At 54.0% G+C, this 69,275-nt stretch overlaps 3 protein-coding genes across 8 annotated transcripts; all 3 read right to left on the reverse strand.

Annotated features, from left to right (window-relative positions):
• Positions 1–19,485: 19,485 nt before the first annotated feature.
• SMIM41 (small integral membrane protein 41) lies at positions 19,486–24,069 on the reverse strand. The gene is made up of 2 exons (XM_061122726.1): positions 23,574–24,069; positions 19,486–21,828 (listed from the first exon to the last, which is right to left on the reverse strand). The coding sequence occupies exon 1, from the start codon at positions 24,067–24,069 to the stop codon at positions 23,791–23,793; it is 279 nt and encodes a 92-aa protein (XP_060978709.1). The 3' UTR covers positions 19,486–21,828; positions 23,574–23,790.
• A 2,435-nt stretch (positions 24,070–26,504) lies between these two features.
• On the reverse strand, positions 26,505–32,237 carry ATG101 (autophagy related 101). Of its 3 annotated transcripts, none has more exons than XM_061127416.1 (4): positions 32,100–32,237; positions 31,668–31,804; positions 28,817–29,142; positions 26,505–27,209 (listed from the first exon to the last, which is right to left on the reverse strand). In XM_061127416.1, exons 3-4 carry the CDS (start codon positions 29,066–29,068, stop codon positions 26,805–26,807), a joined length of 657 nt encoding a protein of 218 aa, XP_060983399.1. In that variant the 5' UTR covers positions 29,069–29,142; positions 31,668–31,804; positions 32,100–32,237; the 3' UTR covers positions 26,505–26,804. The 3 variants fall into 3 exon arrangements, with proteins under 3 accessions (XP_060983399.1, XP_060983410.1, XP_060983420.1); XM_061127427.1 differs by lacking the exon at positions 32,100–32,237 and adding an exon at positions 31,914–32,088; XM_061127437.1 differs by lacking the exon at positions 32,100–32,237 and adding an exon at positions 32,035–32,082.
• An 8,258-nt stretch (positions 32,238–40,495) lies between these two features.
• Positions 40,496–56,682, reverse strand: NR4A1 (nuclear receptor subfamily 4 group A member 1). Of its 4 annotated transcripts, none has more exons than XM_061127459.1 (7): positions 55,733–56,682; positions 45,452–46,329; positions 44,497–44,626; positions 44,032–44,183; positions 43,489–43,691; positions 43,221–43,399; positions 40,496–41,301 (listed from the first exon to the last, which is right to left on the reverse strand). In XM_061127459.1, exons 2-7 carry the CDS (start codon positions 46,325–46,327, stop codon positions 41,045–41,047), a joined length of 1,797 nt encoding a protein of 598 aa, XP_060983442.1. In that variant the 5' UTR covers positions 46,328–46,329; positions 55,733–56,682; the 3' UTR covers positions 40,496–41,044. The 4 variants fall into 4 exon arrangements, with proteins under 4 accessions (XP_060983442.1, XP_060983451.1, XP_060983458.1 ...); XM_061127468.1 differs by lacking the exon at positions 55,733–56,682 and adding an exon at positions 53,544–53,641; XM_061127475.1 differs by lacking the exon at positions 55,733–56,682 and adding an exon at positions 50,235–50,340.
• Between the last annotated feature and the right edge of the window lie 12,593 nt (positions 56,683–69,275).

The raw sequence follows: 69,275 nt of genomic DNA on the forward strand, positions 1-69,275 counted from the left end.
TTCTTATCTTCTCCTATGCCTTGGCCCAAAGTCCTTCAGGCACCATGCTCAACCAGAGTTCATGCTGAGAAGAGCAAGCTGCGGGAACTAGCAACTCACTGCCTGTTTTAAGTGTCAGCTAGTGTTTCATTAGAAAAGTTGACTCATTGGAAAAGACCCTGATGCTGGGAGGGATTGGGGGCAGGAGGAGAAGGGGACGACAGAGGATGAGATGGCTGGATGGCATCACCGACTCGATGGACCTGAGTTTGAGTAAATTCTGGGAGTCGGTGATGGACAGGGAGGCCTGGTGTGCTGCAGTCCATGGGGTCGCAAAGAGTCAGACACGACTGAGCGACTGAACTGAACTGAACTGAGTGTTTCGTTCCTCAGTTGAAAGGGTTTCCCTCTTACAAAGCGTTTCTCGGTTTTTGTCTTCAGTCATCTCCCCCAGACGGATCGCACAGGTGGGAAGGGGTACGGTCCTGTGGCGCCATCTAGGGGCAGAAATATGAACTTCAGCGGTTTAAGCACACACATCCCGCCCCCTCCGCCCCCCACCCCCCTCACCCCCCACCCCCACCCCCTCACCCCCCACCCCCACCCCCGCCGCCTCGTAGGGATTCAGAGGGACTGCCTATCAGAATGTCAAGCGTCAAGCACGAACCACCTCCCACCACGCAGGTGTCACTCAGTACTGCAGTATGACTGCACACCCGCTTCATCTAGTTGCCAACCAGAGCACGTCTCCCTATAGAACCATGTCCCTAAAATGTTGTTGCTTCTTCTTTATGTGAACACAGGTGACTTTAAGAGTTTTGAAATCTGATGCTCCGCCAGACAGCTTCATACAGTCCCTGAACACTTGTTAAATTGTCCCTGCCTCTGGAGTTTGGTAGGCTTGAAACAGACCTTGTTGGGCAATGCATGAAAGGGTGTATCACTCACAATATTGGCAACATTCTTTTCCTTAGGATGGGCGTAGGTACATGGCTGTTCAATTTATTCTCTGTTAAACTTTGTATATAATTTTTATAGACATGAAATATTTTCTTTAAAATATATTACTTCTTGACAAACTTCACAATGTTTACGACCTACTCTGTCAGCACTCAGGTGTACCCACAAGGAACCACCAACAGCCTGGATACAGGCCCACAGGAAAATCTTGGTTTGAAGTCACATACCAGCCACCCAGAGAATAGAACTAAGCCCCAAGGTCAGGAAGCTGCAGGAGTTCTGTCCTGAGAACTCTGGCCTTTGAGTTACCAAAGTTTAATGTGAAAATCTGCAATGGATATTTTACACATTTGAAAAATAGTAAGAGGGCTTCCTGGTGGCTCAGTAGTAAAGAGTCCGCCTGCAATGCAGGAGACACAGGTTTGATTCCTGGGTGGGGAAAAATCCCCTGGAGGATGAAATGGCAACCCACTCTAGTATTCTTGTCTGGAAAATCTCATTGTCAGAGGAGCCTGAAAGGATACAGTCCATGGGGTCACAAAAGACCGCAACATGACTTTGAGACTAAACAACAAGAAAAGCACTTACTATGTGCTAAGCACTGTGTGAGGTGCTGGGAATCCAAAAGTGAGCTAGACATGGCTCCTTCCAGCAGAGAGGTGACTCTATGGGAAATAAGTCCTGACAATAAACAGCAACAGGACAAGAAGGAGAGAGGGAGATGTCGTAAGAGGGAAGAAAGGAGACAAAATGATCACTTCTATCTTGGAAAAGCTGGGAAGGTGGCCAGGAGGAAGAGGCATAGATCTGGGCCTTTAAGAGCGCTACAGGTTGACTGCTAGAAGGAAGAGACTCATTCCAGGAGGAGGGAACAGGGTCAGGAAAAGCACAGAGGTTTGGGGAACAGCAAGAAAGAGATGAACTTTTACAAAAGGATCCTGGGGGCTTCCCTGGTGGCTCAGTGGTAAAGAATCCTCCTGTCAATACAGGAGACGCAAGTTCGATCCCTGAGTCAGAAAGATCCCCTGGAGGAGGAAATGGCAACCCACTCCAGTATTCTTGCCTGGAAAACCCCATGGACAGAGGAGCCTGGCAGCCCATGAGGGTTGCAACAGAGTCGGTCATGACTAAGTGAATAAACAAAAAGGAATCCTGGATTCTCAGGCTGGACAAGTAGCTTGGTCCACCATGGTGGCAGGCCTGGAGTGGATTTAGATTTGACTCGGGAGGAGCCATGGCAGGTGTTTGAGCAGGAGAATGCCCCCTCAAAGTGGTCACTGTGTGCTAGGTGCTAGGAGTAGGGAGAGCACTGAAGTTGGAAGGCCTGTGCTGGGAGGGGTGAGTAGAGGGGAAAGGAGTGCCTCCTTGAGTTTGTCTCTGTTGTGAATCTGTCCAGTGGGTCATGGGGCCAACCCTCCCCCTGCCAAAGGAGGTGGGAGTTAATCAGTCCAGAGTGGTGTGTACAGAGCACCCACTGGGCCCTGAGGGGCCACAAAAGAGCCAGGACAAGAAGCCCAATCTCCCCCCATAGGAGCTTGTATCTCCACAGGCCGGCAGCGGCTCCATGGAAAGCTACCTCTACGAGGCGGAGGTTTTAGGAGCCCACTCCTCCCCCCCAGAAAAACACCCCCGACACATCTCCTGTCTAAGGACTGGTCTCACCCTAAGAGATGCATTGCTCAGATCCAAACTTTAGTCCTTGTGGTGGATTGAATGGTGGCCCCCAAAAGATATGCCCACATCCCAGAATCTGTGAATCTGACCGTATTTGGCTAAAGTGTCTTTGCACATACAATTAAGTTAAAGATCGTAAAGTTGAGGTCATCCTAGATTGTCTAGGTGGACCCTAAATCTAACAAGTGTCCTGATTCAATACAGAAGAGGAGGCATGGACATATAGAAAAGGAGAAGGTAATGTGAAGGCAGAAGCAGAGATCGAAGTGATGAAACCAGAAGCCATTATTATGACTATACTGATGCACAGAGAAGTTAAGTGATTCGCTCAGGATCACACAGCTTCTGAGTGATGGAGCTGAGATCCGTGCCCATGCCCTGAATCATTACAGGGGCCGCTAAGGGCTCCCTGCTTTGCCTCTCTCGCCACCCTTCTTTCTGAGGACGGCCTGGTAACCACCCCTTTTCTGCCCCAGCTGCTGGGAAACTGGAGTCAACACTGACTCTCAAGCAGGACTACCCTTCGGAGCTACCAGTTTTATTTTCTTCCCAATTAAGGGACCTTAGCTTTCTGTTTCATCACTAATGATAGCCTGCTTCTTTCTAGAGAGAACGTGGGCGGCAACAAGTATTAAAGACACAACAGCAAGACCAACACAGAGAACTAAAATGCTGGGCCCACAGGAAATAGAGATTGTACAAGGCTAACTGAGTGGCCACAGATGCTGTGATTAAGCCTTGAGGCAGCCAGGGCGGAAGGGGAAGTCTGATGTGTTACAATCTGCAGGAAGCAGGCTCTTTTCTCAGTGGGAACAGTTTTCCTTTATAATGAACTCTAGTGAAAGTTGCTCACGTGGTCCTTGGTATTGGGAACACTGAGTGATGTGATCCACTGACTATGTCCTGAAAAACTGTTTTTGCAGAAAAGGAAAGTCTTTTATGCAACTTTGTCAAGTTGTGTCAGTGTCAAGGGCACCGCACTGAGCCACACTCAGGGAGGGGGCATCCTCCAGGGGCGGGACCGACGTGTTCCAGGAACAGACTGGCCAGAACTCGGAGACCCAGGCCTAGATGGACAACACGGCCCTTCAAAGCCGTGCCCTAAACATCCTCCACCAGCTTCGGTTTGTGAAAAATCGTGTTCCCTGAGAGCAGGGTCTAGTCTCCTATCTATAACGCTGCTCCTGGCTCAATGCCCTCAACAGCCGAGTTGGTTGGAAAGGTGGGCAGAAGGGTGGTTGGGGCCAGGCCCCGCGCCCCCCATGCCCAGGGCAGCAGACACTTTTTGCTCCGCCCTCATGCCTGCTCTCCTCTTCTGTAGAAGCAGTGGAGCCCTGATCTGTCGTTGGGCACATGGGTGCCCCTGTGCTTCCCAGCACCCCAGGCGCCCGGCTGTTGCCACGTGCCTGCGTACAGCCAACAGGAGGTGAGTGCAGGTCATGAGTCCAGCCTCCACGTTGGGGGACACCCTCTCTCCACCACGTCCCCGTCCACTGGCTGTAACCCAGACGTGGAAGTCAGCATGGATGGCACTCGCCGGCAGCTGTGGAGTGACAGGAACAGCCTGAGACCCGATTCTGTGTAGCTGCTCCACCAGTCCTGGAATGTTCCTGCCAGATGATATAGGACAGAAAATCACGTTTCATCTGTTTAAGTGACTGTTATTTTGAGTCTCTGATGCATGGTGAATGGATAACCCGACTAATACCCCAGCGAACCCAGGAACTCGGGAGAAAAGCCGTTGCCTTTTGTCCCTGGGCACCGGGTTCAACCAAGCGGTCTCCCCTGAGGCTAGTTCCCACACAGAAGGATGGCTGTTCCCACCGCAGCATTTCACACATTACCTCACCCTCACAGCCACTCCGCAAGGGACCACACACTTGACAGATGGGGAAACTGAGGCTCAGAGACATGACCAAATCTGCACAAGGGCTCAGAGGCAGAAGAGGTGGAGCCAGTCTCAAATCCAGGTCTGCCTGCTCCCCCTACAAAAAATGAGAATTACTCACCACTGACCCCAGTGCAGACAAGCTGATGTCTTGGTGGGAAAGACCCCATCTGCAGGAAATGCCTTGATAAGTCTGCCAGGAGTCCGAGCTCAGATCCCCCAAGTCGGAGTGATGGGTTGTGACAGTCAGTCTGCAGGGCTCACAAAGTGCAGTTGAACTTTGTGATTCTATCGAGGCCTGGTTCCCCAACAGCCCACAGAGTGCGGGACATGGGGGGTCCCCACAGAAGAAGGGCACTTATGAGGGCAGTGACCCCAGGCTGCAGTCAGCTACCACAATGTTTCCAACATCTTCCACGTCAGTAGCATAAACATTTTCTGGTTTATTGTGTTTGGACAATCTGTGGGTCAGGGGGTTGGGACAGGGTGTGTGGCGGGGTGGAGGCTGGGGCTTGGATGGATGTCTGGAGCTGGAGTCATCATCACTCCAGCTTCTTTCCTCCTGTGTCTTGACCAGATGATTCAAAAGTTGAACTGGACTGGCCCCCTCAACTGGAGGATCTTCTCAAGCCTCTTCAGGTGGCTGCTTACAGATGACAACTGGGTCCCAAGAGGAAGCATCCAGAGAGGGATGTCAGAAAAGCAGTGTTCCCAGAGATCCAGCTGGTGCTGCCTGGCTTTTATGACCTAACCTTAAAGATCACAAGGGCTCAGATAGTAAAGAATCCGCCTGCAATGCAGGAGACCCAGGTTCGATCCCTGGGTCAGGAAGATCCCCTGGAGAAGGGAATGGCTACCCACTCCAGTATTCTTGCCTGGAGAAGTCCATGGACAGAGGAGCCATGCAGGCTATATGGGGCTGCAAAGAGTCAGACACAGCTGAGCAACTACAGGTTACGTGGTATTGTGACCACCATGCCTATTGGTGAAGTGGTCTCAAGCCCATCCAGTTCTAAGGAGGGAACAAATGTAAATCCCATTTCAACAGAAATAGTGTCAAAGAATTGGAGGCATTATTTTTAGCTGCCAAGTCCCATAACACCTGAGGGTTATCTCTTCAGTTGACTTACCTCTCTGACTCCAGAGTGTTTGAATGTCAAAAAACAACTCCCCTTCCCATAGCAGATGCCCAAGTTCCCCTGAAGAGCTTTAGTCTTTGATCTTTCTTTTTTTTTTTTAAGATTTTTTTTTTGACATGGGCCATTCTTAACATCTTTATTGAATTTGTTACAATATTGTTTCTGTTTTATGTTTTGGATTTTTTGGCCATGAGGCATGTAGAATCTTAGTTCCCAAATGGGGATCAAACCCACACCCCCTACATTAGAAGGCAAAATCCCAACCAGTGGGCAGCCAGAGAAGTTCCAGGTCTTTAATCTTGAATCAACTTTATTCTAAAACAGGCCCCCCTGGCCCCAGCTGCCCTCCAGACTGTGCTGTAGACCTGACCCTTCTTATACCTCAGTGTCAACAGGCAAGCCCACCAGATCTTTCCAGACAGCAGCAGTGGCTGAGAAGTTGAGGGAACACCTGGACCACTGGGTTTCACCAAATCTCCATCCTGGCTGGATGCCCAGAAAGTGGAAGGGAAGTAAAGAAGGGGGGCATCTGAGGTCCAGGGGTAAACTTGACAAGGTCACCATTTGTCTGTCCTCTCCCAAGCTTCTGCCTCCCCTACACCTGTATCCACTGCCCCACATCCCCCAGCTTCAGAGAAACAGGACTCCTGTCCAACCTTGTCCCTCTGAGAGTCCCCCCCACCTCCTCTCCTCCAATCTAGTATGTCCCTCTCTCTCTCAGAGCCAAAGATCTCTGTTAGGAACACATTCAGTATTCTGTTTTCCATTCAAACCAGCTTCTTCTGTATGCTTACTATACCAGCAGAGTAGGAAAGAAGCCAATCTAGGTTTTAAAAAGGAGGATTGAGATCCAGGGAATTAGGTGCTTATAAAATCATGGGTAGAGGCAGCAGCTGCCAAGTGGAGAGGTAGGAAGCTGGAGGCTTCCAATGGAATTGTTGAGTTCAAGGACACACACACACACCATCATGTCCCCATCCACAGATCAGGGATTGCTGCAGCAATGGTCTCACTACACTTTCAAATCCTGTACAAATGCATCTGTTTGGCCACACCTGATGCACTCTGTGGGCTTCCCAGGAGGCTCAGTGGTAAAGAATCTGCCTGCAATGCAGGAAACGCAGGAGACAGGGTTTGATCCCTGGGTCGGAAAGATCCCCCGGAGGAGGAAACAGTAACCCACTCCAGTATTCTTGCCTGGAAAATCCCATGGACAGAGGAGCCTAGCGGGCTACAGTTCATGGGGTCACTAAGAGTCAGACACGGCTAAGCGTGTGTGTGTGCGCACACATACATACAGAGTACACTCTAGCTGCAAGGGAGTCTGAGGAGGGTGATTTCTGGCTTTCTGGCCTCAGCAGTGCAAAGGGCACATTGAAGGAGGAAGGAAAAGATGTTGAGATCCAGGGCACCAGACCCAGCATTGATGAAAAGGCAGGCGTTTGCTGGAGGCATCCCCTTCTCTCAGGGGACCATCAGAAGGTGGGGTCTCTCATCTCCCCAACACATGTCCTCTGGCTTATTTTTCCTGCTATTGCTGTGTCATCTTTGGAGCCATCAGTCGCCCTGGGGACTTCCTGGAAGGAGAAGGGTTGACACCAGCTTCCTTTGCCACCATATCCCTTAAATCTCCCCCAAAGGCACATTTACTGCATATGCAAATTTCTTTTCTGAAGTGTTCGTGTGAAAGGGAATTAACTTCTCTGAGAGAAAACCGTTAACTCTCCAACTGAGTTGGACTTTCCCTTGTGGATCACTAGGGAATGCACCTAACAACCGGGCCTTTCCAAGGAAGGGACTTCCCCAAAGAGATCCCCCTCCCACTGCTCCCCACTTCCCCCCCACCCCGTCCCTCCCCCTTCATCTCCCTCACTGTCCTTCCCTCTCCTTAAGGGATCCTCCCTACACACCCACCCCACTACCCCTGTGCCTTCCTTCCTAGGGCCTCAGGTCTGGGTTCTGTAGCCCTGAAAAGCATCCTCAGCTTCAGTGGGGCAGGGAGAGGAGGCAACGCCAGGCTGCCTATCACAACACACCCTTGGGGAGGGAGCTGGAGGAGGTGGAGTACAGTCCCACCTGCCAGTGACAGCAATCCTCTCCTTCTGTTCCTTTTCAGAACCCCCACTAGAGGGAGCTAGACATTCACTAGTGCCATCGCTGGTGGTTCCAGCCTAAAAGAATTGAAGCAGCTCCCTGGGACCAGGAAATTCAGAGGAAGAGCATTTCCACATTCGCAAAGTTTGGGGGCTTAGACGGGGGGGATTAAGCTGAGACAGATGGCCCTCCCTCACTTCTACCACTGCATGAGTAAGGGGGCACAGGGGTAGGGGGAACATGGTAAGGGGAACGTGGGACGAGGACACTTTTGCTGGGCTCTTTGGAAAGTGGCTTCCTCGCCCTTCTAGGAGAGCCTCCCAAACCATCCTCCCTTCTCCCGTGACCTGGATGGGAAAACCACAGCCCAGGAGGCTGCTGTGCCCCTTAGGCCACACGGGAGCGCAAGCCCCTGGTGGACGCTGCACCACATCCGCCTGAAGAGAGACTGGCTCCCAGGCTGAACCTGCATCAAACCAGCCCTGAGGCACATCCTTCCTCCACACTGATCAGTTGGTTGAGCTAAACCCTCTTTACCGCTTATCCAGTGTAAGGTGTGTCCTTGCAGGAAAAGCTTCCTGCTAACTCCAGGTGCTTCTCAGGATGGTGTTCCCCAGTCTCTTCTGATCCCACCCCTGATCACCACCCCTGAACTAGGCATGGCAGTGCTGACAGGAAGGAAGCACAGCCGGACTCACAAAGAGACAGACAAATTGGTGACAAACTGCCACCAGAGTGCAAAGCTACGGTGAGGCAGGCAGGTGTGGGGCCCTGGGGTGGGCGATACAAACAGGAGTGGGGTTTGTGCTGAGCCTGCGGTTATGCAGGTAAACAAGGGGCTCCAGGCTGCAGGACCAAAGGTGGCCAGGCATGAAGGCTGGAGGGTGTCCACACAGTGCAGCTCCACAGGGAGGGAAAAGACCGAGAGTGGAAGTGATCCGGGTAAGAGAGGGTAAGCACCCAAAGACAGGGGCGAGGAAATGGAGAGGAGGGTCCAGATGCTAGAGATGGATGTTAAGAGGGTTCCCAGAGCAACCTGGGTGATGGGAGGCTTACTGTATCATCAGTGAGCTCAGGGACCCAGGAAGAAGAGGCATGGAGGAGATGACAAGGTCAACTTTGGACGATGGGAAATTGAGATGCCTTGGGACATCCAGGCTAACGGACATCTGGTAGGCAGTTCTGTATGTGGCTGCGGTGCTCAGGAAAGAATTAGCGCTGGGGATAGAGATTTGTCAGTCACCACTGGTCACTAACTGTAGCCCACAGGCCAGCTTAGACCACAGGTGGAAGTAGGGGTTGATTCACACCACTTCTTTAATGGAGCCTCCATTTTAAAATCAGCAGAATTGATAGAAAAATCTGGACTTCAGACTTCCCTGGCAGTCCAGCAGTTAAGACTCCGCACTTCCACTGCAGGGGGTGTGGGTTGGTTTGATCACTGGTCAGGAAAGACGCCACATGGAACAGCCAAAAAATATCCCCAAAATCTGGATTTCCATCTCCTCCTGAACAATCAGAAGATCTGACACCGTCAGGCCTGAATCCCTCATGCAACAATCATCTCGGGTCACTTGGAGGGGCACCCTAGTTTTCCTGTCTAGCCCTCTTTGTATTTGATCCCCCAATAGTATATTTGATAGTTACAATAGATTGTTTCAAAAGAAACTCACAACAATCCTCCGATCCCACAGGCTCCTTTACAATGTGACTTTGCCACACCATTCATTCAGAATCTCTTCGCTTCCATTATTTTAGCCCAGCCACAGAGCAAACATGACAACCGACAGACATAACCACAGTTTTCTGAGTTACAACTCAGAAATTTACGTTCAAAACATATTACGTGGTGAAAAGACATAGCCGGGTAAGCTCAGATTCATCCCACGAAACATTTACCAATCTCTCAACCAGGGCAGCCAACTTCCCCCACGGAGCCTGCCCATCAGGCCTTCAAGCTTCTGAGCCTTGCCCTCCGCCCCTGCATCCCCACTCCTCAGCCAGCAGCCCAGGCCACTGACCCCAGTCTCTGAGTTAATCCATTTTAGGCAACAAGGTAGCTGACCGGCAGGACAGAATGATCAAACCAAAGCAGACAAAGCAGCTCTTCAAGGAATGGGCTTCCTTCATGGCAATCACGCTAAAGGGAAACCACCCAAGATCTATCATGTTGCAGGAACCACGAAGCATGGTGAACTTTGGGTAAAATAGCTGTGGCAAATTGAAATTCTGGCATCACATTTTCATCCTGTACAAAATTCTTGTACATATTTGGCCATTGCTCCATGCAGAGATTTGTTTCACATAAGTAGTAGTTCCGAAATGTTTTTTAAAACTCTCTTTGGAAAAAAAAAAAAAAATGTGAATTTAAATTTAGTAATGTGGCATTACAGTCCTTGGAAATAAAATTAATTTTATACTGTTGTTCTGACAAAGTAAGAGAAATGCATGATCCGAAGTGGCATGATCTATGGTTTTTTTCCAAAGTTTTTCTTCTCTTCCAAAAGAAAGGTTTCCAATGTTTCCTTGGAGCTTTGTTGGCTGGAATGGTGATCCCGTGGGAGGCTTCTTTAAAAAAAAAAAAAAAAAAAAGAGGAGGAGGGGGAAAAAATCAATTCTTTGGTCAAATCTGCTGGGAAGTGCTCTGCGCTTCTCTTAGATTCATCATAATATTGGCATAGCAATGCCTCTTACGAGAACTGCAATAAAGAAATCTCTTTAACTTTGCCTAACACAATAATCCCCAAATTTATTAGACCACAGAACCCTCTTTTCATGCAACACCAATTAAAGTCCCTTGCAGCTGGAAAATCATGGCACCCACTTTAAGAAACACCGCCTTAGCCACTGAGGGGAGGAGAACTGGGGCATCAGTCCCTGGTTCCCACCAAATGGTTTTGAAATATTCATCATTTCTCTCAAATGACAAAAGGATAAACTACTGTTTCTACTTTTAATTCATTTCTGCTACAATTCCTGTAACATTTGGTGCCAGATCAAGACATTTTAAACTAAAAGATACTTTCAGATTTGGGACCCGACTGGCAGCCCAATGTTCCTATTCAATGCCACCTGCGCCTTTGAAATGGTGAGTTCTGCTCCCACTGTATCCACAGCTTCTGGGCCGAGCTTCCAGGTACTGGAACATGCTGCTCCCATCTTTAACCAGTCACACAGGCCTGCCCTATCCACCCTGCTTGCACACAGGGGAAGAAATGCGCTTCTCTCTCTCTCTCTCTCTTTTTTTTTTTTTGCAAACCCACAAACAGTGAAGTGTAAAGAACAAACAGCATTGAAAGAATTTTGGAGTTATTGGATTTCCTCACAAAACCTCATTGCTGCTAAATCCAAAAGATGAACATGACAATAGCTGAAAGTCTGCCCACTATCCCCCTTAAACTTTGCTGTTATTTCTCTAAAGCTCCTGTACATGCCAGCAGCACATCACATGATCCAACTCCCAGGTGCCTCAGCTAGGTTCTAGCACATTGCTGGGAACTAACACATCTTTCACTTGAGAAAACTAAGGGGCTAGGATCCATTTATAGTTTCTTCCTCCTCCCCACCCCGTGATCAAGGGAAAAATTTAAGGGATGATGCCTTTCGTTCAAACTCTATTTCCTCATAGCCTTCTGTGTGCAGTGAACGAAACAGCAAAAATCACTATGCTACTGGAGCTGACATTTGAGCAGATGGCTCGGGCAGAGAACTTTCCGGCTGAGAGGGTGGCTCTTGTCATGAGAGCCAGTCCAGGAAGGAGGTAAATCTACCTTTAGCTAGGTTGTTGTTTGGCAAGGAAGAGGTTCAAAGCCATGAAAATAAGGGGGTTCACATGGGCTGTTAACTGTGGGTGAAGAGCCGCTATCTTAGGGTTGAGGGGTCCAGGCTGCTGAGGAAAGAGACCCTAGAACAGAAATGCCCTGGGATCTCCCCCCACCCCCGGGGGAGGCTACAGAGGCCCAGGCTGAGAACACCTCCATGACCGTGCCCTGGAGCCGGTGGAGCAGATCTGCACAAAACGAGGTGATCGGAGAAGAATGCAGAGGGCGCACAGTGAGGTGAGAATGTCAGGGATCCTCATGTGGTAACAAGGCACCAAGGTAGTTACGTTACCCCCACAGCTTGGAAACCTAATGGCACGCTTTGCTAAAATATATCTTCAGGGGCTTCCCTGGTGGCTCAGTGGTAAAAAATCCACCTGCCAATGCAGGAGACATGGGTTCGATCCCTGATCAGGGAAGATCCCACATTGCCACAAAGCAACTAAACCCGTGCATCTCAACTACTGAGCTTGCGCTCTAGAGCCGGGGAGCCACAGCTACTGAAGCCTGCTTGCCCCAGAGCCCATGCTATGCAACAAGAGAAGCCACTGCAAGGAGAAGCCCGTGCCCCGCAGCTAGAGAGTAGCCCCCGCTTGCCGCAACTAGAGAAAAGCCCACGCGGCAACAAACACACAGCACAGCCATAAATAAATAAAATTATAAAAATATAGAGAGATCTTCAGCCTCCAGCAAAGTTCAGTGTGATCTGGGCCAGGGGAGGGTGGCAGCCAGGGACACAGACAGTACTCCAGAAGAGGCTGTGTGACTCGCTGGCCATCTTGGATGAGAAGAGCATCAGTCAACAGATGCTCGGGCCTGAGAGCTCGGGAGCCCAGTCACCCAGGCATCCCTGTCTCCCTGAACACCGCTGGGGGGAAGGCTCCTTCCTTCACCCCTGCGTCATCATTTCCCGGTTGCTCTCTGGTTGAGCAGAGCATGTTCTTTGGTGATTTCCTGAGAAAACGTAGGAGAAGGGGGCACGTCCCAGGTCTCTGTGGAAGGCCTGGTCAGCCTCTCACTCACCCCCACCTCCTCTAGCCCTGACTTGGGTCCTCACCATGACCCTGCTCCCTGGGCCTCCCTGCTGTCTGTTCCTCACCACTGGGCGGTGTGTGTGGGGGGTGCTCTTCCTCAGGCTGCCAGCTCTTGCTGCTCTGCCGCCCAGAGGCCTTTTCCCACTTAGCTATATCGCTCTTTCTCACTTCAGTCTTCGTTCAAATGTCACCTTCCCCATGACCTCACTGATCATTTCCACCCTGCCCCCACACCCTCGGTGCACCCTCTCTGTTTCGTTATTACCACTTGTTATAAACCGTATCCCCCCCCCAAAAAAAGAGATGTGTTGAAGTCCTACGCCACAGTACCAAGAACGTGACCCGATTTGTGCTGCAGAGGTAATTTGTCAAATTAAAGTGAGATCACACTGGACTAGGGAGGGCCCCTATTCCAATGTGACTGGTGTTTTTCTAAGAAGAACAGAGCCAGGCACACAGGTGTCCCGTGGCAAACAGCACAAGACACTGAAGACAGAAGTTGGGGTTATGTGGGTACCAGCCAGGAAATACCAAAGGGTGCCAGAAAGCCACGTGAGCTCAGGAGAGTCAAGGGAAGGTTCCTGGAAAATCACGGAGGGAGCAGGGCCCTGCCCGACACCTCAGTTTTAGATGCCTAGCCTCTAGAACTGAGCAACTTGGTTATGGAAGTCCTAGGAACCAATACACATCCGGGATTCTATTTTATATCTATTTGATATTACATGTAGTGTTCATCATCTCTCTCCCTTCACAAGAAGGCCTGCAGCAAGGAGCAGGGACTTTTACCTGCTTTGTTCACTGCTGCGTCCTCAGGGTCTAGAGCAGTGCCTGGCATGGGGGTAAGTCCTTAGAGCAGCAGTCACCAACCTTCTTGGCACCAAGGACGGGTTTCATGAAAGACAATTCTTCCACGGGCTAGGTGGGGAGGCGGTTGGCTTCAGGGTGATTCTCATAAGGAACATGCAACCTAGATCTCTCACAGGCGCAATTCGCAGTAGGATTCGAGCTCCCGTGAGAAACTAATGTCGCTGCTGATCCGACAGGAGGCAGAACTCAGGCAGTAATGCTAGCAATGGGGAACGTCTGTAAATGCAGAGGAAGCCTCCCTCACTCACCTGCCACTCACCTCCTACTGTGCAATCCAGTTCCTAACAGGCCACGGGACCGGTACCAGTCCATGGCCCAGGGGTTGGGGACCGCTCTTATGACCTTAGTGGAATGAATGAGTTAATGAATGAATGAAACCTTTGGTGTTCTGTACCTACTGAAGACTGGGTGCGTGGCTGCCTCTCCCTCTCCCTCTCCAACCCTGGGTACCTTCTGTGAAGCAGGGATGATCCTCCAACACACTGCCCTTTAATGAAACTCCAGTCACCTGCCACCCACCCTACCCAAGCTACCTGAGCCCACCCTGGAATGTTGTATCACCTGGAACTGCCCCATCTGGGTCAGCACAGGGGCTAGACCCAGGGTCTGGCTGTCTTGGGTGCAGACGACTCCCAGAGAAGCTTCTGTAATCTGAGAAGTGAGAACAAATGAGTCAAGAAGGAGCCCAGGCCTGGGGCAGGGGAGCAGCCTCCTTCACCCGCAGGTCAAAGGGCCAAGCAGGTGGAATAGAACAGGAGCAGGCAGGGAATCAGAGCTGGAGGGGGTCAGGGCCGAACCATTCAGACAGAGGCAGAGAGAATGTCAGGTGGGCAGGGATCATGCTGTTGGGTGAGGCCGAGGTGCCTGTGTGGGTGCATGGGTGGGTAGGCAGCTTCAAGGGTAGGGTGGGCCAGGGAGAAGCCCCATCCTCTCCTCCCATGGCCTCTCTGTAGAACTCAACCTTTCATTCATTCAGCACGCATTTACTGAGCACCTGCACTACAACTGCACTGGAAAGGCAGCAGGGGATGAACAGTCAGGCTTGTTCTTGCAGAGCTTACCTGACAGTTACACGTGTAACTGAACACTTGGAGGAAGGCTGTCAGGGGCGAGCCTGGAGCTGTGGGACTGCTTGACAGGAAGCCCCAGCCTGAAGGAGGGGAAGGGGCCAGCTGAGCAATGGGAGGTGGGCAGTCAGAGGCCCAGAGGACACGATGGAATGTGGACAGAGAAATGAGGAGAGGGGGCAGAGACCCAAGAGGGCAGCAGCTTGGGGACCACGTTTTGGACTCCAGCCTGACAGGGAATAGCGACAGCCTACCTTTTTGTAAAAGAACCACTCTGGTGCCCGTGGAGAAGGAGGGGCCAAGAAGGACCGATAGACGTGGGGGCTGGGTGAGAGGTGAGGCCAGCAGCCAAAGGCGGAGCAAAGCTTTCTAAGGGGTAGAATGGACCACATTTGTGGTCAGGCTGTGCAGGGGAAGGAAGGGGGGCGATTTGAGGACACCTGCTGGGGAGGAGGTGATCCAAGCCAGGAGTCAGGCCAGGAGCAAGGATGGTGCACCCGGAGCAAAAGCCTTCTTCCCTGACTGCTTCGTTAAGTTCCCACCACGCCAGCCTCCTTTCGGTCCCTCAGACAGGCCAGTCTCATTCCCACAGCAGGACCCTTTGACCCATGGTTCCTTTGGCAGGAACACTGTGCTCCAGCCCTTGGCCTGGCTGCATCCTCCTCCCGGCCAGGTCTTGACCCAGATGCCGCCTCCTTGGAGAGGCTTGCCCTGACCACCTGCACCTGAAGTCAGCACACAGGTCTCCTCCCCATTGCCCTATTGTATTACCATCTGCAGTGACCTCATGCATGTATTTGCTCACAGGGCCATCAAACATCCCCTCCTGCCAGAATATAGGCTCTGTGGCAGGGGCCCCTCTGTCTCATTTACCACATGTTCTCCAGCAGCTGCCAGAGTTAGCTGCTGAGGAGATCACTGCAGAATGGATCAAGGCATTAATGCGACTTTCAGCACCCAGGTTCAGCTGGGACTGCAGCTTTCAGAGCTGTGGTTTATAAATGGTGATTTAAGTGCCAGGAAAGCGTAAGGAGCACCCAGAGCAAGATGGCAGGGAAAGAGGAAGCGCTCAGACCATTCTGAGACACTCAGCATGCAAGCCCCGGGCAAAGAGAGTGGAGGTGCTGGCAAGGGAGCCCCAGAGAGAGGTGAGGCAGGGACAGGGCCGAACGGGACCTCCCCAAGGGCATGCAGCTGGGAGCCCGGGAGCCTGGATTCAACCCAGGCAGTTGCTCCAGGGCCCTGGGCCCACCCTCTGAAATCCACTTCATCTCAGGAGTTTCCCAAAGTGAGTGTTATCCACTTCACTGACAAGGGACAGGGTTTCAGTTACCCAGTGAGTGGTGGACCCAGGGTGTGGACCCAGTATTGTGCTGGAGCCCACAGTCTCAGCCTCTCCTCTGCATGTCACTGAGCTTCTCTCTGAGCTTCTTCCGGAGCTGTCAGGGAAGCCACCAGGGACGCTGTGAGGAGGAGGGAGCAGTCAGCAGCAGGATGAGTGACCAGAAGAGCAGCTGAGAAAAGAACGGACAAGCAGGCTCAAGCAACCATCCCGGAGCTGATCTTGACCAGGCAGCGCCAGTGTAGACTAAGCCAGGTGGGAGAGGATTAAAGGAGGCAGGGGGAGGGGAGGGGAATACGGCCAGTGTGGATAACTTTGGAAAAGGTTAGCTATAAAGATGAAGCAAGACAAGGGGTAGTTCCTGGAGGCGCATGCACCAGGCACAGAGAAGGGCTATTTTAAGGTGGAAGAAACCTGAGTGTTTTGAAGCTGGAGCCAGCAAAGAAGGAGTGGTTAAAGGAGCATTAAAGAAACTAAAGTGAAGCGGGTATGGTGCAGAAGTGGAGACAGCATCCAGTGTGTGTGTGGTATGGTGGGGTGGGGGTGGGGGGTGGTCCTCTCCTGGGGACACATGGAAAGCCCCTGGCTCTGGAGGAGGTCTGGGGACAGAGCGGAGGGAGTCATGTCTGAAGACACCTCCTTTTTGTGAGAAGTATGAGGTGAGGGCATCTGAGCAGAGTATGGGAGATGGGAGGCAGGCCGTGGAGGCAGAGTTGAAAGTGGTTGTGATTTGCAGCTAGTAGCAGTTAGTATGTGAGGTGAGAGGGCAACTGGACAAAGGAGAGGGTCCTGTGGGGTCTGGTAAACAGAGGAACCATGGGCGTGGAGGACGTGGCTGCAAACTCTGCCTGCCCAGCAGACAGAGCAGGTGCAGAAGTCCCTGCACTTGGAAGGGAGGCACAGGAGCCTGGAGTCGGATGAGCTCATTTGTGTGGGCTTTGCGTTGTTTTGTTTTGCCTAGGTGAGCCGTGTGTGTGTGTGTGTGTGTGTGTGTGTGTGTGTGTGTGTGAGAGAGAGAGAGAGAGAGAGAGAGCATTCACACATACAGAGCAGTAAACTAAAGAAAAGAAACCCACCTCTCTCCCTACAGTGGGTTTGCCAGCCCAGAGGGACCATGTTCCCACTTTCTTCTGTATGGGGGCTCCTCCCACCCTTCCCCATCACCCAGGTTTAAGGCAGTGGGAGTGGGGGTGAGTAGCTCAGGGAAGCCAGGTGGTCCAGAAAGAAGCCTTCTGCCTCCAGAATTGTGGGGAGCATGGACACTCCTCAGTTCCAAACTCCTTTGTTACCTGACTCCCAAGAGAACTGGCTCCCCGTGTTCCCTCCTGTCTCCCTGGACCCTGCCCCACCTCTAAGTGGGGCCTGCTCGCCTCCTCTCTTCTCTTCAGCCCCACCTGGGCCCTTCCCATGGCTCCATTTTCTGCCTCTAGCAACACCCTGGCCTGGAAGTCTCTCTGGTGAGCCTCAGCCCCATACACTAATTGTACACCTTGGATGACCCCGCTGCCGTGCTTCAGACTCAACACATCCAAACTGGACTTATCCGCCACCCCTCTGCCCACATTCCCCCACGAGGCAGTTTATGGACACCCAGCCTCTGTTCACCCCCGGAATAAAACAGGCTTAGATCTGGTGAGGAAACATCCTTCTCCTTTGGGCCCTGTGGTCTGGGATGTCTGAGCAGAGCATGAGGCTTAGGCCTAGAACATTCCATACCAGCAACACAGTACCCCAGGGTTAGCACACAGTCACAACGGCTGCAGGGTTTGGCCTGAGGAACCTGGGAGATGACCCATCCTTCCCTGATAGATTTGAACTTGAGATGCCTCCTGCCTCACGTGGAGGGTGAGGCTGATAACAGGCACTCTTACTGGGCCAGACTCTCTACATGTATGGATCTCATTTTATCCTAACACCCTGCTTCTCCTCACTCTAAAGAGGGGAGGTTTGAACCGCAAGGGATTAAGCACCTTGCCCAGGTCACACAGCCAGAGAATGTGGGGCCAGATTTCAGGTCCAGCCATGAGATTTCAAGCCCTTGCCCCAACCACTAGACCACCCTGCCAGAGGCTGACAAAGGCTGCAGATGAAGACAAGGAAGGCAGAGAGGCCAGGGCGGCTCTCACAGTCAGACCTGAGTCATAGGCAGCCTGAGGCCGGAACTGCCCCTAGGCTCTGCAATTATATGAGCCAATAAATTACCCTCTGCTCAAGCCAAATATCTTTAGGATTTCCTGTAAACTCAGACCAAAAATATCCTAACTGATAACACAGCCCCTCGATGGGTGGCAGGCGTCACCACCCCCTATAATTAATTCCAGGAGCTGGGGCTTCATCCTCCACCCCACCTCATTCCACATCCAACTAGTGACCAAAGCCTGAATCCCAAACATCACTTGGATCTGTCCCCTTTTCTTTCCACCCTAGTCCAGGCCATCATCATTTTTGCCTAGTTGTGACCACAGCCTCCTTGCTGTCTCTCTACGTCCAGCCTGCTCCCACCCACAGACTTTTACCCCCAATTCCCTAAGATCCAGATCTTACCATGTTATTTCCAGCTTAAAACCCTCCAGACCCCTCCAGACTCCTTGCTGCCCCCAGGATAAACTCTCCCATCCAGGCTGCCACCCCTCTGGTCTCACGCCCCTTCATATCCTACTCTACCTACCTGCTTCTAGGACACCTCCAGCCCTATGCCCCTCTGTGTCTCTGCCCAGAATTTTCTTCCTCCCCTTCTTTGCCCGGTGAATGCTCATTCAGTACCCCTTCCTCTAAGAGCCGAGCCAGTCACTCTCTGCTCTTGGCTTTGTCGACACTCGGCACTTCTTACTGTCTAGTGCTTTTACTGGACTGTGTAAGGGCCTCTGTCTCATTCATCTCATCCCCAGCCCCAGAGCAGGCCTGGCACAGAGCAGTCATTCAATAAACACTCATGCGACTACCTTGTCAATTACCAGGGAACCCGGAGACACGCTTTAGCCAGGGGCTCTGTTTTCAAAAAACACCAGTTTGATGTTTGGTGGAACATGTTAACATTGAGCCCACAAATGCAACCGCTTATTTAAAAAAAAAAAAAAAAAGCCGAAAAGAGAAAAATGTAAATAAGTAAACACTCATGGACTCAGCCATACATATACATGTATCCATTCTCCCTCAAATTCCCCTCCCATTCAGGCTGCCACATAACATTGAGCAAAGTTCCCTGTGCTATACAGTGGGTCCTTGTTGGTTTTCCATTTTAAATATAGCACTGTGTACATACCCATCCCAAACTCCCTGACTATCCCTTCCCCTCATCCCTTCCCCCAGCAACCATAAGTTCATTCTCTTAAGTTTGTGAGTCTCTTTCTGTTTTGTAAGTAAATTCATCTGTATCATTTCTTTTTAGATTGTACATATAAGTCATGTCATATATCTTCTTCTCTGTCTTCATTGTTCACCTGAAACTATCAGAACACTATTAATCAGCTATACCTGAATACAAAATAAAAAGTTAAAAAAAAAAAAAAAACACTCATGGAAAAGACAAATGACATGCTCCCAGAAACAGGGTGGGTGGCTCTACATCTTTTCTCTGGAGATGGTCAGATTTGGAGGAAAAAAATAACATCACACAATAATCGCAGTGTAGAAAGCCTTTTATCTACAGACAAGCACACTATGTATTTGATCCTTATGACATTGTTGCCTCCATTTTAGGGATGAAGAGATTGAGATCCATGAAGGTTTATAAATAGAATTCCATGCATATGCTCACAAACTTCACTCTCACATCGAGGCACAAGCTCTGGCCAAACTGTGTTCAGACCCCCAATTGTTGTTATTCAGTCACTCTGTCGTGTCCGACTCTTTGCAACCTGATGGAGTGCAGCACACCAGGCTTCCCTGTCCTTCACTAATTCCCAGAGTTTGCTCAAACTCGCATCCATTGAATCAGTGATGCCATCCAACCATCTCATCCTCTGTCATCCCCTTCTCCTCCTGCCTTCAATCTTTCCCAGCATCAGGGTCTTTTCTAAAGAGCTGGCTCTTCACTTCAGGTGCCCAAAGGACTGGAGCTTCAGCTTTAGCATCAGCCCTTCCAATGAATATTCAGGACTGATTTCCTTTAGACTCTCAAGAGTCTTCTCCAGCACCACAGTTCAAAAGCATTAATGCTTTGGTGCTCAGCCTTCTTTCTGGTCCAAATCTCACATCCATACACGACTACTGGAAAAACCATAACTTTGACTAGACAGACCTTTGTTGGCAAATGTCTCTGCTTTTTAGTATGCTGTCTAGGTTGGTCACTGCTTTTCTTCCAAGGAGCTTTTCTTCCAAGTGACTTTTAATTTCATGGCTGCAAGTCACCATCCGCAGTGATTTTGGAGCCCAAGAAAATAAAAGTCTGTCACTGTTTCCATTGTTTCCCCATCTATTTGCCATGAAGCGATGGGACCGAAAGCCATGATCTTAGCTTTTTGAAAGTTGAGTTTTAAGCCAGCTTTTTCACTCTCCTCTTTCACCTTATCAAGAGGCTCTTTAGTTCCTCTTCACTTTCTGCCATGAGGGTGGTGCCATCTACATATCTGAGGTTACTGATCATTTCTACCGGCAATCTTGCCCACACTGACCACCGGGAGGCAGTAGAGTGTCGGTGAGAGTCACTGCCCCACCTCCTACCTACCAATAGATTTGGATCTGGGTGTGGAGAGGGAAAAGCTAGCACTGAGAAGAGACCAAGGGAGAGGGGCTGTGGCTGGGATTGCTCTTTCAGAATCTGCCAGAAACAGTCCAAACTGGAGCAGGCCCAACTTGCTGCGTGCCAAGTCACTTCAGTCATGTCCCACTCTCTGCAACTCTATGGAGCCCACCAGACTTCTCTGTCCATGGGATTCTCCAGGCAAGAACACTGGAATGGGTTGCCATGTCCTCCTCCAGGGGATCTTTCCAACCCAGGGATCCACCCTGTATCTCTTATGTCTCCCGCACTGGCAGGCGGGTTCTTTACCACTGGTCCAGGGTTACCACTAATTCCAAGAGTCAGGAACTGAAAACACCGACTGTATACTCCAACTGTATATCACCAGCATATTTAATAACAAGCCACAGGAAGTGACAGGGCGGTGATGAGTCATTGCTGGGGCACACAAGACCTTCAAATTTGGGACACTGGCCTACCGCCTTCAGCAGGGACAAGTCACTAGCCTGTCAGACCACAGCCACCCAGCACCAGAGATGGGACGAGGCCCAGCAGGCACAAGTCTGTCAGCGTCTGCAGCACTGAGAGTGTGGCCACTTCAGTGCCCAGGACACACAACAGTTGCCAGGGGGCCCATTCTTTCCTGGGGGGCTGACCACCCAGGCCCACACCATGAGCACTTCAGGAGGTTGGATGGAGCAGGTCAGAGGCAGCAGCTGTGTGCAGGAATCTCAGGATGAGGTCTCACCACAGTCCAGGTTTCTCCCAGGCTCTCATCTGTACTGTATATGGATCAAAGGTTCCTTGTGTGGCTGGTAGGACTGGAGGAAAGCACTCTGGGAGACAGACCACGCAAGGTTCGGGAATCTGTAAGAGATAGCCGCCCCCATCTTTGCTGGAAAGAGAGCCAAGGAATGACAACCCTTTCCACCTCAGGATGAGACTCAGGGTTTAGAGGAAGAGTAAGCCAAGATGTATGTCCACGCATGTGTGGACCCAGCCTTTCCATCAAGGACAGTGCAGGCTTGTTGGGATCCAAATGCCTGGCCTCACTCCATGGCACACCAACCTGCAGTCATCACCCCTGCCACTCCCAACCTGAGCCTGACAGATGGCGTAACAACAGCACCCATTTCCCAATTTTCTGAATTCTTTCCTTCCCCATTCAGTCTGACAGCCTTGACCAGGGTCAGAGTTCCTTAGCAAACGTCTCAGGATCTTCCTCCAGGAACACTGAGGTCCTCCACAGCACACACCATGGGCCAGCTTCCCAGGCACTGAGCTGAAGGGACAGCAAAGACAGGAAGTTGGATGAAGAAAGTCTTTGCCTACCCCCTCTTCTTCACCCTAGCGCACTGTCCCTAGCCCTGCCTGGGTGTGAGCAGACACCACGATGCTGGGGACACAGCCTTTCCTGCCATCAAATCTCCCTACACCCCTTAACACCACCCAGACTTGAACCCAAAGGCCAATCCAAGTCATCATCTTGACCTCTGGTCCCTCTGCCCTGTCCACTTGGATTTCCATAGATGTATATTCCAGTTGACCCTCTGAGCTCACCCCACCCTGGTGTTCAGGCCAGAAAAGCTGAGCCCAGCTGCCTGGGAGTTACTGGCGCACCTGGGAGGCCATTCGCAGCAGCAAGAAGGTATCCAGCAAGGCTGCTGGGGAGCAGGGATGGGAGAGAGGACACCAAGGAGGAGGGGGGAGTTGGGGTACCAATCCCAGAAACCATATGCCAAATGTGTGGTGTGAAGGTTCATTCTTTTAAGGAGAGAGGGCATATTTTGCATCAGCATCTCAAAGAGGGGTGAGAAATCAGGGAACGAGAGAACAGAGCAAAAGGAGTGACCCAAAGGGTCCTCACTCAGGGATACCACTCCCACCCCCGAGCTCGAAATCAATCAGGAGCCCCAGGGTGCAGTTTCAGCTCTGTCATTCACTCCAGCAGGTCACTTTCTTCCCTCTGAGCTTTCCCATTTGTAAAATGAAGGCCTCACCGCACTCACGGAGACTCTGGCCCAGCTGGAGAAGGAGGAAAGCGCACAGGCTGGAGATGGGAGACAGGAGGGAAATACAGCAGAATGTTGTGGGCAAGCGGGCAGGTGAACTGGATACAGTAAAGAGAAGGAGCTCCAGCCCCTACCCCAGGACACAGCGAAGGGCGGTGGGGAATGTCCCTGGGCCCAGCCCCGCTGCCCTTGGGCCAGGAGCAGTCTCACACACCCTTCACTGCCCTGGCCAGCCCTCTCTCCAAGGGGGTGGGGGCGGCGTGCCTGAGGTGAGAAGTCCGCAGCTCAGCAAGTCCAGCGCGGCACAGCTGCCCGGGATTAACACCACATCCTGGGCTCCTCTGCGGAGGGATCACACGTCGTCGCCTTCACAGCTGCTTAGCTGCACGTTGCCCACTCAGGCCCCTCACCCCCAGCGGCCCCTCCTCACACACGCAGCCCTCCCCTCTCAGGGGCCAGCCAGGACGCTGCCTCTGCCTCGGCAGGCCAGGAGAGGGGCTCTACAGTGGAAGGGGCAAGAGAGATCAGAGGCACCTCCAGAGAACAGCCGCACCGACAAAAACCCAGGAACCCCTAGGTGCGACTCTAAATAGAAATGGGCAGAGAAGGCTTCCCTCGCTGGCCCCTGTGGCTCGGCCCGAGACAGCCTTGGCCTAGAATTACCTTGTCTTTAGGCCACCCAGGCCCTTCCCTCCAGATGGTTCCTGTCCTTAGGGAGGGAGAGGCAGGAGGGCCAGATGGAGCCCCTACAGCTGGGAACCCTCAGCTCCAGCCTCCTGGAGCAACGTGCTTCTGAGGCCCCCCGGCTGTTAGGAACCTTGTCACCTTCCCCCACAAGCACACCCCAAAGCTGCTTGCTCTGGGCCACTGCATTCCCCCCAACCTGGGGTGGGGGAGGGGGGGATCAGCACACCTCTCCATCTCCCAGAGGCATCCAGGCCCCTGGTTCTGCCCTAAGACTCAACCCACACCCCCACCCCTACCTCAAGAGGGAGGCCACAGTGAGGAATCTTACTCGAATGTCCTCTGGGGGGAAAGGCTTCGGGAAGGAGAGGAGGGGAGAAAGAAGCCGGGGCCTGGGATGGCTGCATCTCTGTCACCTGTGCGAGCGCACCAACATCGCGGCAGGGCTCCCCGCTGCAGACGTCGGGTGCTGGGGGCCGCTCCCTCAAAGTCTGGCGTGGAGTCCACGGACCGCCGGGAGTCCGTGACCCCCGAACGCAGCCGGGCGCCTAGGAGTCGTCGTCATCATCGACGCTGGCGCCGCCGGGCTCGCCCTCCCGGGACGAGCGCAGCTCTCGGGCCAGCAGCGCCGTTAAACCCTGGGCGCGGAGCAGGAGGCCGGCGCCCAGGAAGAGGACCCCGCAGAGTACGAGCAGCGACAGGACGCCCAGCACCGCCGCCTGCACGGCGCGCGGCCCCTCGGGGGGCTCCGGCGGCGCCCCCGACTGGTTGCAGCAGGAGCTCTGCCAGGCGCCCCGGGCTGTGGCGCCCGCCTGCGAGCTGTTCATGCTTCGGCGCCGGCTGCCCAGATGCGCTGAGGACCGCCAGATGTGTGGGAGCCCAAGGCTGGCGGGTGGGCGGCGGCCGCGCCGGGGAGGGGCCCAAGGGGCGGATCCCAGACGCCGTGCGCCCCCACCCCTGGCGCCGAGCGAGGCGGCTCTTTCTAGACAAAGGGCTTGTAGCTACCGCCCAGAATCCCGGGGGGCCGGTGTATACTTCTCAGCCCAAAGGCCCACACGCCCACTCATGTGAACCGGCCCATGCACCCAACCAGACAAAGCCAGGAGTCCTGTCCCCAGGGCTCTCCCTCCGCCTTAGAAAAGGTCAGGAGATAGCCCTCTCTCAGAACCCTTAAGCCATTCTAGACCACATTCCAGGTGCTGGCCACGGTGCTGCCCCCACTGAGCAAGACACAGGACAAGCAAGGGCCATCCCTGCTCCTAGGCTTTCTGTCCCTGGGCCGAAGTTAAATGCTGCTTTAGCTTCCCTGGTGGCTCAGTGGGAAAGAATCTGTCCGCCAATGCAGATGTGGGTTTGATCCCTGGGTCAGAAGATCCCCTGAAAAAGGAACTGGCTACCCACTCCAATATTCTTGTCTGGGAAATCCCATGGACAGAGGAACCTGGCAGGCTAAGTCCATGGGCTCACAAGAGGCAGACACAGCTTAGCCACTAAAAACAACGACCTAGGTACCACTGGGACAGGAGGCAAATGAGCAATGTCTAGAACCTTAGTGATGCATAGCCTTCATCACCCCCTCAGGAGCTTCCTGGGGCTGGATAAGCGGGCCAGGACCCACCTTGGTCCCAGGTGAGATGGAGGGGAGAAGGAATTTAAGGCCTGCCCCCATTCCTCTGCTCAGACCCGAGGTCAAGGAGAGTTACAGATCAAGGGGAAAGATCTGAGTCACCAGGGCTCCTGTCCTGACCTTGAATAAACCAGTCCCCTACTCCTGGGAAGTCACAGTGCCAAAGGGGATAGAGATGCTATTGAACTGCCCACTAAAGGGAGCCTGCCTGCCAACTGGGTGTCCCACAGCCAAGCCAGGGTGAGAGTCTGGAGCAGAGCCTGGCTGCAGAAAAGCACGAAGTCTGGGGAAGCTGGGATGGAGGAAAGACCCTCCTGCCCAGGTCTCCTGAAAACTCCTGTAGCAACCCTGAGCCCTGTTTAAAACAAAGTCACTGATAGTGAACAGCTGAATCAGCCAATTCCTCAGAGGAAATGAGCTGGTCTAAGGAGAAAAAGGCCCCCCAGACTGCAGCGAGTCAGGTGGGATCACATCTCATTAAGGAGTTGCTGACAATGGGCCTTCCCCATCTCCAAACCACTGAGAACCTCTTGAGTTCTCCAACTCACCAGTGCCCCAGAGGCCAAGGGTAGGATATCACAAAATCCCTCACGAAATTACACATGGCCGAAAAGTGGCCTGAAATGAGAAAAATGTGCAAACACTTCCTGGCCATCCTGGTACCTATCTGCTCCAGGACCATGGACAAGACCCCCAGACCCTGGCCATTTCTCCTTTAGCACTGCTGCTTGCTTACACACTGTTCATTTAGTTTGGTTAGAGCTTGCCCCTGTGTAACAAAAAGCATTATAAAATATGGAAGAATAAATCAATGAAAAGCACACAGATCTTGACAATGTTTGCCTAGAAATGGATGTGAGATACCAACGTGAAACTGTTAGTTGCTCAGTCGTGTCTGACTCTTTGCGACCCTATGGACTATAGCCCAAAGGAGCCCACCAGGCTCCTCTGTCCATGGACTCTCCAGGCAAGAATGCTGGAGTGGGTTGCCATTCCTTCTCCAGGGGATCTTCCCAAACCAGGGATCGAACCCAGGTCTCCTGCATTGCAGACAGATTTTTTACTGTCTGAGCCACCACAGAAGCCCATGTCAGCCCAAACTAGAAGTGTCACAGGACACCAGTCTCAAGGTGGCCAATCTCTCTCCAGAGGGAGAAGACACCGAGTCAAATGAGCTTTCTGTGCAAGTAGGGGCCTGTGTGTGCTCTACGGAGACAGAGGAGATATTCTTTGGGGTCATCTGATAATATAAATCCCAGGGACGGAGGAACCTGGTGGGCTTCCGTCTATGGGGTCGCAGAGTCGGACACGACTGAAGCGACTTAGCAGCAGCAGCAGCAGATAATATAAAAGGCAGGTCACAGCTTCCTTAGGAAGGGAGGAGAAATAGCACAGCCGTATCCCAAAGCAGCAGATCCTGATCTGTGTCGTCATTTATGGAACTGACTGTGGTCACACCTGCTTATGTGAATGTCTGACAAAGTACAAGGTCGATCAGCTTTAATCTATCTTCAATCACATCATACACCCCCATCTTGGAATAATGCCCTCAACACACTCACGTGTTCCTTGAAGTTCTGCCAGAAAGTGTTAAAATGTTTCAGGGCGTAACACCAGTCAAGGGAGAGACTCAACCCAAACTCACACTCTCAGCTTTATTCACCATCCTAGTGATGGCTCCTCTGTACAGTGTAGGAAAGGGGAAACCCCCCCGAAACCAGGAGTATCGAGAGACAGTGCAGGCCAGACTTGACCATCAGTGAAGGTGACAAGGACGACCAGAGACTGGCATCCACAGCACGAGGAAGCCAGGGCGGCCCTTCCCAGTCTTATCAAGGACCCGGAGCGGGTTCCAGAGCCCCAAGGGCCTAACAGTACGACCCCCAGAAGCCAAGGTCCATAAGCCATCAAGGAGCACCGAGGCCCTGGAGAGACCTAGAGGGCCAGGGTGTCTTTGATGAGCCTGCGCATGGTGGTGGTGACAGAGGAGCCCAGGGCGTCGGTAATCTGGAAGGAAATCTTATAGAGGTAGGGCTGCACGTCCCGCAAGCCCGTGTCGAACACGTTGTCCACCTCTGACTGCGTGGGCATCTTGGGCAGGTACTCGTGCCGGTTCATCACCTCCACAATGTTGATGATCTTCTCGCAGAGCTTCTCCCCCACCTTCTCCCGGCATATCTGCCGCTCCTGCTCCGTGGCCAGGGCCACCACGTGCACCTTGACCGTCCATACCTCCCAGGGGATGCACTCATCGGAGAAAGGCCAGCGAGACTTCTTCTTCTGGTAGAACTCCAGGGACATCTGCCCTAGCCCATCGCCCCCGGAGTTGCGCAGAGCATCCTGGGGAAGGAGGAGCAAGAGTGAGCAGGCCAAGACCTCCACTGGGTTCTCACCCTATGAGGGCCAGCTTCCCAAGCCCCAGTGAAAGCTCTTTATCAGACCTCCGGGGAGGGCAGAGAACGAGACCCAGAGAGTAAAGGATTTGTATAAAGTGACACAAATGGCTCCTCTTAAGCAGAACCCTCCTTCATTCCCTCAAATACAACCTAAACTCACAGTTTCTAAAGAAAAGCCCAGTGATCCTTGAATAGAGGGACAGAAGCCAAGGAACAGAGCGCGGTGGGAGGGGAAGGACAGACCACATTTAAGAGCTTCTCCCTCTTTTCCTCTGAGAAGCAAATGGGGCCACCTGGTCTAATAAATCTGCCTGTCCCCCCATGGGGTGCGATGGCCCACATTCTTCCTCCCAGTGTAGCCAAGACCCTAAAGCACCTTTCTACCTTTCTCTCTGAGTTCGAGCCAACCCAAAGGTAAGGATGCCTCCCTCAACTCCTTAACAGCCCATCAGGAAGTAAGTCTCTCCTTTATTGACAAACCAAGCTCCCGTTCCCTCTGCTGACAGTAACAGCAGCTACCTCTTCTACAGTGTTTCCCGTGTGACGGCTCTCCAGCACTTGACACATCCGACTCACTTAATCCTCGTGGTGCATATACCTTATGAGATGGGTACAGCTTTCATTCCAAATTTACATATAGTGAAACTGCAGTCCAGAGGAGCAGAGTCACTTGCCCAAGGTCACACACTTGTGGGTGGTAGAGCCTGGCTCAAGTCCATGCCCTTAAGAGTCCACTGTGTCTCATGTACCTCTCATCGGCATCTGGAGGACAGGGGTCTGAATACCACTGCCTCCCCTGAAGGGGGACTGGGAAACTCATGAATTTGCCCTTTCTAGGCTAGGAGCGATGGGAGGGCGGGGAGTACCCTGTGGCTGGTAGAGAGTCCACCCCCCTGTGAGGATCACACGTCTATGGAATGGAAGCCAGAGAGACAACCCTCCTCCTCCAATCTCAGGGAGGGCACTTTAAGAGAAATTCCCTTCGTTACTTTAAATTTTAAAACTATGCACTCACTGAAAGAATGAAACACTGCAACCCTGAATGAAGACAGAATTAAAAATCACACCTCCATTCCCACCCTGAGATGACCAATGTGAGCAGCCTGGCGTGTCCCTTCCACCTTTCTCCTGGCCCCTACAGGCCCACACAGACACCGCCACACTGCCCACAGGACCCTTCTCTGGGACAGCCACCGCCTGAGCCCAGCACCCCTCCCTCTCAGGGCATCTCGTATGAGAAAGGCCCGAATGTGGAAGCAGAAGCAGAGAGGTATCAGCAGAGAGGAGGTCAAGAGTGCAGAGGCGATGATCAGCCCAGGGGCCCTGGCTGCCAGTGCTCCAAGGGCTGCCTGCTCTCCTTGCTGGTATTTTCACAAGGCCCCCTCACCTACCCCCCTACCAAGCACTCCCCACCCAGAGGAGCTCTGAACATGCCTGTTCCTGAGAACCTCAAACAACCTGACATGCACACCCAGGAAGGGTAAGCTGGTCCAACAGCAAGGAGGGGATGACACGCAGCAGCCCCCTGCCACCCACTGCACCCCACCTTACCCTGAATTCCCCGACGACCTTGCGCAGAGCACGGTCCAGCTCCTCGGAGGAGACGCGCACGTAGGTGAAGTCGATGAAGTCGCAGTCCACGTCCTGGGTGCCCACAGTGCCAATGGAGTAGGTGCCCTCCTTCTTGTAGTGGAACTTGCCGGTGCTGCGATGCAGAAGCACTGTATGCAGCACGGCCAGCATGGCCTCCTCCACCTGCCGCCCCTCAACCGACACCTCCAGCACCTCCGAGCGACAGTTCATCTTGTAGCTGGTGGCCCACGCTGAGGTCAGGGACCAGAGGAGACGGTGGAGCTTCACCCCACCCAGGGGCCACCCTGCAAGAGGTGCCAGGTCAGAATGTGGGACACATTCTGCCTGACTGGCGTGTCACCTGTTCACATCCTTCCAGGCCCAGCCCTGTCCCCTGCCACCACGGCCCTTCTCTGCTCTGCAGCCGCATATGCTGGCAGAGAACCACTGACTCTTGGGATGGGAGATGGGGAGAGCATCAAAGCTTCCAGTCCAAACACCCAGCTCCGGCCTGAATTCCATGACGGCATCCAGTGTGGTTTACAGCACATGCTCACTGTGAACCCCTGCCAGCTCCAGCCCTTGAGAAGCTGCCAGGATGGAGGACAGACAGGCAGGTAAACATCACCAGAGTAGTGAGACTCCATGATGGGAGTGAGAAGAAAAGGAAGACTGCAATCTGATCTCCTGGGACCCTGAATGACCAGGCATCTGGACTCTGTCCCAGGGCAATGAAGGTCCATGCATCCCACTGTCCAACACTGAATCTGCGCATCAGAAAGTTAACTCCAGCCGACGGGTGAAGAATGGTTCGTCACTATTTGAGGGGTCACAGACTGCTCCGAGGAGTCAGTGAAAGCTCAGAAGACTGAACTTGAAAACCTGACTGACACATACACACCAAATCTCACAGACTCTGAGGTAAAAACTTGCCAATTTAAGGGACTCTCCTGGTGGTCCAGTGGCTAAGACTCTGTGCCCCCAGTGCAGGGTACCCGGGTTCGATCCCTGGTCAAGGAACTAGATCCCACATGCCCCAGCAAAGATCGAAGAGCCTGTGTGCTGCAACCAAGACCCAGTGCAGCCAAAAAAAAAAAACTTATTAATTGAAGGCAGAAAGGGTTGGGCAAGGAGTCTAGTTAGAGGCCACCACAGTCATGCCATTTCCAGACAGTGCAATGGGATGTGGCAGAGTGATGTGCAGAGTGTGGGGTTTCCACATCCAATGGTCCAGGGTCCGAATCCCAGGTCTCCAGTATCTTGCTCTGTGACCTTAAGCCAATCACTCAACCTCTGAGTCTACTTTCTTATCTGTAAATATAGAATAAAATAACACATGTAAAACACAGCAGGCTGGTGGTTAAGAGCAGGGACGCTAAAGCCAGACTGCCTGGGTTGGAGCCCCAGCTCTCTCATCAGCTCACTGTGTGATCAAGGGCATGTTGCCTCACCCCTAAGTGCCTCAGGTTCCCCAATCCATAAAATAGGGATATTCACAGTAGCTACCTTGAAGGGGTCCTCTCCAGAATGGGGTGAGTTAGCATCTGTAAAGCACTTGATGCAGTTCCTGGCAAGCACGAAGCATTCAGTATGAGCTGCTCTAATTACTACACTGTTATTGCTGAGAGATGACCCAAGGCTAGGACAGGACTGGTGGAGGGAGTGGGAAGGGAAGAACAGACTTGAGAACCAGAACTTCATCAGTAACTGAATATGAGCTGAGAAGGAGAGGGAACAGTCAAATTTCTTAGCTGAGAAGGTTCAGCTTACACACCTCCCCTGACAGAGAATTCACCTCTCCCAGCAGGTCATTCCAGTCTTTTTAAAGTTCTATTCAGAGACTCCCTCTATGGAAGGGCTTTGTCTCTTAGTGCTTTAAACTGCTAATCTTAATTCTGAAATCAAGAGTCACACACAGAAGTGCCACCCCTTTCCCACAAGGGAGCCTTTCAGATATTCAAAGGCAGCTCTGCCATCACCCCTTTACCCCTTCTACAGGTTAAAGGTCTCCAGTCCCCATAAACATTCCAGCTTCACATCACATCTTAATTCCTCAGGGGCAGGCAACTCTCTTCAAAGTGTACTGGTTTGTCTCTTTGCCCCTGAAGTCAGGGAGGCAGTCCACAGACCACTCAGAGATCGAGCTGGCTCTGTCTCTCACCTGGCAATCAGCCCAAGACTACCTGCATCATCAGTTATCTTTTCACAGGTGTTAACCTTGTCTGGTCTCTCCTACTAGCAGACAGTTCCTTAATGGCAGGGACTGTATCCTATTCATCCGTAGAATCTCAGTATACGTGGTTCCTAGTACACAGCAACTGCTCAATTCATCCTGAAAGGATTGCTGGACTGATTTCTTCTATATATACTCTCAGGATGAGCAGGCCTTCTTGCTCATTTCTGCCCTCTAGTCTAACTCCATCCAGCAGTTTCACATCTGAAAACTCCCAGCTCTGGTCCAACTCTCTTTTCTTCCACAAACCCCCTCTGGTATCCCCCACAAACCGTCAAACAGGCCACCCCTCTTTTCACTTTTGCCCCAAACCCAGGTTCTTCCCTCATTCTAAGTGCTATTCAAGATTCCACTTCAGTAAGTCAACACGAACCAACCTCAGCCTCCTTCCCAACGCGGCCACCTCTGCTCTGTGATGAGCTTGTCTGCTCCCTCACCCTCGACGCCCCGTGAGCAGGGGACTTTGCCAGGGCAGTGCCTGAGAAGTCTCGTCCCTTCGGTGCCCCCCCCAAGGCCCAGGTCTGCAGAGTACCGGGGCAGACGCTGACTGATGCCTCCTCTGAGTCAGGCCGGAGCCCAGGGTTTCCCCAGCCTCACCTTACGCGGAGAGGCTGGCACGCGGGTCACTCAGGCTGGATCTTGCCCTCTCCTCACGCACAGGTACGCCCTCCGCAGGTACGCCCTCCGCAAGTACGCCGAAACCTCCCCGCGCGCCACGAGCCGCAAGAGACAGGCTGAACGCAAAAACAAAAAGTTATTCGGCTCCGCATCGAGAGACCCTGTCGGACGCAGGAAGGACTTCCCGTCCCGGTTAAGTTTCTCCCGCCGCCAGTGCCGGCGAACCTCCACGGTCCAGGGACGCGGGAGGAGCGCAGCCCCGCGCCCAGCCTGGCCAGGCCCGGGAGTTCGAGGCGCGCCCGCGCTCGCACAGGACAAGGGCCACACAGCTAGAACTGTCTCCCACCTCCCAGAATCCCCGTCTGGGACCCGCGGGGCAAGAAACGACCCTCCCCGAGGAGACCAGATCACCTCGGCAAGAGGCGGTGCCGGCGCCGGAAGACCTGGCCCGCCCCTGCGAGCCCGGCCGGTCCCACCTGCTCCATCGGCCTCCGGCGGGGGCGCGAGCACAGCTGGCTGAGGCCTGGCACCAGTACAGATGCCCGGACCGTTCTACATCCACACCAGCGGACAAAGACAACAGTAGGGTGCTCTATACTCTGAAGATTGCTTTCTTCTGGATTATGTCTCGGATTTTAAGATTTGACGGTAAGAAGTATCCCCCTCGTTTGGACGAGTCCATTTAACCCCACCACCGAGGATGTTGTTGTGTTTCGGCTGGAACAACTCACTTCCGCCATAGAGATGAGAGGGAAGGAAGGGCCTGACGAGCTCTGTGCTGCCTCCCTAGGCGGAGAGGAGTCATCGTCAGAGAGCCACCCCTGGGACCGAGACGTGGTCCCCAGTTCTGGTCTCAGAGGACTGGAAGAGGTACCGATCCCCTAAGATGAGGGACATGGCATTTGGAGAAGTGCCCTGGAGATGACCTCAGACTAGTGTTCTGAGTGGGAAAACTTTAGTTGGTTCAATGTGCATGATGGGAGATACCAGGGAAAGCGGGCTTAACCTTACTCGGTTATCTTCACACAGGAGCACTTCTTGGTGCTTTGCCATGACCGGTCTGGTGACTGTTCCTATAAAGCTTGTAATTCTGCCATTGCCTCTGTGTGGGCCTCTTGATGTCATTCAACCTTTCTGATTTCCTCCTTTATAAATGGGGCCTGGGGAAGGAGAAAGTAGCCAGTCTGACAGGCCAACATCCTCCTCTAGAGCCTGGACTTAACCGGAAGGGAATCAGGATGAACTACTGAGAGGGGAGGATCTGTGAGAAGGCAAAGGAGGGGGAACCAGGGGGGTTAGAACCAGCCCTGGGGAGGGGGAGGAAAGAGCCTAGGGACTTCTCTGGTGGTCCAGTGGTGGAGACCCTGCTCCTCTGCTGCAGGGGACGCTGATTCCATCCCTGGTCAGGGAACTAAGATCCCGTATGCTATGTGGCATGGCCAGGAAAATAGAAAAACAGCCTAACTTCCTCAGGCTGCCGGAGAGTGTGGGGAGTGACTGAAGGCACTCTATACCCTGACACACTCACCTCCGGAGCTTTCCCTGCCACTGTCCTGACATCACCATCCTCAGAACTACCTGTCACAGAGCTTTGCAAGGCACCACACCAGCACTTCACATGCACTAGTGTGTTGATTTCTCCAACTGCCTTGGAAATTAAGTATCATTTCTCCCCAGTTTACAGATAATGAAACTGAGGCTCAGTGATATAGAGTGACAAGCTATGATGGCATATTTTATGCGTCAACTTGACTGTGCCACAGAGTGCCCAGACATCTGGTCAAATATTATTCTGAGTGTGTCCATGAGGGTGTTTCTGGAAGAAAAACGTTTGAATCACAGACTTAGTGTGGCTTCCCTGGTGGCTCAGTGGTAAAGAATCTGTCTGCCAATGCAGGAGATGCAAGAGGCATGGATTCACTTCCTGGGTCGAGAAGATCCCCCCAGAGAAGGAAGTGACAACTGCTCCAGGATTCTTGCCTGGGAAATCCCATGGACAGAGGAGCCTAGCAGACTGTAATCTATGGGGTCACAAAAGAGTTGGACACAACTTAGGGACTAAACAACAACAAAGCAGATTACCTTCCCTAGTGAGGGTAATAGTAATAGTGTTAGTAGCTGGGTCGTGTCTGACTCTTTGCAACCCCATGGACTGTAGCCGGCCAGGCTCCTCTGTCCATGGTATTCTCTAGGCAAGAATACTGGAGTGGGTTGCCATTTCCTTCTCTGGGGAATCTTCCTGACCCAGGGATCAAACCCGGGTTTCCTGAATTGCAGGCAGATTCTTTACAGTCTGAGCCACCAGGGAAGCCTCTATGTATGGGTGAGCCCCAACCAGTCAGTTGAAGGCTTGAATAGAATAAAAGGTTCTCACCCTCCCTGATTACTTTCAAGTTGAGACATCAGTTTTTTTTTTTTTTTTCCCCTACCTTCAGACTTGAACCAAACTATCAGCTCCTCCTGGGCCTCGAGCCTGCCAGCATTTGGAATCACACCATCAGCTCTTCTGGATCTCCAGCTTGCTGACTGCAAATCTTGGGACCTGTCAGCTTCCATAATCACATGAGCCAATTCCTCATAATAAATCTCTTTCTATATATACACATCCTATTGGTTCTATTTCTCTGGAGAATCCTGACTAATACATTTGCCAAGGCCACGCAGCTACTCTTTCCTCATTCTGCCAGTCATTTTTTTTTCTTTTTCCTTTTTATCTTTTGGCTATGTCACACAGCATGTGGGATCTTAGTTCCCGACCAGGGATTGAACCCATGCCCCCTGCACTGGAAGTGTGGAGTCCTAACTACTGGACCACCAGAGAAGTCCTCTGCCAGTATTTTTTCCCACTCTCCTCCCTCCACACCTCACCCCATCCCTGGAGCCTTTTCTGCCCGAGGATGAGGTTGAGACCTCTCACCTCTCCTATCTCAGGCCCAGATCCTGGCCAATCCTTGCCTCCTCATACCTCCCTGAATCCTTAAAGGGCCATTATCACTGTAACTCTGACCCTAAGTCTTACACCCATCTGGGTGGTCCTGTCAGGAACATAGGGTGGGGGGGGGTGCGTCTCAGCCCCTCAAAATGAGTCTGTGTGGAACGAATTCTCCCATCTTCCACCAGCACTCCTGATGACCCAGATGGAATCATGCAATCATGCTGCACCTGTGAAACTTGTCCCCATGCCAGGCCCATGTCCTACCAAGGGGGACAAGTTGCAATCCTGGCCCTCCGGGAAGGCCTCAGAGTCTCACATGGGAGCTGGACTAGGAGTTGCACCTGGATGAGAGAGCACAAGAAAGGGTATGAAAAAATGACAGCAGGTTCTGCAGGGGCCAGAGGGGTCAGGATGGAAGCCACTTCTGTAATCCCAGAAAGATGCCCGTGGCCTGGAATAGAAAGTGACACAGTCAGAGTGAAAAGGAGTCCCAGGCCCTGCTCTCAGCAAGTTGGGAGGTGACTGGGCACCAGGAGGAAACCGGGACAACAGCAACCCGAGGAGATGGACAAGAAGGGGGGTTGGCAATTCCTGGACAAGAAGAGGGGTTGGCAATTCCAGGAAGAAGTGGGGCCCCAGGGAATTATACTGGGGAGGCTTCCTGAAGAAAGAGAAAGGAGCTAGAGGGAGAGGTCTCAGCAAGGGTGGAAACCGAGCGTTCTGAGGCAGGACGGGCCAGCACAGGGGGAGCTGACTTCTCAGTCAGAGTCACGGCCAGCCGGGCAGACAGGCAACTGGCGAAGGCCCTCTGAGGCACGTCTGCGGCAAAAGCTTGCGGAGGGACCTTGAAGGCCAACCCAAGACCTTGGGAGTAGGCAGCTGGCTTCGCAAGGCGACTGTGGCCTCAGATGGCCCCACCCCGTCCCAGTGCACCCAGGGGAGAGCTAAGCCCTGAAGCCACCCCCGGCCGCTCCAGAGCTGACCCCCGTGCGTCACAGGGAGTGACTCAAGCCTCAGCAGCAACAATGAGTGGGACTGACGTCAGGCTGGGGGCTCCTGACAGTGGCCAGCTTGGCTGGGCAGCCAGCACCCTGCCTTCCGACCCTCTAGTCCGAGCCAGGACGCGGGGGCGAGGAGGACCAGCTGTCCGCTTCTGACATCTGCCCCCTGGGGTCCTGGGCAGGGGCCACTCTGCTTCCCACTCTTTCTGGGCTGTCACTCCCACCGCCACCCCCCCCCCCCCGCCCCCCGCCTCACCGCCCCCTTCAAGGCAGAGGAAATGGCTGGGCGGACGGGAGAGGGACAGAGAGCGTGAGAAAGAGGGGCCTCCCATCCCAGCCTCGTCAGGAGCCTCAAGACCCGGGCAGGGCAGGAGGTGGCACAGTGGCTGCCCTCTGCCCCAGGATGCGTGGGGCTCTGTCCTTTTGTGATGGGGATGTCTCTGTCTCCCAGAGGATCTGTGTTTATCTCTCTGGCCAGCTGGGGCGGGGCTTTGTCTCTGTGTCTGTCTCCCAGAGGGAAGGGGTCAAGCTCTCCTTCCTGCAAGGTCTGTGCCTCTGTTCCTTTGGGAGGTGTGTGCATGACTGTTGTTCTTTGGGGCAGAGGATTCTGCGAGACTATCCATGCAAGAAAAGAGGCCTGTTTACCCACCCTTCATAAGGGAGTGTCTCCACCTACTCCTGGGGCGGGGGGCGGTACTTTTCTCTCCCAGGTTTCCCATCATGCAGGGTCACTTCTGTGTCTATCCTCATGGTACCCCAGTTACCTGGGATGGGTCCAGGTCTTCCACTTGGGTGACCCTGATGCTAGACTCCCTGGGTGGGGGCCCTGTTGCTCTGATGTGCCTGGATGAGGGCAGCAACAGTCAGCACCCGCCCGCCCAGCTCCCAGCTGGGCACTGCTCCCTGCTAACGCAGCATGTACCAAGAAGGGCCCCCCCGCACTCCCCTCCCCGGCCCAGCTGCCACCCCCAGCCCTCACAGCCGTGCCGGCATGATTTATGGTCCTGAGCCAGCACCTGTGTGAGACCTTGAGGAGACCTCAAGTGGCCCCCTCCCTGGCCTGGCAGGGTCAGGGCCCAGCAGGAAGCAAAGGGGAGCAGGGGTGATGGGCAGCATGGCCGGAACATGGGCCTAGGGGTGGGGGGCAGGAGGCAGACGCCAAGGCCAGAGACTCCAGGGCCCCAGGGCCCTCAGGCAGCTCTGAGTCCAGCTGGGGACCCTGAAATGTGCCCCCTGCCCTCAGAATGTTCCCAGCTGCGTGGTGAAGGAGATATTGAGTGGGTGGAGAGGGGATTCCTCAGTCCTATACACCTTCCTGCCCTTCCCACAGCAGACTGGAAGTTTCCAAGTCCCACTGGGCGGCCTAGGCCTTACCCAACAGCCCCCAGCCTGGGACCAGGGCAGAGCTGGCAGCAGCCTGAGCCTGGAGCAGGGAGGAGCAGAGGTCTGGGGCTCCAGGTAACACAGAGAAGCTGCTGGCTGAGCTGTAGGGCTGTAAGACCGGGCCTGGACAGGGCAGCAAGCGGATGGACAGAGGCTCATCCCTTCAGCCTCATGTTCTGAGAAGACCCAGCAGCCCTGAGTTCACTGCTAAAGTCGGGGACTTGGTGAGGCTGGGGCTCATCTGGATTTAAGCTAAAACACCCTGGGAATCCCCAGGCCCAGCTCTTACCTGAGGCAACCCAGCACCGCCCTCAACCAGAACAGGCCCAACATAGCTTCTCATAGCCATGGAAGGACATCACTAGACCTGCGGACTGTCCCCAGCTGCCAACCTCTGACAAATTCTCATACGCTTCTCTCTGCAGCCACAAGGCCAGCTACCATCCAGCCCGGTACACTGGACATTCAGAGCAACCGTGAGGTGCCGTACAGCCTGTGAGGGTCAGAAGCTTCTCCGCCTCCTTGAGGCCGACCCTCGTCACCTCCCTCCATAACCACGGCAACTTCTTCCATCCCAGGCCCTAGTGAAGGGCCATCAGCCCCTACTCACTCAGACCTTAGACCTCAGAACTATAGCCCCTTCACTGTGGCACCTCCGGACTGGGGGCCTCTGGGCACGGGGCCCAGCGTGGGTGAGGTGGGGGACAGAGGGAGGCAGGCTTCCTGGGTCTCCTGTGAGGACAAACAGAAAGCTTTGAGGCCTCGGAAAATCCCGCCTGGGATTCCAGGCCCTGCCGGCGTCACTGCCTTTTGACTATTGTCCCCAACGGAAATGACCCAGCCCCCAGGCTGCAGGGACAGAGCGGCCATTGTGAGGCCCCACCAGGCTCAATGCCCCCTTGTTCATCCTCCCAGCCCCTAGCAAGACTCAGAGGCCAGTTCTTCCAGTTGCTAGTTGGAAAGAAAGGGCCTGCCTTCAGGCATCAGGCCTTGGGTGGGGCAGGGCGGGGCTGGAGAAATCAGCACCCCCAGCCTGTGCCCCTATCGCCCAAGTTCTGGAAAGAAGCCACTGTCCATGGTGTTTCTTCAACTTACAAGGCCCTGTACTGGGAGACCTAGTGATTAAGTACAGTAGTTAGACCCACCCAGCTCAGCCACTTAGAAGTCAAGTGACCTTGGGAAAGTCATTTCCTTTTCTCTGAAATGAATTCTCCTCTTTGGTGAAAACAATAGCTATTATTTATTGGTGCTTGCTACCTGGCAGGCACTGCTGGAAACAACTTTGTATACATTCACCTTGTAACCAATTATAGCAACTTTGTGAAATAGGTGCAACTATTTTCCCCACTTACAGATGCTCAAGCTGAAGCTCCAATACTTTGACCACCTGATGTGAAAAGCCAGCTCATTGGATAAGACCTTGATGCTGGGAAAGGTTGAAGGCAAAAGAAGGGGGTGGATGAGATAGTGAGATAGCGTCACCAACTCAATAGACATGAATTTGAGCAAACTCTGGGAGACAGTGGAGGACAGAGGAGCCTGGCGTGCTGCAGTCCGGGAGGTCACAAAGCGTCAGACACATATTAGCGACTGAACAACAACATGGATGAAAACACTGAGGCGCAGAAAGGTGCAGTGACTTGCCCCAAATTTCACAGCTAGGAAAAGATTTTTTAAAAAGCCAGGTAGTCTGGTTCTGGAGTCCTTGCTCTCTTCACTCTCCTCTATTGCATGCGTTCCTCATGAGGTGGTGTCGAGGACTAGAAATAGCAAATATATGAACTCAGTGGATGATGAAGCGGGTGTGGTAGCTGCTGTCCTTACCATGGTGCCTAGATACCTGTAGGGACCAAAATTCTCCACTGCCCTGCCTGCTTCCTGACCCTGGGACGCATCTTCTCAAGCACCTTTGCCTTCCCCGGGGGCCTGCCATGTACTCTACATCTGTCTGTGCCAAAGGGTGACCCAAAGGGAGAGACTCAATCCAGCTACAGCTGGTGGGAGATTTCCCAGCAAGCTCTCCTCCTAACCAGAGTATTGCCACCAGACTCCCCTCCACACGGAACAAACAGGAAACCAAGGCTCAGTGAGGGAGCGGGGCATCTCAGAAAGAAGCATGGAGTTGGAGGCAGGGCTGAGAAACGAAGCACATCTCCTGACCACCCCACCCCCTACCCCTGCCTCACCAGGTGCCAGGGCTGTGACAACTCAGAGGCTCTGGCCGGGCTGCCAGGGACATGGGCTTGGATGTTCACACACTGAGGGGGGTGGCGGTCATCATGCACAGGGCCCAGGACTCCCCAGCCCACCCCCACATGGACCCTTCAGAAAACCTGGGGTTCAGCCATCATCCCAAAACCTGAGTGAGGGCAGGTGGTGGGGGACTCCCTGGGGAACCTGTAGGCGGGGGCTGAAGCACCAGGGAAGGCCCTGGATTCTGTGCTACTCCGGAGCAGAGCCCTGTTTTGTTGAGCTTCCATCAGGCAGGGGCTGCCCTCATTCAGCCAGTTCCTAGAGGCTGTGGGGATGGAGGTTCAAGGGTCCTGGGTCAAGGGTCCTCTTGCACAGAGCGCAGGGTAGGGGGCCGGGCCCTGCGTGGCAGCCAGCTACCTTGGACTTCAGTATAGGGTCAGTTCTACATTTGTGTTTCTCCAAAGAGTGGCTCCCAGACCTCCAGCCTCACAGGCACCTGGGTGCTGGGTGAAAGTTGAGCTCCATGGGCCCCGCCCCTTGTCAAATCCCAGTCTCTGGGGTAGAGCCAAGGAATTTGCATTTTAAGCCAGCTAAGCATCTGATGGGCTTGGGAGTTGGAGAACCTACTTGGGGGCACTTGGGCACAAGCAGGGGACTCAGTCTTCCTGCCAAGAAGGTCAGGGTTACCATAACCTGGGTCCTGCTGCTGGGGCACTAGGCTTGTGGGGAGGGATACTGAAAGTGGGGATGGGGAAAAACTTCTACTAAGGACAGTAGCTACCATCATCCTGGGCTTCCCTGGACCCAGCCCTACACTGAGCACCCCACCCACGCTCCCAGGGGACATGTGAGCTGGGGCTTCAGGTTAGGAACTTCCAGGCAAAGCTGGTGGACGAACTGGCCCCCAGCACAGGCCCCATCCACGAGCCTGGCCTGTTCACCAGAGGCTTGCTCCATGTCAGAAACTAGTCTGAGTGCTTTGCCTAACAATCCCATGAAGTAGGTGTCATTACTTTCACCTTTTATAAATGAGTAAACTGAGGCCTGTTAGCCAAGTTGGTAACATGCAAGATTTATGGGACTTCCCTGGTGGTGCAGTGGTTAGGACTCAACACTTCCACCGCAGGGGGTGTGGATTCGATTCCTGGTCGGCGAACTAAGCTCCCATATGCCACCTGGCTTGGGCTGCCCAAGAATAAAGGCTTACAGGAGCCACCTGTGTCTCTATTATGCCATTGTGGGGGTGGGTGGTATGGGTAGAGGGTGCCAGAGATAGACAGGATCTCAGCTTCAGCTACATGTCTATTTTTTATTCAATATATTAAATATATTAATCAGAAAAGTCACATACTATAAATCCAGGAAAATACACAAATATAAATGTCAGAATCTGTCATCTGTCTTCCTCCTAGAGTGAGTCTATGTACATGTGGAAGGAGGGCGGCAAGAGAGTAAGTAGGAGGCGGCTGGTGGGGGCCCATTCCTCCCTCCCAACCCCCACTCCCACCTCAACCTCTTCCTTCCTGTATTTACAGCAGCATTCGGCTTATTTACAGCATGGCGGTGTGTGTGTTAAAAACGGTTTATCTTACAAAAACATGAAGACCAGGGCTGGGCTGGGGGGGTAAGACAAATAGTAAGGGTCACCCCTGTGAATGCATCCCTCTCCCCCAGGGCATGAGCTCCCTGCTGACCTCCCAGAGAAAAAGGCGGAGGGGCAGCCAGTCTGCAGCTCAGGCCCAGGCCGGGGTGATGCTCCGGGGGTCCGTGGGCCATGGGCTAAAGGCACATGGGGTGGCATTATGAGCCCGCACACCGAGTGCGCGCATGTTCCCGGGCCAGGGTCAGAAGGGCAGCGTGTCCATAAAGATCTTGTCGACAATGGGTGGAGGGGGCACCAGGTCCTCCAGCTTGAGGTAGAAGATGCGCTGCAAGCCCTGGGTGCACAGGGTCCGCAGCTCGGGCAGCTTGCCCAGCAGGCGCGACAGGCAGCTGGCCGGCTGGGGCTCACCCGCCTCGGCCGAGACGTGCTCCTTCAGGCAGCTGGCGATGCGGTTCTGCAGCTCCTCTACCCGGCGAGGCTCCTGCAGCCCGTGCCGGTCTGCAGTGGAGCGGGGGACAAGGTGTGGGATTAGGCGCACTGCCCAGAACCCAACGCCCCTCTCCCCTGCAGAGTCGGCTGCCCCCAGGTCTCTGGGGCTACTGCTACAGACCATCTCCCACGCCCCCCTGCACTCCACAGAAGCACAGGCGCCCCACCAGAAGCCCAGCAAGGCAGCAGTGCTCGTCATCCTCATCTTCCGAGGGACAAAGTGAGGCCCAGAGAGGTTACAAGACTTGCCTAAGGTCACAGAGAGGAAATAAAACCTTAAGCAGCTTTTACTGACTAGCCCAGTGTTTTTTTGGGTTTTGGTCGCCCCCACCCCAGATGGTAAAGAATCCGCCTGCAATGCAGGAGACCAGAGTTTGGTCCCTGTGTCAGGAAAATCCCCTGGAGAAGGGAATGACTACCCATTCCAGTATTCTTGCCTGGAGAATTCCATGGACAGAGGAGCTTGGCAGGCTACAGTCCATGGGGTTGCAAAGAGCTGGACATGACTGAGCAACTAACACCCCAGACTATTGTGAGAAACCCTGGGTTTGTGTAGCAGCATTACAGACGTCACCTCCAGAGAAAGCAGGCCTCAAAATCCAGTGCTCTCTCTGCAGCCGAAAGTACCTCAGATTCTGTTCTACAGTTTTTTTGGTCCTATGTAGCCTTGTGAAACTTAACTTAAAAAATTAACTGAAAAAGAGATGGGGCAGGGGAAGTCCCTGGTCGGGGACTTCCCTGGTGGTGCAGTAGTTAAGAATCCGCCTCGCAGTGCAGGGGACAGAGGCGTGCTCCCTGGTAGGGGAACTAAGATCCCACATGCCTCAACTAGCAAGGCCCATGTGCTCTGTAGCTCACGAACCATAACTAGAGTCCTTGCGCCACGACAAAAGATCCTGTGTGCCACAACTAAGACCTGATGCGGTCAAATAAATGAGTAAATATTTTTTAAAAAGAAAGAGATGGGGCAGATTCTGGTGCTTTAACAAATGAAGACCTGAAAACCTTCGCATTTAATGCCAAAAGCTCGTCTCTTGCACAATTACGTTTACACATTTACACGAAGTACACAACCAGCACAGCTAATTAGTGCTGTTAGCAGTCAGAGTGGCAGCTACCCTTCGGGGGGCTAATGACTAAAAGGGGGCACAAGGAGGGGTTCTGGGGTCCTGGTCATCCCTGTTTCTTTTTTAAAATATAATTTTATTTATTTAGTTATTTTTGGCTGTGCTGGGTCTCAGTTGCTACGGGGGCTTTCTCCAGCTGCAACGAGCAGGGGCTACGCTCTAGTTATGGTGCACAGGCTTCTCACTATAGGACTTCTCTTATTGCAGAGTACAGGCTCTAGAGCAGGAGGTTTCAACAGTTACAGCTCATGGGCTTCAATAGTTGTGATTCCTGGGCTCTAAAGCACAGGCTCAGTAGTTATGGCACAGGCACTTAGGTGCTCCACAGCATGTGGGACTCTTCCAGATCAGGGATTGAACCCGTGTCTCCTGCGTTGACGGGCGGATTCTCTACCGAGGCACCACGGAAGCCCCGTGTCTGTTTCTTGATCTGTGTGTTATTTATGTGCATACACTTTGTGAAAATTTCCATGCAACATGATTCAGTAAGATTTAAAAAAAAAAACCAAACTTTAGGCCACACATGACACCTACACAATCAGGATCTTGAGTCACCTGGGCTATGTCAGGGACTGATGGTTTGTAGTCAGCCACAGCTAGGCCTGAAACCCGGCTCTGCCAACTGCCAACTACATTGCCCTGAGCCATGCCTGCCCTCTCCACATCTGGTCACCCTCACTCCACATCTCGTCACCCTCACTCCACAATGCAGGGGGCCCAGGAAACACCAGACACCGGCACATCCAGAGCCAGGCCCTCAGGCCCTCCCCATCTCCCTGGGTCTGGGGACCGGCCTCCCACCTGTGATGAGGACAAGCGCAGAGAGGCAGGCGAAGGCGGGGATGTCGACCACCAAGCTGTGCAGGGAGCGAGAAAAGGCCAGGATGCTGTCGATCCAGTCCCCGAAGCCACGGGCGCACTGCAGGCGGTGCAGCACCAGGCCTGAGCAGAAGATGAGCTTCCCCTCGGCTGGTTTAGACCTGGCAGGTGGGGGTGCAGACAGCCGTCAGGAGGTGGGGCTGGAGGGCAGGGCGCCGGCCGAGGGCTCAACACTCCGTGGGACACTCACCGGTAGGCCAGACGGAGAATAAAGAGCTCCAGAAAGGCAGACTCCAGCAGCAGGTCCTGGTCTCCAGGAGACAGTTCGGCAAAGCCGGGGATCTTCTCGGCCCACTTGCGGATCACCTCCAGGGAACCCGAGAGCAGGTCGTAGAACTGCTGCACATCCCCAGCATCCTCTTTCCCGAAGTGGGGCAGCGCCAGCTCCTGGAACTGGCAGGTGGTCCAACGGGGTCAGACCCCAGGAAGAGCCCCACACCCAGGCGGCTGTGTGCAGCCGTGTCACGCCCCGGGATGCCAGACCCCAAGGGTGAGAACAGAGCCGAGATCCCGCCCACGCATGCTCGCCAACTTCTCGCCTGTTAACCCAGAGCCGAGGCTGCTGGAAGGAGCACATTTTTTTTTTTTAATTGGCCACTGCCCAGAGGGGTACATTTTTCCATCTGGTCAGCCTAGAGGGGCCAACCCTCTTTTCGATCTGTGGAACTGGGGGCTGGGCGGGTGGCTTTCTCACGTGTAGGAAGTGCCGAATGTGGGTTGGGCAGGGCCTCACCTTGGAGTAGTCCAGTTTAGAAGTGCTGGGCCCCGAGTCCAGGTGCGCCCGGACCAGGGAGGTGAGTAGGTGGGCTGGGGAGGTTTCTGGGGGCTGCTTGGGCTTTGAAGGGAGCCGACCCCGCCGTCCTTTCAGGCTGTCTGTCCGGACAACTGCAGAGAAACGGGCAGGAGTGAGGCAAGGAGAAAGGGGCCCAGGTAAGGGATTCCCAGCCCAAGCTGTGCACCCCAGTGCGAGAAGCACGCCCAAGTATGAGGAGCTAGAGCCCCCGAGAACCCAGGGGACCCTGCAGTGACCTCCACTCCCACAAGGAAGGCAGGTGGACTGGAGGCGGGGGAGGACGTAAGGCCCAGGCATGCCCTCCCCGGTGGCCCACCAGGACAGATGTCCGGGGGTGGGGGGCTCTGTGTGCCCCACCCCGCTCTGGCCCACCTCTGCCCCTCGGGGCCTGTCCCAACCACCCACCTTCCTTCACCATGCCCACGGCCAGGCACTTCTGGAAGCGGCAGAACTGGCAGCGGTTTCGCCGCCTCTTGTCCACAGGGCAGTCCTTGTTAGCCAGGCAGATGTACTTGGCATTTTTCTGCACTGTGCGCTGGGGGCGGGGGGGGCCAACACGGAACAGGCTGTCAGAGTGTGGGGTGGGGGTGGGGGGGAGCCCAGGGGAGGGGCCTGTTCAGATCCTACTGCCATTGCAGACAAAAGCGCTCTCTGTTCACAACTATTTTTCTAACATTTGGGTGGCAGGGGAGGATAAGATGGATGGGTTGGGGGAGGAAGAAAAAAAGTCTTGGGGACACTGGGGGAGGGTTCGGTCTTACCCTCAGGACACAGGATGAGGGGCAAGGGGCTCCCCAGCAGCCCAGACACTGACACTTCTTAACGTGCCTGTGTCCGCCTGCCCCTTCCCTGAGGCAGACACGAGAGGGCTAAGGAGGGGCCGGGGGTGGGGACGGGCAGTGAAGCAGGCACCCAGCGCTGGGACAAACACACAGCCTGTTCCCAAGTCCACCCCCAGCCCTCCAGCACCAAGCCCTCTCCTCAGATCCTTTCATCTCGTGCCAGGAACACGAGTGCCTGGGCACCCCCCTCCTTCCCACCAGGACCTTGAGTAGGGGGAGGCCAGGCAGAGGAAAACCAGAGGCCGGCCGCAGAAACTCCCCCTCCTGGGTAACCCCGCAGCCTGCACCCTCTGCCCCACTCTCACCCCCTCCCTCCATCTCTCTACCACCCCAGTGTCAGCATGAAGATCCCAGTTCCCTGCTCCGTGGATGGCAGCCCACCGGGCCAAGCCTGCCCTCTTCCTAAAGAGCAGACTGTTGGAAGGAGAACCCAATCGAAGCCACCACAAAGCCCACTGGGGTGACAGACCAGCCTGCCCCACTTCTCATAAAAAGCTACACCCAGGGTGGCCCAGTACCTTGAAGAAGCCTTTGCAGCCCTCACAGGTGCGGACACCATAATGCTGGCAGGAAGCATTGTCCCCACACACAGCACATCGGCCCTCGCTTCCACCCGGAGCCCCACTCCTGGCCTTGGCAGAGGTCACGGGCGCGTCGAGCCTCCCCGAGCCATCAAGGTGGGGAGAAGTGGGCACCAGGCCTGGGAACGCTGTTGGCATGGAATAGCTCTCTCCCTCCCCCAACTGGTGGGTGGCCTGCGAGGGGAACAGCTTCAGGGGGCTTGGGGCCAGGCTGGGACTGGGGCCGGGGGGAGGGCTGAAGGAAAAGAAGGCCGGCGGCTGGGGGGGCCCAGAAGCCTTGGGCAGCTGCTCTGTCCATGCCCGCAGGCCTTCATAAGTCTGACTGGGCGAGAAGGGGCCGAAGGAGCCATCCCAGGGAGAGAGCTGGGGTGGCTGGAAGCTGGGCGTGGATGGTGACGGTGCTGAGCAGGGACTGCCATAGTAGTCAGAGCCGCTGGAGGACAGGGTCTCGTCCAGAGGGCCACTCAGCGTGCCAGGGTAGCAGCCGTACACCTGGAAGTCCTCGAACTTGAAGGAAGCAGAGGCTGGGGAGGTGGCTGACGATGAGGACGTGGAGGACGCCGAGGAGGAGGCCGAGGAGCACGGCTGGGCCGTGCCCGGCAGTTGGTAGAGAAAGGTGTCAAACTCCCCTGTGTAGCCATCCATGAAGGTGCTGAAGCTGGGCAAGGTGGTAGGGACAGCGGGGGCCGCCTCGGGGCTGGCCAGGTCCATGATGGGCTTGCTGAGCTCGGGGGTCAGGAGGTCGCCGGCCAGGTGGTCACGGGGTCCTGGGCTTGGTGCTGGTGTCCCATACTGGGCTTGGATACAGGGCATCTCTGGAGAGGGAAGAGACCAAAACAGGGGGGAGGGAGAAGTCAGTAAGAGACCTGAAGCCTGACCTCTAAGTATAGGACCCTGAGCGGCCAGGTGGCAGGACTCCCAGCCAGACATGGGACATTGAGGCACTGGGGCCACAGCCCACCACAGTACCCAGGAATCCTGGCACCTGGCCAGTGTACCATCTCAACATCCATGTCACAAAGTCCCTGGGCAAGGTCCCAGCAAGAGTGGGCTCAAGTCGGAAGGCCAGCCACACCCTGGGCAGCCTGGGAACCCTAGGGAGGGCATGTAGCCAGCATTTCTCTGCTGGAACAGGGGAAAGCTGTGTTCGTCCAGCCCCCTGCCTCTCCCTAACTGGGTAAGGCGCGAGTGGGGGCTGGGAGAAGGGTGGGTGGGAGAGGCAGCCAGGCAAAGCCGGAGCCCAGTCCAGGGAGCAGATACGCCGTTCCTCCAACCTGGCACTTCTGGGAATATTCCCAGGCATGGCTCAGTCTCTGCAAAACCCCCTCCCCTCCTCCCCCAACAGTGCCTGAGCTGAAGAACAACATCCTGCAAGTGGAAGAGGAGCTGGGAGTGAAGGCCCAGCTGCCTATGAAAGCAGCCTAGACAGCAATTAGCCTGTCCCTACCCCCATCCCCAACCCCACCCTCACCCTACATACTGAGCAAAGGCTGTAGATCCCACGCGCACCCCAGTCCTGCCATCTGGGGATGGGCACCCACTCTACACTGCCTGGGATGCTCCCAGAAGCAAAGAGGAAAGGAGCCCGACCTCCTTCCCCAGTACCCCAAGGGATCAGGTAACAGGGCTCCAGACCTTTAAAGGCCATATGCTGGAGGGGGCAGTGTGGTGAGGAGAGCAGCCCCTGGACTTGAAGTCCTGAAAGGGAACTTCTCTGCTATCCCCGCAGCATCTCCCCCTATTATTTTAACAAGAGCACTCAAGAGTCCAGCAGACTACCTGAGATGGCTATGCAGGCCAGAGGATAAGCCTGCTGGGGGTGATGGAAGTCTGGGTCCCTCCACTAAAGAGTTCTGTGCCCTGAATAACCCAGGAGCTCAGGCAAAGGGGGCTTACACTCCCTCAAATGCAGAGGAATCTGAAGGAGCAGAGAGAATCATTCAGAGGGACCTTTAGGTTCACAGACAAGTCAAAAGTTAACGTAGAGAGGAGGCTCTCATCCTACCTCCTTGCCCGGGGTCTCCGTGACCCTGGCCTCATCAGTCAGGGAGGGAGGCTGGGGAAAAAAGCAAGCTGAAACAGGGAGTGCCATAATCAAGGGGGACAGCAGGAGGGGGCAAAAGCTGGCATTACCTCCCGGCCAAGAGCCTGGGGAATCTCCCGTAATAGGCTTTCTCCCGCCTCCTTGGGCCCTGGACAGGGCAGCTCCACCCCTGTCCTGACACTCCCACAACCAACCCAGACAACAGAGCCCCTAGAAACTTTGGCCCCACCAACCAGTGGCGCCCATCCACAGGCATAAAGTACCTGCAAGTGATAAGGCTGGCCCCGTCTGTTTGCGCTATGACAGCCTGGCAGGGAAGGCTTTGGGGTGGAGTAAAAGAGCCAGCAGCTACGCAGGACAGGGCTGGGCATTCCAGACTTATTCAAATCCCTTTTCTCCACTTGGAAGTCCCACATCCGGATCAACCCCCACAAACTACCCCCACTCCTGCCTTCATGCAGGTACTTAATGACACAAGATACGGACCTCCATCTAGCCTTTGGCAGGGACACAAGGAGAAGGAAGAGGCGGGGTTGAAGGAAGGAGCAAGGAGAATCCGGCTTCAGGCAGGTCTTGGCAACAATGTGGTTTGCACCTGTTGTGCTAAAAAAGCCTCAGGCTGCACCCTACCTGTCTGATCCGACAGAGACTGGGGAGAGGGATCCTCTAGGTGGTACCCCACCAGAGACTCCAACATCAGCAACTTCAATCAAGATCCCCAAGGACCAACCTTTCCACCTCTCTCTCAATCAAGGATCCCCAAGGACCAAGCTTTCCACCTCTCTCTCTCTCTCACACACACACAGATTCAAGCTACACTAAAAAACAATCTTCCCTATGCTTCCAGAGACTGTGCTCTGCCGTAAGCAGCCTCTTTTATTCCAACACACACCAGCACCCCCTCCACAGCTCAGTCACCAATGTTAAGCCATTTGCTTGGACAATCCAGACCTCTCCTAAGATAGTTCAGGCAGAAACTTCCAACTGGGGAACCCTAGAAACTAACCCACAGCATTAAGAATAAGTGTTAAGAAAACAACTAGGGGTATAGGAGTGAGCTGACAAGCTGAGAAGAAGGAGACCCTTTTGGAAATCCAATCCTGGAAGGAGTCGGATCCCAGCAGCCCAAAACTCTGTGCCCCTTTCCCCACACTGTACTGAGACCCCCATCAGCAACTAAGTCCTGGGTGCCCTGTGCCAACTAAGGGACCCTGGGAGACTGAACTCTAGCCAGCCTCCTACTGAACTCTGAGGCTTCCACCTTGCACAGACCCCCGCCTCCCAAAACACATACACAGCACCCAGTAGACTCCAGTCCCATCTGGGTCTTCATCCCGTTCCAACCCCTAACCCCCATGCCAGAGTTGCATCCTATACTCGCCCTCCTTCATGCTAACCCCAAAACATTCTTTCGGTCCTCGCAAACACTCATCTCCATGCAACAACCCCCTCCTTCCTCCCCGCCACAAAACCAAAACGGAGAGCCCCGCTGAGATGCACGCTTTCCAGGGGGCACCTACCCGGCTGGCTTCTGCTCCCCCTGCCGGGGACCGGCGCCCCAAGTCGCAGCCTGGTCCCGCGTGCGCTCCCGAGGTCTTGCACACTCCCCCCAACTTTCGCAGCCTCCACCACTGGGACTCCCGGCCGCGCCGGACCCTGCTCTTAAGCGCTCCGTGACGCACGGGGAGGGGCGGGGGCGCCACTGACGCACGCGGCCCGGCGAGCTTTGGCCATACAAGGGCGCGGGGGGCGGCGCGGTTCCGGCGGGAGGCGGCCAGGGGGAGGCGCGGGGCCGGGGAGCCCGAGGGGGCGGGGCGAGAGGGGGGGCCTGGAATGTCTGCGCGCGTGACGCACGCGGGGTTCCATTGACGCAGGGAGCGCGGATTGTTTGATCTATAAATAGTCCCCTCGCGCCCGCCGCGCCGGCTAAAAATAGCAGCTCGCGGACTCGCAAGGCTCCGCTGGCCGGCCCCAGGACCCCGGCCCCCCGGGGCAGAAAATAGGCCCGAGGGCCACAGCCCGAGAAGAGGGCGCTCTAGCTCCGAAGCCGCGGGGCTTCCCCGGACGAGGATCTCCTAACCCTCCGGGTGCTCCTGGGAGCCACGACTGCGCCTGGCTCCGCCTCTGCACCTTCCCCAGCCTTCCCTGCTGGCTTGGGGTGCCACTGCCTGGCTGGGCGGCCCGGCAGGCCTTGGGCTGGGCAACTCAGGGACGCCCCCCGGGGAACCAGCGGGGTCTCGTTCTGAGAGTTTGGCCAGGGACGGCAGACAGCACAGTACCCCACACCACACAGACACACACTTACTCCCTACTCCCTCCCCCCAATTTCTTATGCAAAGTATCTTCTAGAGGGCAGGGATTCGCCAGGCCCCAGACAGGCCAAAGCTGTGCTTCACAGCTGAACTAGATTTTTCACCACTATCCTCCCCGGCCCCTGACACGGTGAGAGCAACTCTAATTGGGAAATTACCGAATTTCAGAACCGGGTGGAGCCTGAGAAATCTTATCGAATTTGTGCCGACTCTTCCCCATTTTATAAATAAACGGGCTCAGAGGAATAATGACACTTGCTCAAGGTCACAGAGCAAGGTGCTGGCACACGGGTGGAGCCTGACTACATCTCTAGGGGATCCCTTCACCCCCTCCGCTGCGCATGAGCCCTCCCTCCCACCTCACCTCCAGCACCTGCAGACAGGGTGTCTTTCACGTGCACCAGGGCACAGGCCAGGCTGCAGCCACCTGCAGCCTTCCCTAGATGGGGCTGTCACCCCTCACGTCCCTGGGGTGCCCCAAGTCTGGAGAGCCAGAACCTTCGATAAGACAGGAAGGAAAAAAGGCTGATATTTAGGAGAACCCCTCCCCTCCCCCTGTCCACACGGAGCCTGTGACCAAGGACTCCACTCTCGCTTCCCCTGGTCACCCAACAGCACTTCCCTCTACCCTTGAGGCGCTTCCTGCTCCTCACTTCATTCTCACCTCCCTCTCAGGTTTCCCACACCCTGCTCTCCAGCCCTCAGTTGTGCCCACTCAAAGGTCCCACCGGCACTTCAAAAACATCACCCATTCTCTACCATCTGCTGTCTCTGCACTCCTTGCCCACCTCCCATCTCTGCTTTTGAAGCCTCACATGCTACTTTTCATTTTCTTCTGAAATCATATTTTGGATTTGGATCTAAAATCCAAAATCTTGGATCCTCTATTCCTATTGCAGCCATGGCCCGTGCCTCACTGGCGCTTGAAGGCAGCAGAGCATCGGAGCGAAGCCAGTGACTTGCCCTTCTCCCTGCCCACACCCACTAAGAAACCGCCCCTTCACCGTTTGTCTCTTCAAACCCTACAATCCAGGACGGACGGAGCAGGCTCCATGTAGTAACATCAGTATCTTTCAGTCAGAACCTAGCACAGCTCCCCCATCGCAGCATACGCTCTCAACACGGACCAGTCTTTGGAGAGCTCTGGCCTTTGCTAAACCATCTTCCAAAGACCCTTCAAGGCCACCTTCATGAAGGTGAAGTGTGGGTAGGATGATCTTTAACCAAAGTTTTGTTTTTCTTTGTCTTAGGCTTTTGCATTAAGATGTTACTTGGGAAAAACACGAATTCCACAGTTTAAACCTGCTTTGAAATCACTAATTCATGTCTTCCCACTTTGCAGATTAGGACCCAAGGGCGCGCAGAAGAGCTGCACCTTGCTCAGAGGCACAGGCAAGTCTGGGCTGGTGAAACTAATCCAGTCATGTCACAGGCTGGTTTCCCCACCTAGCCCCCCTCCCCACCCACCCCAGCAGGGCCTTCCTCAGAAAATAAAACAATTCTAGTATGGTAGCAAAAGTTGATTAGTCAGGTCAGTGTTCTTCCCTCCAAACCTCACCAGCAAAAACACAAAACAAAAACAGGTGTATTAGCTGCAGCCCTAACGGCTCTTTGAAAGCTGAGTCAGCAGCCTTGAGCCCTAGCACCTCCTATTCACCCCACCACTTTCCATTTGTAAAAAGCAACACAGACCATCCCTACCCTCCCATGGGAAAGTCCACCCAGGAGCCTCAGGGAACTCAAGTGTGGTAAGGAGCAGTCCAGGTTCCCAGCCTACATCTCCACATCTCAGCATCTAGCCTCCGGAGCTGTGCGGGCAGCCCAGGCCCCACCTGGGCGGGAGATGGCAGGTTTGGAGGCAGTAGTCTTGCTGTCCCGAAGGCAGAGGGTGGGAGAGGCAAGAACAGCTGCCACCTGGCCATGCTTGTGGAGGCGGGGGATGCTGGCGTCTCAGAACACATTACACTCTGAAAATAAGGAGAAAAGGGCAGAGTCCCTCTGTAGGAACACAGCCAGGAGCCCCTAGCCTAAGACAGAGGGGAGAGGGACTGGGGGACCTTGAGCTTCATCCCTGCCGGCCAGATGGCCTTCAGGGAGGGTGGCCTTGGGCTCTGAATCCAGAGAATCTTAGTAGAACCCAACTAAGGTGAAAAGGCATAACAGATGCAAACTTTGGGAGGCCTGAAGCATAAGCTGGTCCAAGGGCAGATGGAGACTCCAAGGGACCTCACTAAGTCCAGCCCTTAAGATAAGCAAGGTCAGAGTGAACAGCTCATTGTAGGGGAGATAAGTGGTGGAAAGGGACAAGTAATAACCACGGGATGAGAGGTATCCAAAACTTTGAGGTGAGGACCAGAAAGTAAGGCAGGGCCAGGATAACACAGGAAGGGCAGGGAAAGATGTCATGCTGGAGACAAGAGAGAGCTGCCCAAGGGCAGACTCCCACAGCACAGCCCAAGTGCTGTCACCACCACCAGGCTCCCCACTGCCCCAGTACAAAGACCTTGGGCTTAAACCTTCCCACCACCCACTGGGCACATTGTTCCTCTTCCTTCTACTCTAATCCCACCGACCTTCTAAGACTTCAGCTCATCCCCCACTCCTGGACCAGCCTGACTCGTAATAAGTACCTTCTCACCGGAAGATTTGGGGGTGTGAGGAGTAGGGAATACCAATGAAGGGTCAGTGTCCTAAGCCTCGGCTTAGGACACTGCATGGATTCTTCCATTTCACCCTCTCCCTAACCTTCTATGTTTGGAATTACCACCTGCATTTTATAAATAAGGAGATGGAGGCTTAGGGGCCAGGAATCAGAACCCCACCCCTGATCCCTGCTAACTCCCAGCTCTATGCTGGACCCACTGCCCTCAACTCTGAACTCCAGAGCTGTGGCTTCTGACCCTGTGAGATATGAGTCTCATAAGTCTAACCACAGAGCCAGGTACACACACGGCCTGTAAATTGAAAACAGCAATGCCTACAAGGAGATCTCTGTGGGAACTGGAAGCATCCCAGTTCCTCGTCTGAACGATGGTCACCTGGGTGTCTTCACTATGAAAAAGTCATCAAACTGTACACTCTCAAGATTTCACATCTATGGTTTGTATGCTTTTGTGTATGTATGTTATACTCTCAGAAATAAAATGTTTATTTACAAAATGTGCAGTCGTGTCCGACTCTTTGCGACCCCATGGACTGTATAGACTGCCAGGCTCCTCTGTCCATAGAATTCTCCAGGCAAGAATACTGGAGTGGGTTGCCATGCCCTCCTCCATAGGATCTTCCCAACCCAGGGATGAAACCCAGGTCTACGTTGCAGACATATTTTTACCGTCTGATCCACCAGGGAAGCCCAAATAATCATGTCTAGATGGGAGAGATACACCAATTCAAATGGATGCAGATGCCGCTGGCATTTACTGAAATCACAGAGAAACGGAGGGTGTTTCTCATGTATTTGTTCTATCAACACAGACTCAGCATAGCTACGGTTAGGAGAGCCTGCAGTATCTAGCACAAGAAAGGTCTCCTCTCTCAGTGTGTTTTCTGAATCGCTCAGCTAGGCCCTGATCCCTGCTCGTCAAATCCTTTGCAGCCCATGGACTTACGTGCTCAGACCATCCCTCCCCGCAACCAATATGTAAACATGAAAGCAAGGCCCTGTCTCCCCTACCTTGGCAGTAGGCATCCTCAAACAGTACGTAGCCCAGGGCAAGCCCCAAATGGGCAGCCAGAGTGCACCATCGTCCCCCAGTCAAGACGGTGGGTGAATAGGAGATGGAGGAAGTGGAACTGCACTGCCCCTTTCCCACACTGCACCCCCCCACACACACAGTCAGGCTGGCCCCCGCCCCTGCTGAGCAAAGGGCAGGAACTTGTCCTACTTTCACCAAGACCATCCCCACCCATGGGCCTCCACACCCTTCCCGGGGGGGGCGGGGGCAGAGGGAGTGAGCTTTGCCTCCTCCCCGCCAAGCTTCCCCTCCTGAGCCCCAGGACCCATCACCAGGCCTGACCCGGCCACTTCCTCTTCCTGCCCCCAGCATCAGCATCGAGCAGGGGGATTTGCGCTGTGGGCAGGGAAGTGCTGCCTACTGCCCCAGGGGGCTGCCACAGACGGCTCTGGGAACTGGGGATGCGGGGTAAGGCCCAGGCGTGACCATCTTCTGGCCCTGGCCCAGGTCCTGCCATGGCCAGGCATGTTGTTCCCTCCGGGAAAACTGGCTCCCAAGGACACATAGGTCAGCCACCGCTCTCCATGTCTCGCCCAGCCCCCATCAGGGCAAAAGATACAGGAACTCTCAGATGCCTCTTTGACCAGGAGCCAGCAAGCCTGGTGTGTGACCCGGGCCAGTCCCTTGCCCTCTCCCAGAGCGTTTCCTCATCTGCCCAACGCTGACAACATCACAAATCCCAGTGCTGTGAGAATTCACTGACAGAAGGGGGAGGCTCCACAGTGAAATGGGAGCTCTGTCTGGGGACCTGGGCTCTAGAGCAGAATCCTGTGGCGGGCACAGAAAGGAGACACCAGGGCCATCAGCTCAACTAGGGGGGCCCGCACCCTCCTCCCCCAAGAATCGGAGATAAATAGCACCCCTGCCCCGCCTCTCCCCTCCAGGGCTGAGTGAGAGGAAAAGAGAGTGTGTCCAGAGATGGGGCTCCACCCAGCACCAGGAAAATTCCAGACTGCATGCAGCAAGTGCTCAATTGATACTCTGAAGACAGCTGGTTGATTAAGGAGATCAGACCTCTCTCCACAGAGGTCATTTTCAGTCAAGTAATTTCTCCACCCCCAGCCCCCTCTCAGGCCAGAAAGAATCAACATACAGCATAAAAGAACAAGACTAGCCTTCAGGAAGAACATCCAGACAGAACTGAAAAACACAGACAAGATCACGGAGTTCCTTGGGAAAAGCTGGCCCACGCCTCATTTGCACCTTCCTCAGCTCTCTTTCCATCCCCTCAGGTTGCTCAGATCCTGGCCAGCTCCTCTCTCCCCCACCCTTGGAGGGTCTCCCACCACCTTGCAGAACATCAACAACCCACCAAGTTCTCCTGCCCCTGCCCAAGGTCTCCACCCAGCCTCCTTGGGCAAAATTTCAAATTCCAAAATAAAAACCCTCTGATAACGAGTCCCAGCCGGAAAGACTGATGCATTTTCCTATTGTTAAAGTATTTTTAGTCACAGGCTCTGGATTCGTTTAGAGACTCACGTTCAGAAAGGGAAAATTTTTTTTTTCCTTTCGAGAACCAAGGAGGAGAGCACGCAGCCTCCCACGTAAGAAGCCCCACTTGTTCCACACCGGCCCTAGCCCCTGGCCTGGCTCCCAGGGAGTGTGTTTGTGGCAAGCTGCTTGGCGGCCCCTCCAGGCCTCACTTCAGCCCTGCTTCTCAGGCACCCAAGCAGCCGGGAAGCCAGGCTAGGAGGGCAGGGCAAGGGTCGAGGGTTCAGAGACATCAATCTGTGGGTTCAGATCCCAAGTCCCAACCAGCGAGGGGGCCGGGGACCTCACCAAGGGGCCTGTCTGACACCCAGCTCTCTCCAGTGTCCCTCCCCAGCCTGAGCAGACCAGGGCCTTATCTAGGCTGGGTCAACAGGATAGGAGGATTGAACAGCCTGTTGCAGATCTCTGAGGAAGGAGACTTCCACGTCTCCTGGTTCTCAACCACAAAAGTGGTCCAAATCCCACCATCCCGGGGCCGTCAAGCTTTCACTCTCATTCCTTGAGAGGACTGACCACCCTGTTTCCCCCTCCATCCCTCCTCTTGAGGCCAAAGAAGCCACAGCTCAGAAAGTCATGATGAAAAGAGATCCAAATGGCCCAGCCTCAGTGCCTTGGTTTCCCCATTCCTAAGACTCACCAGCTTCCTCCACACGACCTGCTTTGATTCTCAGAGGTCCCGGACCACTGCACCAAGGGAGACTCCCAGGGCTGGTTGGGGCCTCTTCTTGGTGGCCTGGAGGAGCCCTGTGGGAAGAGACGTGACTGCCCAGTCAGCCTGCCCTGCCGGCCGGGCTGTGTGCTAGCTGAGTGGGCTCAGGAGGTGAAGCAGCCTCCACAGCAACATGTCCTTCTCTGTTTATATAGCTGAAACCAGAGCCGGCCTCTGGGGACGGGGACGCTGCCTCGGAGTCCTCTTGGCCAAGGCCTGACTTTGGCCCGGGTCAGCAAGAGCCCAAAATAGTCAGCTGACGGGAGCCCCGGCGTGAGCGTGACCCTGGGCCCGTGCCCGGGCCTGGCAGACAGGTGCCCACGTCACAAGACCAGCAGCTCTAGCGCTCATGGGGCCCCCTTGGCAGCCCCTCAGGGTGCCCCTGGCAGCATATCTGGCATGGGAATTCCACCCAATCACCTCCCTCTTCCAGACAACGGACTGAATGCGAGGAATTCTGCCCACAGGAGCCACTGTGTACCCAGAGGGAAGGCCGGGTGCTCAGAAGGCCGAGTCAGAGCTGAGGGCAGAGGTGGGGGCTGAGCGGAGGGAAAGTCACCCGGCCCGCTGCTGTCATCTTCACTCACGTGCTTCCCGCATCCAGATCTCCAGCTGACCAGGAACACCTGCCTCATCCACTTACAGTAACTCCTCTCCCTGCCCCGGCCGGAGGCTGGTGGCCCAGTGCCTGCTGCCATCAGGCCAGGATCACACCCTGTCCAGCCCCCAGCACAGGAGGCCCTGCTTCCCAAGGCTTTCCCGCCTTCTCTGCAGGCTTGGAGGGCTAGAAACCCTGTCCTCTGCACCCCAACCACCTCTCTGGACTCTCTGGACCCTGAACACCAACGCCACATGAGGCAACAGTGTTTGGGGTTCCGGCGGGGATACCGAGCCAGCTCCCACTTCACCTGAGGGGGTCTCTCAGAGATGGCTGAGGCAGGGCTGCTGCTCAGAGATGGCCCTCAGTTCTGGGGAAGGAAAAAGAGAATCACAGGGTTCCTGTCCAGGGCACCAAGCTGAACTCCAGCTCTCTCGGGTAAAGATGTAATCAGGACTCTGGTACCCCTAGCCTCACCCCATCAACTTCCTGGAACCAGGCCCATGCTGCCCTGGCAGCCGTCACTCCTCACAACCCCATGACACCCAGGCCCAGAGGCCCCCCCAAGCCTGTCCTGCTAAGAAAGTCAGGCTTCCCCCTTCCCCACCCCCGCACTACCCCCACTAGCAAAGAAATCAGATCTCCCCGTGCCTAGCAGCGCCTCGCCTACTACCTCTGCAGGGCTTCCCCCTCCATCCCCCAAACCACATCCGCTTCAGGCAGCTCCCACACCCACCTTGGCCCCCCAACCACCTGCTCAGGAGGCCCCAGGGGCATACAAAGGGCAACAGCAGGGCACTTACCCCTCTGGATGGACCGACGGACCTTAAACAACACTCGACCATCCCTAGGGCCTTCGGGGCCAGGCAGAAGGAGCCGACACACCAGGGAGGGGCTGGGGCTGGCCTCTGTCCATGGTGGAGGCCTACAGAGGGAGTCGTGTGAGAGAGGAGAAATCAGCCAGCAGGGCCATTCCCTGGAGACAGTACAGCCAGAAACAGACATGGGAACAGAGGCAGGACCCAGGCCATGAGGGTGGACAGGCCAGCTCAAGGTGCCCCCTGAGCTGGGCATCAGAGGTTGGGGGCCCACACTCCAAGCAAACAGCACTTGGGAATGTGGGGTGTGGCCAGGAGCTGCTGAGAGTGTCTGCAGCATTTACAGGCCCTGGAGACACAGCCCCTGAACCTTAAACCCCACTCTTGGGTGCAGTGGCAGGTGGTACCTCAACCCAGCTCTCAGCTCCTGGATGTACACAAAAGGACAGCTGGAGGTAGAGAAAAGGGAGCCACTGCTAGGACAGAGCAGAACACCCCCCTCTCCTTAATGGGCTCCAACTTGGTCCCCAAAACCTCAGAGGCCCCCACAAGGCAAGGGCTCCATGCTCCCATCTCTAGGAGGCCCAGCCTTCTCATCTGAGCAATGGATACTTTCAGGAACTCTTCTGTGAGGGGATTCTGGTCATAAAACAGGAAGATCCAGCTTGGGGAAGATTGGTGAAGAGCACGGATGCTGGATCCCTATTGCCTGGGTTCAAATCCTGGCTCCATCACGTGTCACTCTGGGCAAGTTACATAACTTCTCTGTTCCTCATCAGTGAAAATGACTATCTGTAATTGACGTCTCTAAAATTAACAACAGTAAGGTTACCAGCAGGTTTAAAATGAATTCGCATGCAAAGGACTTAGGGCTGGATCCACATAGGTGCCATTGTTATTAGGAGGAACTGAAGGAGGACACATAAAATGTAACCCCAGACCCTGTTCCCTATTCCAAGCTCCTTCAGTGCACCTGAGCTCTACTTCCAACACCACATGTGTGTGCCATCCCCCCAAACTCTTCAACCTCTCCCCTGATCCTACTGGTGCCTGAGCCTTCAGCCGGGGCAACCCAGACCCCACTTCTTACCTCCCCTTTTCCTCCCCTTACCCAGCCCTCTCTTTTCCTGACTGGGCCCCAAGGTGAGGGCAGGACCAGTCAAGGTGGGATCTTCCCTAGTTATCAGGCTGCCTTCAGGCCGAGATGAAGTCTAGGAAAAGAGAAGTAGATGCTCCCAGGGTGGGTGATAGAGGGAATGAGGAGGAAGTCCCAGAGGGTAGGTGATGGGCCCCTTCACCCTCCTAACTTCTGTCCCAGAGTCCATAGGCTAAGGGGCATTCCTCTGGCCCAAAGTACCCAGACTCTCCTCTTACAGAGCTACCAGCATCTCCAATGACCCTAGGCATACGATGGGGAACAGGGCATGAAGAAGGGGAAGGCAGTTCGGATCAGTCAGAGGGCTTCCAACCCCAAACAGAAGGCAAAGTTTAGTTCAGTTCAGTCGTTCAGTCATGTCCAACTCTTTGCGACCCCATGAACCACAGCACGCCAGGCCTCCCTGTCCATCGCCAACTCCTGGAGTTTACTCAAACTCATGTCCATTGAGTCGGTGATGCCATCCAACCATCACATCCTCTGTCATCCCCTTCTCCTCCTGCCTTCAATCTTGCCCAACATCAGGGTCTTTTCCAATGAGTCAGTTCTTCCCATCAGGTGGCCCAAGTATTGGAGTTTCAGCTTCAACATCAGTCCTTCCAATGAATATTCAGGACTGATTTCCTTTGGGATGGACTGGCTGGAGCTCCTTGCAGTCCAAGGGACTCTCAAGAGTCTTCTCCAACACCACAGTTCAAAAGCATCAATTCTTTGGTGCTCAGCTTTCTTTATAGTCCAACTCTCACATCCATACATGACTACTGGAAAAACTATAGCCTTGACTAGATGGACCTTTGTTGGCAAAGTAATGTCTCTGCTTTTTAATATGCTGTCTAGGTTGGTCATAACTTTTCTTCCAGGATTAACTGTCTTCTAATTTCACGGCTGCAGTCACCATCTGCAGTGATTTTGGAGCCCAAAAAATAGTCTGTCACTGTTTCCACTGTTTGCCCATCTATTTGCCATGAAGTGATGGGACCAGATGCCATGATCTTAGTTTTCTGAAAGTTGAGCTTTAAGCCAACTTTTTCACTCTCCACTTTCACTTTCATCAAGAGGCTCTTTAAGTTCTTCTTCGCTTTCTGCCATAAGGGTGGTGTCATCTGCATATCTGAGGTTACTGATTTTTCTCCCGGCAATATTGATTCCAGCTTGTGCTTCATCCAGCCCAGCGTTTCTCATGATGTACTCTGCATATAAGTTAAATAAGCAAGGGGACAATATACAGCCTTGACCTACTCCTTTCCTGATTTGGAACCAGTCTGTTGTTCATGTCCAGTCCTAACTGTTGCTTCCTGACCTGCATACAGATTTCTCAAGACGCAGGTCAGGTGGTCTGATATTCCCATCTCTTTAAGAATTTTCCACAGTTTGCAGTGATCCACACAGTCAAAGGCTTTGGCATAGTCAATAAAGCAGAAATAGATGTTTTTCTGGAACTCTCTCACTTTTTCGATAATCCAACGGATGTTGGCAATTTGATCTCTGGTTCCTCTGCCTTTTCCAAAACCAGCTTGAACATCTGGAAGTTCACAGTTCACATACTATTGAAGCCTTGCTTGGAGAATTTTGAGCATTACTTTGCTGGAGTGTGAGATGAGTACAACTGTGTGGTAGTTTGAACATTCTTTGGCATTGCCTTTCTTTGGGACTGGAATGAAAACTGACTTTATCCAGTCTTGTGGCCACCTGCAGAGTTTTCCAAACTTGCTGGCATATTGAATGCAGCACTTTCACAGCATTATCTTTTAGGATTTGAAATAACTCAACTGGAATTCCATCACCTCCACTAGCTTTGTTCGTACTGATGCTTCCTAAGGCCCACTTGACTTCACATTCCAGGATGTCTGGCTCTAGGTGAGTGAGCACACCATCATGGTTATCTGGGTTGTGAAGATCTTTTTTGCATAGTTCTTCTGAATATTCTTGCCACTTCTTCTTAATATCTTCTGCTTCTGTTAGGTCCATACCATTTCTGTCCTTTATTGAGCCCGTCTTTGCATGAAATATTCCCTTGGCATCTCTAATTTTCTTGATGAGATCTCTAGTCTTTCCCATTCTATTGTTTTCCTCTATTTCTCTGTACTGATCACAGAGGAAGGCTTTCTTATCTCTCCTTGCTATTCTTTGGAACAATGCATTCAAATGGACATATCTTTCCTTTTCTCCTTTGCTTTTCGCTTCTCTTCTTTTCACAGCTATTTGTAAGGCCTCCTCAGACAGCCATTTTGCCTTTTTGCACTTCTTTTCCTTGGGGATGGTCTTGATTCCTGTCTCCTGTACAATGTCATGAATCTCCATCCATAGTTCATCAGGCACTCTGTCTATCAGATCTAATCCCTTGAGTCTATTTCTCACTTCCACTGTATAATCAATTGTAAGGGCAAAAGCAAAATAGAAAGCAAAAGCAGGCTGCAAACCTGGCCCAGACCACAGCCAACACCTGCCTCCCAGAGTGACACTGTCATCTTCCCATCCCCCAGAAACGGTTTGTGGTCAGGCCCTAGCCCCCAGGCTCCCTTTTCTCCCTTCCAGCCCACAGCTGAGGAGTAAGGGAGGCCAAACACCTTCTATCACAGTCAAGCCCAACCTGAGTGCCCAGGTCTTCCCCACTTGTACCTGAGAACAGGAGCTAGAGTCAGGGATCCAGTTGGTGCCCCGAAAGTGATTCAAAACATCTTAGAGCAGGTATCTGATCCCATCTCTGGTCCCACATCAACAGTCCCTCCACAAGCATTTACTGAGGGCCTACTGTGAACCAGACAGTGAACCATGAACACTGGGAGATCCAAGGAGTAAACCAAGATCTGTGGGCCCCAGGAGATTACAATGGGGGAATGAATCAAGGTCAGTTACAATCAGCACTGCGCAGGGGACAAACGGAGGGCTGAGTGGGCTTAGAGAAGGAGAAAGTGACTCCCTCCCAAGAGAAACGGGACCATCAGCCCAGACTTCAGTCCCCAGCTCCAGCTCCCCCTCCTCCCTGTGCTCCAGCCCCACCGGCTCTCTTTCCCGACTCAGAGCCTCTGCACTGGCTGTTTTCTCTGCCAGGAAAGTCACTGTCTGTGATGTCTGTATGGCCAGTTCCTTCCCATCAATCTGGCTGGTGATCCCATTTCACCTGCACTCCCACCCTGCAGCGTTAATCTATTTTTATTATCTCCATAGGACTAATGCCATTCATTTGTTTACACGTGTGTCGCAAAGACTGCAGAGTTCAGTGTCTAAACCTGAGCTCAGCACTAACAGTGCTCAGTAAGTACTGGTGGAATGTGGGAGAGGGGGACTCACACATGCAACAGAACTGGGCTGGGAGGAGAGTTGACACTGCAGTGAAGGAGGTGTCCCTTCTATCTGGGGGCATACCCAAAGTCTGAGGGGTCTTCCTTATGTTGAGTCACAATTGAGTCCAGACCCCAGTCCTGAATAGCTGTGCCCATCTGATAACCCCTCCTCCCTCCTATGGCATATTTGAGACTTTTCTTATCTAAACTCCTTGCAACAGGATATGAATGACAGACCCTTTGCAGCCCTGGTGGCTTCCTGATAGCATAAACTCTGCATTGGCTAATGTCCCAACCCAGAAGTGGGCATATTACTCTTAACAACAATAACAAGAGCAGCTCGTATTTGTTGAACACCAAGAAACTTCCCTGTGGCTCAGACAGTAAAGAATCTGCCTGCAATGCAGAAGACCCCGGTTAATCCCAGGGTCAGGAAGATCCCCTGGAGAAGGGAATGGCAACCCACTCCAGTATTCTTGCCTTTAGAGTTCCATGGACAAAGAAGTCTGGTGGGCTACAGTCCACGGGATTGCAAAGAGTCGGAGGCACTGAGGATTAGTCGCTTTCACTTTCACTTTTTTCTGATGTGCTAAACACATCACTAAGCACTTTACACCCATGTACTCTTTTAACCTCACAACACTATGAGGAAGCGATTATTATTATGAACATTTTAACAAGGAGGAAACGAAGGCACAGAAATGTTAAGCAACCTGCCCAAGGTCACACAGCTAGTTAAGTGGCAAAGCCAGGATTAGAACCTGGGCATCCCCCTTTCCCTCCTGGGACCTGTTTGGTGGGCACAGAGCAGTTTGATAGCCAACACCAGAGAGCAAGTGGGAAGCTCTGGGGCCTGGGTTGCTACACTGAACTTCTCAGCTAATTTTTTAAACTCCAGCACAGGCCTCAAAATTAACAATCAGTCACATTCATCCTGCTGGGCTTGGCCCATCCTTCCCCCTGTCTGCCATCGCTTGGAATCTTGGCTTTATTGTACTATACACTTGTCATTGTTCCACTCAGCTCTCAGTCAATACAAAGAGTTGGCTGGCTTCCCTTTCAAGTCTTCAACCAAGTCACTTGGAGCAAGAGGGTCTAGGACCATGTCTGAAGCCACCACTGAAACCTCCCACCAGGCTCTTATCAACCCCCTACGCCACCAGCACCCTTTGGGCATAACTGTTGTGAACCCACCTACCTCTTCCTTCCCAGCCTTCCTTTTCCCAGCACACCCCCCAACCCAAATGAATACTCCACCGGAAACCACCATAAATGCCACTTCTGCAGCATTTCTAATCCCAGGTCCGCCCCTGACTCCACGAGACCCTCTGCAGACTCAGTTTCTCTGCTGCGGCCCACGAAGGGGTTGCAGTGGGCAACTCGGGTCCCTCCCGGCTCGGCGTCCTGGCAGCCGAGCTCGCGGACTGAACTCCTGGAACCCGTTCCCTGCAGCCAACGGGTAAATGGAAGGAATTTCTCCGGCCTGGCCACCTCCCGCACCCCTCGCGGGCCAAACCCCACCCTTGGCGGGTTGGTGTGAGAAAGCGCTGGCGCCTCACTTGGGGGCTGACTCGGAGCTAGCTGGTTCCTCCGGGAATCCAGTCCCTGACCCCCATCACCCCCACCACCCTGGTCTCCAAGCGGGACTTGGCGCGGCCCCGGCCCCGCGACGCGCACCCATGCAGACCCATCTCTTCCCGAGCCTCTCCCGGGACCCCCGGGACCCCCTTGCCCCCTCCCCGGCCCCCTCACCTGGCCCGGCTCGCCCGGCTGGCCTCTCCGCCCCCGCCTTCCGGGGTCGCGTCCCCACCAGCGGGGAGCGGCTCAGCAGCGCGGGGGCGCCCATGGCCCGGGCGGCAGGGGGTCGCGGGCAAGGCGCGCGGGCCCCCACGGTGCCGCCGCCGCCTAGCGCTCCTGCCGCCGCGCCGCCGCGGCCCCGTGCCCCCAGCCCTCGGGCAGCCCCCCGCCCCGCAGTTCCGGCCGCAGCCGCGCCCCCCGCCCCCGCAGCCCGCGGCCGCCCGCGCCGCCGTCCCAGCCCGGGGCGCGCCTCCCCCGGCTGGCGGGCAGGCGGGGACCGTGACGCGCGCCCATTGACGTCTCCGGAATCCCGGCGGCGCGGCCGACGCAGCCTCATCAATGGGGCTAAAAATAGCGGCGCCCGGAATAGCCGCGAGCGCCCCGCCCCGCGGGCCCCCCTCCCCAACCCTCGCTGCACACCCCGTTACATAATCCGCCCGGCTGTGGCCGGGGTGGGGGAGCTGTTTTTCAGGTGAAGCGTCTGTGGCCTTGCTAACACCTTCCGACCGAGGCTGCAAACCTAGAGCTGACTTCTAAGTAAATTTACCTGGGGCTTCCCCGGGGAAGAGGTGGAAAAAATGAGGCCCAGAGAGGCTCGGCAGCGGTCCAAAGTCACACAGCAATTAGACTGCTTCGACAGGACAGGACCCCGGCCCTCTGAACCCCGGACACCCCCACCAGCCTTGCTTGGCCTACAGGCCACCATAAGGGCAAGGGGCCCGGCCAGCAGGGTGTCCAGCATTCACACAAGAAGCCGTCTTAGAGAAAGAGGACTTGCTGGAAAGGTGAAATTTCTCTTGGAGAGAAGCATTTCCCGAGGCAGCTCCTCCCATACTGCTGTGTGACCTAGGGCAAGTCACTTCACCTCTCAGCCTGTTTCTTTACCTATAAAATGATGATACTATTATCAGCCTTTTATCGGTGTCAGGAGTCAGGAGGACTGAACAACTGTGGAACTGCCTTGCACACAGCAGGTTCTCATAGTTAATTTCTCCTTGCTTTCTTCTAGGAACCTGACTTTCCCGTTCCACAGAATTGCTTAGTGCAAGAGGTGCTTAGTGTAAGAGATACCTATGCGGAGGCCCCTGCAGTGGCCAGGAGGCCCTGAGTGGCCCACTCTCTTCTGCCCAGTAAGAACCTTCCTGGGGATGAGAGTCTTGGAGGCTTTCTCTTTCCCATGTGACTGGTATACTCTTTGGAAATGGGAGAACTATACTTTTCTTGAGCAAATCAATCCTTGTCTCCCAACAGCAGCCCACTTCGGAGGGGCTGGTTCAGGGAGACAGGCCAAGGCCGATGCGGTGGGGCTGGGGTTATGGTGTCTGCTCCAGTGCTGCTAGGCAGACCAGGCCCTGGGAGACACTCATCAGACAGAACCAGTCCTGTGCTGTGTGGTCAAAGCCACCAGCCCCTACTCATGTTTGGAGCCGCCTTAAATTATCAGCATGCTAGTCAACCCAGCATCCAGGCGGGCCCCACGCAGCAAAGAATCTTTTCTGCATTCAAAACTCTCCAGAAGAGGCCCCACGCGCCCCCCCCCCCAACCCTAATTCCGGGGCCACATTCCTCTCCCCACCTCCTGCCCACCCCCAGAAATCCTTTCCTGGACCTGTCCTAAACTCCTGCTGCAACTCACAAGTCTCTTTCTCTCCTTTTGAAAATGATCCCAAGAATCTCTGGTTTGTCTCAAAATCACTTTCTCAGAACCTCTATATTTCTTTCCCATATTCAAATATTAGGCCAAGATGGAGATAAAGAAACCAATTCTTCAAAAATGGCAAGGTGGGGGTGGGGTGGCTATCAGTTTGGTTTTTTCCTTTCCCCTTCCACCCTCCTCTCCTTCCTACCCTAGGAGTTCCTTCCAAATGGGCTTTTTAAAGAAGCCACTACCCCCACCTCCTCTTTTTCTTTTTCCAGAATTCTAACTTTTGAAATACATTTTAAAAATATTTGCCTGTGTAGGAGAAATACATTTATTTGGACAGGAAGAATAAAATTTTTTAAAAGTCTGAGTTACCACTTTTTCCATGAAGAATTCCAGCCCACAGAGGTCTCTCCCTTCTATAAATACTTTAGCACAACTTGGCTTTATTATATACTCTCCTGTTTTATAATGAAATAAAAATATATTAAAATATGTAATGCTAAAACACACACGCCCATGTGGCTTGTGGTGGCTGACTGAGGTGGCCGAAGGAACATAGGTTCGAGAGGCCTGAGACTGACCCTGGTCCCCACTATTACCAACTATGTAACTTCTGGGCAATTACTTACCTTCTCTGGCCTTCAGTTTCTTCATTGGAAACACAAGGATGACAACATACCGATCTCACAGAGTTGTCATGAAGAGTGCATCTTTGATAATACAGATAGAAGAGTGCAGCAAGAAGTCTGGGACTCAGTAACAAACCTGCCATTTCCACACAAGAGGACTTGGGTTAAGGCAGGGCTGGGGACTTCATCTTCAAGCTGCACATCCAAAGTACTCACCCTGGCTTTGCCCAGATGGTATGTTTATCTGGAGGCTTGAGCTGCAAAGATGAGGATGATGTCACCTCATGATGTCATGACAGATGTCCAGTAAATTTCAATCCTCTTGTCTCCTTGACCCAGTCAGTCAGTGGCCAAGCCAGGGCGACAGCCCCCACGTTCCATCTCCCAGACCAGTGCTCTAATTCGTATGCACCATCTTGTTCCTTTTCTTTGTAACTTAGCTTCTCCTCTTTCTACATAAATTTCAGGAACTACCACAGAGCACACGCTGCAGACGGGAAAACTGAAGGAGAGAAGGGCGACTCCTTGCCCGGCTCAGGAGATGGGACCAGAGGGGAAAACAGACACCCCATCCAGTGCTGTCCCACATTCTGGAAAATTCCTAAGGGAGAAGGACAAGCTCTTGCCACAGAAAGCTGGGGAGGCAGCACACAAGACACCTCCCTGCAAGAAGGGAACATGGGCACAGCGTGAAGGGACAGACAGGGCCAGGTAAGGCAGAGAGAAGGAAGAGCATTCCACGGAGGACAGAGATTGACCTCAGAGTTCACAGGTATGGGGTGGGGATAGGGTCGAGATCCTGGGGGCACAAACCCCCAGGACCAGGAGGATCAGTCAAACCCTTAGTGGTGTTCCCCATACGCCCTTCCATCTCAAAGTAGCAGAACCGGGTAACCCAACTCCGCCCAGTCAGGGAGACACCATTCCACCTAACCTCCACCCTGACCCACTGGGGGTGGGGGTAAAAGGATGCCCAGGGGGTGCCCCAGACCATTTGGGCCCTGAAGGGGCTCCCCTGTCCAGGTCCCAGCCCTCAATGAGGAGGGGAGTCCCTTCGTGGTTCCCTTCCTCACTCTGAGGATGGAGAAATACCAGGCTGGGGTCCCCCCACCCCTTCCCTAGGTTTAGGAGCAACTAAAGGGCAAAAAATGGGGGCACAAAGACCAGGCCTTTCAGGGGCTGTCCCAGGGATCATGGCTTTCCACGGGTGACCTAGATGGGAGTACATGCTCTGAATGACATAAGGAGGAGGAGGGGCCCTGCTGGGTGCTTTTAAAAGTGTCTCCACATTTGCTCTTCCCTAGTTGCCATGGAAGGCCGTCAGGGCCAACAGGAAACAGTGGCGAAAGTCACCAGGCTGGAAGTGACAGAGCTGGAATTAATACCAAGATTTCCCCTAAATCCAAGCCAGGCTCTTTATTAAAAACAAACAGAAATCCTCTGTAACTTATTTTTTAAATTACAAAATCAAACAAGCTCGCTGCAAACAAATGCAAAACGTTACAGAACTGCGTGATGATTTACGAAGTGAGAGACCGGTAATCTATTCCCAGAGGAGTCGAGTTTGGTAATCTTCTACTGTCTGCTTCCAGATTTCTCTCCATGTTGCCAGAGATAGATCTGGCCCAGCAGGCCCTCCCAGAGGGGCCGGGACCCGGAACGCCGGGCCGGGACCGGAACGCCGGGCCGGAAGGAATAGGGCCAGGCCCCGCTGCAGCGCTACGGCCTCGGCTGTGCCCCACGCCGTGTTCCCGGGGGCGGTCGTAAAGCCCCGCGCCAGGCCGGGTTGGGTCGGGTGGGGCCCGGGGAAGCCGCTACGTCACCAAGCAGACCGGAGGGAGTCCGCGCCCGGTCCAGCCAGGATTCCATTACATCACCCGGCGGCACCGACCCGCCGCTGGGTAAACACCGCTGCAAATCATTGGCTACCGTGCCGCCCTTCCAACCAATAACACGAGGGCATGCAAATCAGCCATTGGGTGTTCACTGCCTTTGGGTCTGGTGTATGCAAATAGACTTCTTTGCCAGGATGGCGCGGGGCGGCGAGGGGAGGGGTGCCTCCGGGCCGAGAAAAAAGAGTGGCCCCGAAATCCGAAATCCGTAGCGGAGCTGGTTGGGGACTTTCCATCTCAAATATGGTCCGGCCAACCCTGTCGGGACTAGAGGGTAATTAAGGATAAACGCCCATAATTCTTGAGCTATCTTTCCAGCTAGTCCGTGCTTCTTGGAGATCAGTGAACCTAAGAGTTGATGCAAACACTAGTTAGGTCAAGCTGGAAAGAGGGGAGGAAGAAATAAATACAGAGATATACAGAAAGCTGAACCGTACTTTGGAGGACATTGGGGACAGTTCTCCCGCCGGGGACACAACGCGAAGAACAAAACAGACACAGTCCCTGGCTCTGCGCCTTCTTACAACCCAGGCTGCCATTAAAGCATCTTGCAAATAAGTAATAAGTGCCCTAAAGAGAAAACGAGTTGCAGGATGTCAATGACACATTTAATGAAGAGCTGCAATTTAGAAGTGGGGTGGTGGATAAGGAAAGTGATTTTTCTCCTTCCTCAGGAAGTTAAGTTTTCAGCCGAGGAGTATTTATGAGGTGGAGAGTCAGGGGAAGGGCCAAGTGTTCCAGGGAGAGGAAACAGTAGGTGGTAAAGCTCGGAGGTGGGGAAAAGCGTTGTGGAGGGCCACGTGCCAGACACTGTGCCAACCACTTTCCTTGTTTTGTGTCTTCCTGCCGTTCAGCAGCCCTCTTAGGTGGGCACTGTTTAGTATCGAGGGAACTGAGGCTCCAAGAAGCTAAATAACATGCCTAGCAGCACACAGCTGAGAAATCACAGAGCATGCTTTGTATCCAGCCTGGTGTGGCCTAAAGTCTCTGCAATGAACCACTGGTTGTGGCCTCCTGGTTTAGAATCTGAAAGTTCAGAGAGGTGAAGTGATTTGCTCTGCACTTCATGGCTGGCAACAGAGCTAGGATCTCCAGAGAGGTCTGCAGATTTTTCACTGTGCTGTGAAGGAAGATGGGGGTTCCAGAATGAGAAGTTGGATGGGAGGGAGGGAGGGTAGGGAGAGAAAGGGTCTTCCCTGCCCAGACCTTGGCCTAGAACTTGGGGTTTGCTGAAGTGGAAATAGGTAGAAGTTTTAAAGCATCTTCCCCTGCAGGGGAGGGGAACAGGGTCTGCTGCTAGGCAGCAGGCAGCTGCCCTGGAGACAGAGGGGCCTGCCAGAGCAGCCCAGATTAGCTGGATCTTGTGTGCTCTCCGGGTTGCCAAGCGACGCTGCTCCTCCAGCTCTCACCAGATGATCCAGCTCTGGTTACCAGTGACAACTCCCAGGGGAGGGCCTGGAGATCCAGGGAGGCCAGCAGGAGAACAGTGGAGGCCAAGCCTTCCCTATACAGGTTTACCTGGCAGTGGGGTAGGTGTCCCTTGACTCTCTGGTGATCTTTGGGCCTGTCTCCCATATTCCTCTGCCATGAGCTCAGAAATCCAGGCACACAGGAGGGGAGCAGAGGTAGAAGCAGTGCCTCGGTACAGCAGG

Source organism: Dama dama, chromosome 3 (assembly GCF_033118175.1).
Source record: "Dama dama isolate Ldn47 chromosome 3, ASM3311817v1, whole genome shotgun sequence".
NCBI lineage: Eukaryota > Metazoa > Chordata > Mammalia > Artiodactyla > Cervidae > Dama > Dama dama.

Bases quoted from the DNA above. Each gene is read 5' to 3' on its own strand.
- NR4A1 (XM_061127459.1), bottom strand. From the start codon at position 46,327: ATGCCCTGTATCCAAGCCCAGTATGGGACACCAGCACCAAGCCCAGGA. The intron at 44,627-45,451 runs GTACTGGGCCAC...CCCCGCCCCCAG, and splicing joins GCTGCAAAGGCTTCTTCAAG to CGCACAGTGCAGAAAAATGC. The intron at 43,692-44,031 runs GTGAGGCCCTGC...ACCACCTGCCAG, and splicing joins CTAAACTGGACTACTCCAAG to TTCCAGGAGCTGGCGCTGCC.
- ATG101 (XM_061127416.1), bottom strand. From the start codon at position 29,068: ATGAACTGTCGCTCGGAGGTGCTGGAGGTGTCGGTTGAGGGGCGGCAG. The intron at 27,210-28,816 runs GTAAGGTGGGGT...CTCCTTCCCCAG, and splicing joins AGGTCGTCGGGGAATTCAGG to GATGCTCTGCGCAACTCCGG.
- SMIM41 (XM_061122726.1), bottom strand. From the start codon at position 24,069: ATGAACAGCTCGCAGGCGGGCGCCACAGCCCGGGGCGCCTGGCAGAGC.